This window comes from Engystomops pustulosus, chromosome 10, assembly GCF_040894005.1.
Source record: "Engystomops pustulosus chromosome 10, aEngPut4.maternal, whole genome shotgun sequence".
Lineage (NCBI taxonomy): Eukaryota > Metazoa > Chordata > Amphibia > Anura > Leptodactylidae > Engystomops > Engystomops pustulosus.
The window spans coordinates 73,716,352-73,788,440 of record NC_092420.1 but is presented as its reverse complement, the minus strand read 5'-3'; the positions used below and the strand labels follow the sequence as shown (position 1 = coordinate 73,788,440).

Sequence of the window (72,089 nt, the reverse complement as noted above, 5' to 3'; positions counted from 1 at the left end):
TTTTGGTGCACACAGTAACGCTCTTTCCTCTCTCCAGCGATACCAAACCAAAATGGTGCCGCTGGAGGAAGAGGAAAGTGCTAAAAGCACGTTTTTTTGCCTAAAATCGCTGTAATTGGCCAGTCAGGTTTGACTGGCCAATCACGGCGATCGGCGGGCGGGACGATGTCACCACGTCTCGCGACGTGGTGACAATTCTAAAATAGTATGCGCTCGCGCAGTAGCTGTACTGCGCTGAGCGCCAATAGTGGGAAGCTGCGCAGTACAGCTACGGCGCGGAGCGCTAAGGGGTTAAAGGAAACCTACCACCTACACTGATGCAGGATCATATCTTGGTTAATCCCTGAGCTGAGTGGTTTTGCTGAAAAAACAATTATAACATTTAGGACCTTGGGAAAGCTGGGTCAGGCTGGCTGCCTTGACAAACACATTAGACAGGAGCTTGTAATTACAAATGGAGGCTAGGCCCCTTCTACACTCGTGACATGTTCAGTCCCGGTGTGCAGCGTTTGGCCCTTGCCATCTGAGCAGCATGCATTGTGAGTGTAGAAGGGGCCTTAGTCAAGACATGACTAATCGACCTGAGCTGGATCACTCATACACAGCAGCTGGGGGATAGTGCAGCAATTGATTATTCTGCCTCCAGGGATTACATCATCCTCTCCTGCAATCTAGTGCTAGGAGAATCGCTGCAGCAGCCACAGTAGGCAGAGAGTTTCATTATCATAATGTTATATCTGTTTTATCAGCAAAATCACTTAGATCAGAGATTAACCAAGATATGATCCTGCATCAGTGTAGCTACAGCATTCTCAAGGCATGTTTGCTTCGTACTGCATCAAATCAAATGGTAGTTCCTTTAAGCTCTGGTCAAGAAGTGCACTGTGGCATAAGTGTTACATAAACAGATAATACAAACTACACAGGTAACTACTGGCTTGAACAAAGACAATCTGACCCTAAAATACAATGATAAATATTTCCTATCTGGGAGTTTAAAATAAGTATGCGAGTCACATCCCTGATCGATAAGGTCTACCTGGCAGTGGCAAGTAACAGATCCATAATTTCTCAGCAACGACCACTGACTTCAACCTTTCCATTCCAAAATGTTGGCCTTTCATGGTTTTCTATGAAAGATGAGGTTGAAGAATTAAAGGGGTATTCCCATCTGGGCATTTACATTTAATTAAATTCATTTGCCATATGTAAACATTTCTTCAATTGGATGTTATTAAAAAAAATGTTCCTGTGTGAAGATAATTTCTCATAAATGTAGTTATTCTGTCCCTTAGAAACGAGATGTTTGTTTCTTTGTGCACTCAATCTATCAGACGTGGCCGTATCCGAGGAAGCTAGCTCGTTTCTAAGGGACAACATGGCTACATTTATTAGAAATTATCTTTACACAGGAACATTTTATTTAATAACATCCAATTGAAGAAATGTTTACATATGGCAGATTAATGAATCTGAATGTAAGTGCCCAGATGAGAATACCCCTTTAAACACCACTAAAAGTCATCAGATTCCCTGAAATTCTGTTAATGGTAGACAAATGACTTCCCAGAGTCATCCTGCGAAATCCCCAATAAACCAGTAAGAGCTAAAACCACAGCTCCCCACTATGGCCCCAGGTCCCTGTCCCCATATCTAGGGACATCTTGAACTTTGACCTTGCCAAGTACCTTTGCCTTTTCCAGTTCCATCTCTTTATGCATAGCTTTAAATGGAAGGCTCCCATTACTGATAGGACCATCACATCGACATTTGTGCAGATAAGAGTAGAATAGGATGAAATTGTGTAAAAGTTGTATTAATCACATATTTTAATGTTTGTGGAATGTTTCATATTTTAGCTGTACCTTATGGGTGAGTATTGGGCACAAGTTCTGTGAACACCCATATAATATGTGCTGAACACACAGGGCACCTGTTTCTCTGAATGATGTGAAGAGCCAAAAAAACTTTTCGTCCGAGGAAGTTCATTTCCTCATCCGTTAGAACTCTCTTGACGCAACTGTCACATGCTGACTGTTTACTGTTCCAACTGTTATTAACGTTTTATAATAAGGATCTTTACTTTTTGGAAATGACAAATACATTGCCAACTATAATATGATGAGTTATTTGTTCTGCGCTGTTTCAAAGAACATCAGACACCTTCTGTTCTCTTCCTATTAAATTATAAAACGTCATACACGCGGCACACAGAGAAGGCATACGTGTCTTAAGTTTTTGGCAATGTAACTCGAGTCGAAAGTTGTTAAGTTCAATTTGGAGACAATAATGTGATACTTTTGGTTCAGTTTTTGTGACTTATTTAATAATCAAAGTGTCATTGCATCAGCATGTTACTATTAACACCAATTCTGTTCTGCAAATCACAAGCATTTTAATATATAATCTTTATCATTTTCACATCAATTATAAACAATATATAAAAAGATCAGCAAACTTTACAACAACAGACGACCCCCCCCCCCCCCTTCTTTCCCATGACAGTATTCTGGACTGTATTTTGTATTTATATTTGTAAAATTAGTAGTACTATGAACTGATAAAAAATCTAGTGGAAACATCATCACCTCCGTGTGGTCTCCTGGTTTTGGTTTCCAAACACAGGGGAAATACTGACCCGGTCACTTTCCTGAGCATCTATTCCAGCACAAGTACTTCTACTACTACCAACATAATAAAGACCAACTTCCTGCTCACTACACAAGCAGGGGGAGGGGGAGACAGTGTAACAGCATGTAAAGCCAGATCACAGAGGGGCTAGGGTAGCATTAGCATAATATTAAAAGTTGCTTTTAGAAGGAAGGAGGCCATAGATAACAGATACAGGTGGTCCCCTACTTAAGAAAACTCGACTTACATACGAACCCTAGTTACAAATGGACCTCTGGATATTGGTAATTTATTGTACTTTAGTCCTAGGCTACAATAATCAGCTATAACAGGTGTCTGTAATGAAGCTTTAGTCTTAATATTGATTCTTATGACAACCCAACATTTTTAAAATCCAATTGTCACAGAGACCAAAAAAGTTCTGGCTGGGATTACAATGATGAAATATACAGTTCCGACTTACATACAAATTCAACTTAAGAACAAACCTACAGACCCTATCTTGTATGTAACCCGGGGACTGCCTGTATAAGCAAATAACCACAGTCACAGTACCTAGATCTATGAGTAAGTGCCCCTATTCTATCAGGCTTGAATTTCATGGGAGATTTGCTTTAATTTTAATTCAACAAAAAAATAAGGCATCCATCTATAAAAGACAGATTCATCAAACAGTTATGTCTCAGGCAGGTGTGTCAATGATGGTAGTTTTGGTCTGATTAGACAGCTGCACCTATGTAAAGGTTCTTAGAAGTTACTATCGGTGGTGTCAAAGATGTAACTATAGAGGTTACAGGTAATGCACAAGCTGCTCCACAATAATTTACTCTCTTTTCACTTCTTGAAATACAAGCATCATAAATCCTTTAACCTTATCTGTACACTTAGATCAATAATGGGCAGAGATGTCCCACTTAGGACAGGGGTGCACAACAAAATGTGCAGAAAAATAAAATAAAATATGTGTGCAGTATACACACAGTGATTCAAGGTCCCACTGCATGGCAGTGTATATGTTACAGCCGGCCAGCTCAAGGACCGGTGATAATGTACCTAGGGTTTTGGTTAGTAGTGCGGCCCACTGAAGGGTAGCAGTAAGACAATGGGGCACATTTACTAAGGGTCCATCGGACGCATTTCCGTCGTGTTTCCCGAATATTTCCCATTTGCCCTGAATTGCCCCGGGTTTTTGGCGCACGCGATCTGATTTTGGCGCAACGGCACTGGCTTTTATGCAACACAAATCGGAGGGTGTGGCTGACGGACAACCTGACTGATTCAACCCTCGGAATTTAGAAATTCAAATTCTGTTGCAAAATCAGCACTCACATCCCTCGGGAAGAAGAAGGTGAACTCCGGCGGACCGGAGCGGGGAAGCGACACATTCAAGTAATCGGGCGCATGCTGTAAGTGAATCGCGGCAGCTCCGAATCCTCGGCGGACATTCCGGATTGGCGGACGCAACGTTAAGGGTAAGTAAATGTGCCCCAATGCGTCCCTCGGACAGAAAAAAGTAGTGCGCCCCTTCATTAACTATTTAATGTCAAAATTAGCAGTTGTTCATTATATAATCATTAGTTCCCCAACTCCAGGCTGCTCTTTATAAAAGAAGGGTCATTATTATTATTATTTTATATAATTTATCTAGGAACTACAATGTTTCGGTACTTTTGGTCTTTGACATTTGAAGCCAGCCGGGAGTTCTAGGGGGTCAGTGGACCAACTCCGGCCAATGACCTCCCTGAACCATGGGGAATCATTTGTGATATATAGGAAGTGCCGTCCCCTGGTCTGAGGAGGTTACTCTGCTGGAGCACAGCAAAGGATACTTTTTTTTGCCACTCTTCTCCCAGCCCCCATAGAGTTTACAGGACAAACTCTCTTAATGCGAAGAATCATTAATTTGAACATTCATTCATTATACGATCCCTTTTAAATAGTTATGCAAAAAGAATAATGTTACAATGGATAAATAAAAATGGCATGGATCTTGGCATTGGCCAATGGAAAAGGGCAGAAAAAGATTTGGATATTTATAGCAAAAACTGGTAAATATCGATATATTTTAACAGTAATACTAAAAAAATATTTCAGATGTATCACAAAGGATTCAGAGAAGGAAGCAAGAAGGTAACTCTTCTCTGTCACAGGTCCCTTTCACATTGCAGCTTTTCCAGTTCTTCTCACTGCTGCTGGCAGCGACTTCCTTTACATTTACTGCTTTACTTTACATTGTTATCGTGCTGCCTGTGTAGACTTCAGGCAGATGGAGAGAAGATTAACGGAGCAGGAGACAAGCAAATAAGTTTATTATTTTACTTTATGACTGGCCACTGTAAAGTGAAGGTGGGGGGGGGCGCGGCCGGCCGAGAGAAGGGCTTGGACGGGTGTGGGCCGGCGCAGGACGTTACTGTGTCCGCACCGGTACACTCGCTGCCGCCAGCGACTTTTCACATGGTGTAGAATAAACTCTGCACGGCAGCCTGCCCGATACATCGAGAGGCGGAAGCCTCTTAATGTATGCCGCTGCGAATATGCACGAGCGCCGGCCTATGATAAATGTCCCCCAATGTTTCAGCTCCTCCATGGAGCCTTTTTTAAGTGTTGTATATGATATATGCAGGGGGCACAGCATGGTCACTTGTTACATGAGGGGTAGATATAGATTATTGCAGTTTTGTTATCCAGGTTAAGCGACTGTGGTATCATTAGGGGCACAGTGTGGGGATACTGCACAGAGTTTCAAGGAAATCTAACATCAAAATCAAGCATGATAAACCAGGGTCACTCATGGATCTGGGCGCCATGACTGTGGTAATTTTCTTAAATGTATTATCCGTGTCCCCTCAGGCTGTTAATGAGCCTGAGGGGCATTAGGGGGCATTACCAAAGCCCCTCCACGCTTCAGCTTCACAGTCTGTAACACTGTCTCTGCCTCCCCCTTCTTCCTTTGCCTGCTGTAAAATAACAGTGGGAGAGGGGAAGTTCTCTTGCACAGTGTAAAAGCCTGCAAAGCAATGAATGACTTTGGAGAAGATTTTATTTAAAGTTAAACAGGGAAGATTTTTACATAAAAGAGGGAATTTTAGAAAGGACATTTCATACCCTACCTGATAGGATTAGTAGTTTAATGGGGTACAATCTAGTCACAGGTTCGTTTTAAGGTATCATTCCTTTGACGTGCTAGTATTTTTTCTTTCTTTTTTTTTTTTTTACAGAAAAAGGATTTACCATGGAATATATCTTATATTGCCACAATAATGGCAATATAAGACAGGGGAAGGGGAAATTGTAGATTGTCAGTTCTAGTTCACAGTGTACTTTCTAGATAAGTAGCAGGTCTTTTCTAGGTGAGTAGTGGGCACAGTCTGCCGTTACCTGTATAGTATGACCGAAAAGACTAAGCCCCTGGTGTCACGTAGTAGGACTGTTTACTGTTCCACTTGTTATTTGCATTTTATTATTGGGTTCTTTATTTTTTGGAAGTGACTGTTGGATTGCCAGGAATAAAATGATGAGATGTTTGCTCTGCACTGATGTGACCTTTTCCAAAGAACATCAGACACGTGTCCCCATATGAGAATAATAATGTGCAGAATATAGTGTTATGAAATGTCCTGACAGAACATGTGAGACATAGAGAAGACCTACGTGTCTCTATTCTGTGTGTAACTTCTTGTGAAGTTTATTTTGTGACACAATAATCTAAAATTTTATGCCATTTGTTGAAAATTAGAGCCAATTTAATGCCTTTAGGTTTGGGGTTGAGGCTTACATTACACCTTGTTACAAATAGCTACAATTTAATAATCATAGTTTTATTAAGACAAGACCTTTGCATATGGATTCCAAGAAGAATTACAGGTACATGCATAGCACCGCTGAGATGTTAGGGTCTTCATACCATCAAGATGAGGAAATGCTGACTTTCTATTTGGTGCACTATTTGTCTGAACAGTGCTCTGGGGATCACCTGCTAATTGAATTTTTCACACCCGGCTCTCTGCAAGTTTTGTTCTGCACCTATGGCTCTTCCATCTGGAGCAGAATTCCTACCCACATAAATATTCTGTGTGCTGTACTCATTGCCGGTTAAAGTCCTCTTTGTTTGTGCTATATCTCTTGTGACTCAGACTTCTGACCATCCTTTTTGTGTTATTTGTCTTGTTTTGTGTCCACGGTTTGGTGCAGGGAGGTCCCGTCTTTCTGGTTGTCCCATATCACCTGGGATACACTGAGGCAAGCAGACAAGGCTGCTGCAGGGCTGGAGCCCTGCTAATAGAATTCTTATCTTATTCTTGTCTTATCTTTTGTCCTTGATTCCGGTATCCTCATTATAATGGAATAAATAAATCTAATTTATTTTTATGTTTATATGTTTTGCTTTGCTATGATTATATAATAATAACACTTTTAAAAATTACTTCTTAAAACTGACATTTTTAGGTGATATGGTAGCACCTTATTTTAAGTAGTATGTATGTCTTTTTGATTACTAATTATTTTTAGCTATACTAAGCATTTTTGGACAAATAAAACTTGTATCTTGACACAATTTCTTTTTTTTGAAGTTGAGCGGTATGATAAGGGGTCCCTTGAACCAATAAAGTGCACCTCCGCTTTTAAACAATCATGCTTTTGTTAATTTCATAAAAAGATCTAGAGTAACTTGTGTGCATAATTTACCAATTCCCACATTAGTCTATCTGCTTTTGGGAATGAAGAGATTATATAGCGTTAGAGAAGAATATTTTGCAATATTTTCTTCTACCCTATGATTGTAGATTAAACCAATTGTCTATTATAATAGATATTTTTGTCCATGTTATATGCACCTCTTATAAATCAAAGAGAAGAGTTAATAGGTATTTGCATTTAATTCTAACAAGTTAACCAAGTTTAACCCCTCAACAACTGTGGTATCAGGTTTTTACAACTGCCATTGAGGGGACTTTTTCTAATGCTCACCTTTTCATGGTGGTGCTTCAGAAGAAAAATCGTAGGACATCATGTCCTAAAAAACCTGAAACTGAACAAATAGCCTGGTCATAAAGGCCCAAATTGGTGTGGTAGTAAACGGTTAAACGTTAAAAAATGTTAATATTGGAAAATGAATTGAAAACACTAGAAATATTGTTTAAATTCCTATTGATGTAAATGCTGAAACAAAGCCTACCAAAGCCTAGAAACATAAATAAAAAGTAAAATCACAAGTTGTACTGCAAAAATTGAGTACCATATATACTCCAGTATAAGCCGACCCAAATATAAGCCGAGACTCCTAATTTTAACACGAAAAACGGGAAAAACCAATTAACTCAAGTATAAGCCAAGGGTTGGAAATGCATTGCTCACAGCCCCCCAGTATATGGTCAGCCCCCTGCAGTATGTAGCCTGCCAGCCCCTGTAGTATATAGCCTGCCAGCCCCTATAGTATATAGCCTGACAGCCCCCTGTATTATATAGCCTGCCAGCCACTGGAGTATATAGCCTGCCAGCCGCCTTTAGTATATAGCCTGTCAGCCTCCTGTAGTATATAGCCTGCCAGTCCCCTCTAGTCTAAAGCCTGCCAATCCCCTGTAGTATACAGCCAGCCCCCTGTAGTATATAGCCTCCTAGCCCCTGTAGTATATAGCCTGCCAGCCCCCTGTGGTATATAGCCAGCCCACTGTGGTATATAGCCAGCCAACCCCCTGTAGTATATAGCCTGCCAGCCCCTGGTAGTACATAGCCAGCCAGCCCCCTGTGATATATATATACAGCCACCCTGTAATATATAGCCTACCAGACCGGGCCCCCCAGTATTTAGTCTGCAGCCCCTACCCCCCAGTATATAGCCTGCCAGTTCCTGTAGTATATAGCCTGTCAGCCGTTGGAGTATATAGCTTGCCAGCCCCCTGTATTACATAGCAAGCCAGCCCCCTGTAGTATATAGCCAGCCAGCCCCTGTAGTATATAGCCTGTCTGCCCCTGTAGTATATAGCCTGCCTGCCCCTGTAGTATATAGGCATCCAGCCACTTTGGAGTATATAGCCAGCCCCTGTAGTATATAGCCTTCCCAGCCCCTGCCCTCAGTATATTGTCTGCCAGCCCCTGTAGTATATAGCCTGCCAGATGCTGGAGTATATAGCCTGCCAGCTCCCTCTAGTACATAGCCTGCCATCCACCTCTAGAATATATATATATATAGCCCCTGCCCCCAGTATATAGTCTGCAGCCCCTGCCCCCCCAGTATATAGCCTGCCAGGCCCGGTAGTATATAGCTTGCCAGCCGCTGGAGTTTATAGCGTGCCAGCCCCCTGTAGTATATAGCCAGCCATCCCCCTGTAGTGTAAAGCCAGCCAGCCCTCTGTAGTATAAAGCCTGCCAGCCCCCTGTAGTATATAGCCAGCCAGCCCCTGTAGTATATAGCCTGCCTGCCCCTGTAGTATATAGTCATCCATCCCCCTGTAGTATATAGCCAGCCTGCCTCTGTAGTATATAGCATGCCTGCCCCTTTTAGTATATAGTCTGCCAGCCCGTGTAGTATTTACCCTGCAAGCCCCTGTAGTATGTAGCCTGCCAGCCCCTGTAGTATGTAGCCTGCCAGCCCCTGTAGTATGTAGCCTGCCAGCCCCTGTACTATATAGCCTGTCAGCCCCCTGTAGTATACAGCTTGCCAGCCCCTTTAAGTATATAGCCAGCCAGCCCCCAGTAGTATATAGCCAGCCCCTGTAGTATATAGCCTGTCAGCCTCCTGTAGTATATAGCCTTCCCAGCCCCTGCCCTCAATATATAGCCTGCCAGCCCCCTCTAGTATATAGCCTGCCAGCCACCTCTAGTATATAGCCTGCCAGCCCTTGTAGTGTATAGCCTGCCAGCCCCTGTAGTATATAGCCTGCCAGCCCCTGTAGTATATAGCCTGACAGTCCTTGTAATATGTAGCCTGCTAGCCCCCTGTAGTATATGTCCTACAAGCCCCCTGTAGTATATAACCTGCCAGTCCCCTGTGGTATATAGCCTGCCAGCCCCTGTAGTATATAGACTGCCAGAGCCTACCACCCAGTATATAGTCTGCAGCCTCTGCCCCCCATCCCAGTTTATAGCATGCAGCTCCTGCCCCCAATATAATGCTTGTAGGAAAAAAACAAAAAGTGTACTCACCTTCCGACGCCCATCCAGCAGGTCCTCTTGTATTCGTCACTGCTCCGGCATCCGCGGGCCGTCGCAGGCACCATAACGCCAGCTGCTCGCTGACATCATAGTGTGTGCCAGTGCCGGGGACGGCGGCAACAATGCCTGCGACGGACCGGGACACTGAGCAGATGGCAGGGCCGTGATGTATGGGAAAGAACCTGCCGGGGGGATGTCAGAAAGTGAGTACACTTTTTGTTTTTATTTTCTTGACTCCAGTGTAAGCTGAGTTAGGGTTTTTCAGCACATTTTTTGTGCTGAAAAACTCGGCTTATACTCGAGTATATATGGTAAGTCCTCAGTATCAGCTTGGTGGGAGTTTGTTCAGTTGTTATATAATGCATTAGCGGACAGAGCCAGAAGCAGAAGATCAGGGTGCTGCCATTTTCCTTGCTGGTCAAACTATTTTTCCATTTTTCCTCTTGATTCTGTACTGTATTTGCTACCTAGTTATGACTTGGATTGTACTTCCCTTTTATGTTACTTGTATGTCTGTCTTGCTGCATGTTCAGACTTGGCATAGGAAGGGAAAGACACCCGGTTATTTTCTAACATTTAGGGCGGACCCAATAAGCAGACAGGGACAGTTTTGGGGGGCTCAGTATTGGGGCTCACTCTCCTTGTTTGTGTCCGGTAGTCAAAAATGAGCTATATTTTTGGTGACCAATTAATTTGGAAGTGCCTTTTAGAGACTTATGTAACATAAACCCCCACAAGTAACACCATATTATCAACTTAACATCTCAAACTATTCAAATCAACATTTGGGAAGGCTGTTAACCCTTTAATTGTTTCTTAGGAATCAAACCAAAAATATAATGGAGAATTTTACATTTCAGTTTTCTTATAAGAATATTCTTCTTTAGCCCTAAAATGAACACATTGAGGGGGTAATAAAGGTAAAATGTTTGGGCAGTTTTTTCTGATATTCTGATACCTGATATGCGAATGTCAGCTGCTGTTTTGGTGCACAGCGATGTCCAGAATGAAGTTAGTGCTATGGGGTTTATGGCAGGCCGATTTGGCTACAAATGTTTTCAGGTGCCACAATGCACTTGCAGAGTCACTAAAGTAACAGAACAATAGAAAGCCCACAAAGATTACACCAATTTTGGAAACCAGACTCCAGAATTTATATGGGATTATAGTATGCATTTTAAGGTGTTGGCCAAAAGGGAATTGTGCAGAGTAAAACTTTTTTTCTCAAATATGCTATTTTGCTCATGGTGTACGCTCTAATTAATAGTTTTCGGCTGTGGCATGGTGCTCAGACTACTTCCAGCGCTCCATCCGTAGTCCTACCGCCTGCTTCACTGACTCGGCACCTGCGTCTAGCCGCTAAGAGTACCATTTCCATCTGCCTGCAGGACACTCCAGAACCCCCTGGCTGGGCTACTGCTGTACAGTAGGATATAACTGCAGATATAAAGGTGATTATTATAGCCGGCATAAATCCTGGACCCACTGTTCACATCAGGATGTGTCATTATACACAGAGTTGTGAAATCACCTCAGCCACAGATTATAATTCACAGTGTATCCCCTAAATCAGTGGCAGATAAAATCTTCTGGATTCAAAATTTTTTCTGCACAGATTTCACCGCAATATACTGAGAAATCCGCTCAGATTATTTATTCATATTGCTGTGGATGCAATCAGTGGACCCATAGAAGTCTATAAGAGTTTTGCCAAAAGATAGGACACTGCTATAAATTACATAGCTTTAACCCCTTAAGGACGCAGGGTTTTTTCGCTCATTTCTCGCTCTTCACCTTCAAAAATCCATAACTTTTTCATTTTTACGTGTACAGACCTGTGTGAGGGCTTATTTTGTGCATAACAAATTTTACTTTCCCGTAATGTTATTTATTTTAACATGCCGTGTACGTGCGTCACGTTCTTGTGGGCTCAGTTTTTACGACTTTGACTGTGCACTCAAAATAACACCTCAGCTTTATTCTTTGGTTCGGTGCGATCATGGTGATACCAAATTTATATAGGTTTTATTGTGTTTTAATACATTTTCAAAAATTAAACGAATGTGTACAAAAAAGAAAAAATATTTTTTGCCATCTTCTGACGCTAATAACTTTTTCATACTTTGGCGCACGGAGATGTGTGATGTGTAATTTTTTGCGAAATGAGCCGACGTTTTCATTGCTACCATTTTGAGGACTGTGCGACATTTTGATCATTTTTTATTCCATTTTTTATGTGATGAAAAAAGGTGTAAAAGTCGCATTTCGGACATTTGGGCGCCATTTCCCGCCTCGGAGGTAACCGCCGGCCGTAACCGTGTTTATATTTTGATAGACACCTAATGTGTCTGATTTTTACTGTTTATTATGTTTTATATCAGTTCTAGGGAAAGGGGGGTGATTTGAATTTTTAATATTTTATAATTTTTTTTTATTTTTTAAACTTTTTTTTTTTTTTTCACTAATTCTTAGACCATCTAGGGTACATTAACCCTAGATGGTCAGATCGCTCCTACCATATACTGCAATACTACAGTATTGCAATATATGGCATTTTTGCAGCTCATTCATTACAATGAGCCACTGGCTCATTGTAACAAATCTGCAGAAGCTAGATAGCCTCGGGTCAAACGAAGACCCGAGGCTACCATGGCAACCGATCGCCGCCCCCCGATGACGTTCGGGGGCGCGGCGATCGGAATAAAGATGGTGGCGCCCGCGCGCCACGTCTTTTAAATGCCGCCAGAGACGTTGCCGGTGGCAAGCACCGACCGCGGTTATTAGAGGTGGGGGTTTGCTGCAATATGCAACAACCCCCACCTCTGTATGAAGAGGACTCAGCCCGTGAGCCCTCTTACACACTCCCTATACCTATAGCGTTAAGGGGTTAAAGGGAACCTGTCACCAGGACTCCCCCAGTCCCCACAGAGCATAGTACATACACTGCCAAAGTGTTTTTGTATAAAAAATTGGTTTTACAGAAAAAAAGATATGTTATATTGTACCTTTCATTAGCATCTGGTGTGTGACTAGGCAGTTGTCAATTGGGAGGGACTGGAAAGGAGCAGTTCCCCCACCCTTGGGAAACATGTGGCCTTTTCAAATATATGAATAACTCCCCACACTCGGGATTGGCTGTAGAGGAGCAGGGGGCGTCGCTAAGCCAAGTGATGGGTGTTTTCATGTATTTGAAAAGGTCACATGGAGTAGCTGAATCCCAAGGGTGGGGGGGAACTGCTCCTTTCCAGCTCCTCCCAAAAGGCAACTGCCTAGTCACACAGCAGATACTAATGAGAGGTACAATATAACATATCTTTTTTTCTGTAAAACCAATTTTTAATACAAAAACACTTTGGCAGTGTATGTACTGTGCTCTGTGGGGACTGGGGGAGTGCTAAAAATGGGTTCCCTTTAAACATATTGTACGGCTCTCGCAGAATTAGATTTTAAAATATGTGGCGCTTATGGGTCTCTCAGCCAAAAAGGTTCCTGACCCATGCTATAGACGCTGCAGTCATGGTGGCCATGGCATCTATGGATCAGTACCAGGTACTCACCCGGCCAGTTGCCGCCCTCCATGCTGGGCACGAAGGTGCCGACAACTTTCATGGCAGCTCTGGGGTCCTATGCAATAAATGCATAGGTTGACTATGGTAACAAGCTACAATACATTAGTGTTGCAGTACATTACACTGAGCAAGTGATCAAATGAACACTTGTTCATGTCCCACCATGGGACAAAGTAAAAAAAAAAAAGTTAAAAAAAGTGCAAATTAAGTTAAAAATTAATTAATAAAGATCCCCTCATATCCCATCAAAAATAAAATTTCACATAAAAAGTGAAAATCAGGAGAGAACACTATGGGGCAAATTTACTTACCTGGTCCTGTCGCGATCCCCGATTCGGACGGTCCCAAGAGGATGAAGTCCGGTGCTATTCATGAAGATAGTGTGCCCGAGTTCCTGCATCCGTTGCTTCCCCGCCAAGGTCCGCCGGAGTTCACCTTCTTCTTCCCGGTGCTTGTAAGTGCGTGTCTTGCGACACAATTCGAAATGTTAAATCTTGTGCGTTGCCCGAATCCATTGGGTTTGTCCGATGACCACGCCCCCGATTTCTGTTGTGTGCAAGTCGGCGTCAATGCGCCAAAATCCGTTGAAAATCCCCTGTTAAATGCGGCACAAAATGGGAATTCGTCAAAAACCTGACGAAAATGCACCCTACGGACCCTTAGTAAATGAGCCCCTATATATTGGGTATCACCATGGCTCTAACAACCCGTACAATAAAATAAAATTGTTACTATACGGTGAACGCCGTAAATTTAAAAAAAAAAAAATTCAATATTTTCACAATCAACCTCCTAAAAAAAAGCATAAAATATTATCAAAAAGTAATATTTTTCGTATAGTCCGTATTTTTCGGACTATAAGACGCACTGGACCATAAGACGCACCTAGGTTTTAGAGGTGGAAAAATAAGAAAAAAATGTGTTTTTCCCCAAATAGTGGGCTAAAATATTTAATAAAGTAACAGTAAAGTAGCGGCGCCTTACGGGGCGGTGCAGCCATGTTTCTCTTTGGAAAGGGGTAGGGGCGAGCAGCTCTCACCCCCTCCTCCTCCTACGTGCGGCAGGCAAACGTTCATGTGAATGTAGAATGTAGGGGACTGTGTAGGGGATACTTTTATTAGGGGTCATTGTGTGACATTTGGTGAAGTGTTAATAGTGTACTGTGTTCGGGGAGAACTAATGGGGAGACTTTATTAGGGGACATTTTATGGGACACTGTTACCTGGTGCTGAAGGATGACTCCCGTGCCGACACTACAAGTGTTCTGTCAGATTCAGCTCTACACAGAACACTTGGTGGTCGGGGGGAGTGCCGTTCCTTTGACCCAACACTAATTGGCTAGCACCAAGCTCAGCCAACCAATGTTGGGGGCAGAATTAGTGATGGGAATTACGGCTCTTTAGAATTATGCTGCCACATAGTCCGGGGGTCTCAAAAGTTACCAGGGCTGTATAGGTATGCGTATATGTGACAATGGTCACAAGAGCTTACAATCTATGAGGAGGGGAGGACAGGAGGTGACAGTGCTTGTACAATGGTCACAAGAGCTTACAATCTATGAGGAGGAGGCCACAGGAGGTGACAGCGCTTGTACAATGGTCACAGGAGGTTACACTCTATGAGGAGGAGGAGGACACAGGAGGTGACATAGACTGTAAGCTCCTGTGATTTTGTACAAGCACTGTTTGGGAATTGTTCAGTTTCACACACCTGTGAGATCAGCACAGCAGGCACAGGAGCAGAGAAGTACTGGTCACATCTTCAGTGTTATCTGATGCCCCTGCAGCAGGAGCAGCTGCGACTCTGGTAGAAGACAGTGACCTGTCCGGCATCAGTCACAGTGAGAGCTCCGTGCAGAGGGGGCGTGGCGCTTCTGCTTCCCTTCATCTGATAACCTGGAAGTGGTGTCACAGTCTGTGTGCCCTGCACAGAAACTAGCAGGCGGCAGCTGTGTGTGGAGCCGAGCTCAGAGCAGTGTGCTGGCAGAGCCGAGCTCAGTACTGCCCCTGTGCTTACTGTCATGTGCCGTCCTCCATTCTCTCCTGCAGTGTAGGGCTGAGACGCCGGCACTCTCCACTCTACATTCGGACTATAAGACGCACCACAGTTTTTCCCCCATCTTCTGGGGAAAAAATGTGCGTCTTATAGTCCAAAAAATACGGTATTTACCCTAACAGGATACCAATAAAAGGTACAGCTTGTCCTGCAAATAAACGAGCCTTATAACAGCTCCATATAAAAATATATATATATTATGCCTCTTAGAACATTACGATGCAAAACAAGTAAATTTCTCACCAAATGAGTTCTATATTCTGCAAAACAAGTCAACAAAAAAACCTATATAAATGGGGTGTCACTCTAATCATGGTAAAAAAATAAAAATAAAAACCCTAAATGAATGATTTTCTTATCCCCACCAAGAAATAATTAATAAAATCTCATCAATTAGCTATTTAAACCCCCTAAATGATGTACCTGAAATTTGGATCTCATACAGGAAAAAATAAGCCCTCATTACAACAAATATAAACATTTTAGAGCTAATGTGTGTCACAAGTCAGGGGCAGTGGACCCACTGAACCGATGACGTAGGCCGACACATGGGAGCAAAGTCCAACCGGCACCGGGTTTTCATCAGAGCCCGTCACAAAGAGGGTTGGACTTGCTGCAGCATGGTATCACCAGGTCACTCCACAGGCACGACTTTCTCTGCGGTAGTGACCAAGGCACAGGAAGAGGTAGTCCATTTATTAGGGCAGATGACCAGCAGCACCAATTAGCAGCGCACTGGCCCTTTAAATCTCACAGAGCCGGCTCCGTAGGAGGCAGGTGAGCACGCTTCGGACCACAGGAGACGCCGTTGGAGCCGGGAGACGTGAGCAGAGCTGCTGGCTGTGTACTGGGGCACAGGAAAGTACACGGGTGCACCTGCGTCCTGAGACATGGGTTACAGAAGCACTCTTGACAATATGACAATGCAAATATGTTGTAAATGGTGCTCCTTCCATTCTATGCCCTGCTGTGTGTCCATACAGCAGTTTACCAACACATATGGGGTATCCACATACTCGGGAGAAATTGGGTATCAAACTTTTTGGAACTTTTCGGCATTTAATCCATTTTGAATTTTTGGGCCAAAATTAATTTATTGTCCAAAAGCATTATAAACTGTAAATTCCACCTCCATTTGTTTTAACCCCTGTAAAACACCTTAAGGGTTAACAAACTTATTAAAGTTGGTTTCTCATACATTGAGGGGTGTAGTTTCTATAATGGGGTAATTTATGAAAATAAGCTTGAAAATAAGCAGGTGCCTGTAAATAAAGGTTTTGGCGATTTTCATAAAAATGAAAAATTGTACCCACAATTTTAAGCCCCATAACATCCTAGAAAAATCAGAGGATGCATAAAACCATACTAGCAGAAAGCAGACATTCAGGAAATGTTAGTTATGAGTTATACAGGTGCTATGACTATCTGCCTGAAAATCAAAGAATTTAGAACTTTGAAGATTGGGAATTTTTCAACATTTTTGCCAAATTTCCATTTTTCCCCATGATTAAATGCAAAAAGATATCCTCCAAATTTTTCCACAAATTTGAAGTACAATGTGTGACGAATAAAATGACGAATCAAAATTACCTGATTATGTTAAAGCATTTAAAGGTTATAACCACTTATGGTGACACAGGGCAGATTTGATAAAATAGGCTTGGTCTGAAAGCCCTTAAGTGGCAATATTCACATAGGACTGGGGATACACTACATTTCATTGCAAAGTTTTAATAATGTACCCAGAATCTGTAGCAATTAATAAAAAAACAAAGGATGGAGACCAGTCCCACCTGAAGCATATGGATGGGATTTGTATGAATTCCATTAACTGTGTTGCAAACAGCTTAAACTTAAAGGGGTTTTCTCATCTGGGCACTCACATTCAGTTCCATTAATCTGCCATATGTAAACATTTCTTCAATTAGATGTTATTAAAAAAAATGTTCCTGTGTGAAGATAATTTCTCATAAATGTAGTGATATGGTCCCTTAGAAACGAGAAAGCTTCCTCGGATACGGCCACCTCTGCTGGAGGGATTGCACAAAGAAACAAAAGGTTATTGTATATAAAATGTCCGGGGAGTTACTGCATATCCTACAGCCACCCTGTGGTAATGATCGCTGAATCCAGGAGGTCAGGCAGGACTCAATAGCGCATGTCTGGTCACTTCTGCCAGAGTGTGAGGTGGTCGTATCCAAGGAAGCTGATCTCGTTTCTAAGGGACAACATGACTATATTTATGAGAAATTATCTTCACACAGGAACATTTTTTTTTATTAACATCCAATTGAAGAAATGTTTACATAAGGCAAATGAATTTAATTAAATGTGAATGCCCAGATGGGAATACCCCTTTAACTTTGAAGTGAAATGTAAATTGGTTGTATAAAGTCATGGAGGTGGAGGGTTCAGCACTGAAGTCAAGCTCTCCCTGAGTCTGAATGCCTCATCTTCTGTGATTGACATCATAAACGAGATTTCAGGAGATCTGCTTTGTGCTGTTAGTGACCATCAATGGTCAGTGAAGAGGGCATACTGAGGTGAGGAGAGCTTGACTTTAGTGTTACAACCAAATTACAACCACGTCTGGGAAACAGGGACCATCAATAACAGTTAAGAGGGCATGCTGAGGTGATGAGAGCTTGACTTCAGTGTTATAACCAAATTACATCTCACTTCAAAGTTAAGTTTTCTTGATGATGCCATCACACTGGCCCATGAAATAGACATGATCTCGTAGGTGTTTAGCTGCTTGATGACATACTGGTAGTGGTTTATTACGTCAATTTCGGCTGACAGGTTCCCTTTAAGATGATGGAGTACAAAAATCTTTATTACACACTGCTATCAACATCCCATCATTCCTATGGGAATACATACATGTATAGGGATGTCCATACTGCTATGAGGTTCCAATTGTGTTGTTTATGACCGACTGTAGACTGACCATATCACAGTAGTGAATGTGACCAAATTTTTAAAAACAACCTTTATTATTTTGATTCTCTCCTCTGATTTACCAACTGTAACATGGCAGAGATTTATTTTTTTCATTTAATCCTTTATTAATGTTTGTTCCCTGTGAAAGTTGCTTAGGGCATTATATACCAGGATGTAATATTTTCCATCTCTTCTTGCCAACTAGAACCTGGCATTGATCTTTTCCATCTCTTACCTGTTCCAAACCGTTTATTACTGCACCTGTGCGTGCACCCAAACCTGTGCACACCTCTAAAATAAATATAGTGGATGTTTTCCTTGCTTGTGGGGCTTGAAAGGGTCACATCTGCTAGGGTTCAGTTTTAGGGGGTTCTAAGCTAATTTTTTTTTAATGCTCGTTTTATAAATGTGATTTCAAAAGATTGTGCTAAGATCTAATATTGAAATTTTCAATCCTTATCACTTCTGAAAGTCCTTCAATGACAAGTTGTAAGAGAATGGGCCTCTTTTCTGAGAGATTGAATATCTGCATTATGAATGGAATTTATGGAACGTTCCTTTTACTTTTTGTTAGATTTTAGGCAGAGTTTAGTACTAAAAACAGTCAAATAAAATCAGAGGTAGAAAGAAGTACAGTAGAAGTCTCATGGATCTTTATTAAAGCTCTATACAGAATAGATACTGACATGGTTATGTATGCAAACTCTAAATATGTCTTCCAAAACTTGAACACAGGAATAGAAAGTGGAGTAAAGGTTGAAACCTAATTTCAGAATAAGAAATTATTTTTTGTTCTTCAAAAGGACAAGTTTATGTTTTAATGCCAAAGTGGTCAGTGCTGCTCAGATGTAGATATAATGCATACATGACTGCAGAGTTTACTGCTGAGATATCCCTTTCCTTCTGCAAACCCCCCACCCAGGGGTGCGAACTGACTGCCTCTCGCAATCCGGTTGTTAATCACAGCCATCTCGCCAAGCTGGGGAGAAGCAGAGTGCTCTTCATCCATCACATGGGTGGCCTGTGGAGGCAGATGTCTGATGTTGTCATATCATCACCTGCACCTTATCTCCTGCAGATAAGAAGATGGCATGGAGAGGAATATGGTAAGTACTACTGGGGGGGGGGGGGGCAGCAATGGATCCTGCGAGACAACACATGTTACTGGGGGATGGCTGGCTATTAGGGTCAGCACTTGCTGCTGGGGGGGTAGCACTGGCTACTGGGAAACAGCACTGGCTACTGGGGGCCAGGCCAGCACTGGTTACCAGGGCATGGCACTGGCTATTAGGCTGAGCACTTAATATGGGTGCCAGGCCTTACTTTTGGGGGGAAGCACTGGATACTGAAAGAACAGCACTGGCTACTGGGGGTGCGGCACTAACGGCTCATGGAAGCACTGGCTACTGGGGGAGCAGCAATGGTTACTGGGGGATGTAACTGGCTATTAGCGCCAGCACTTGCTGTATACCCTAAGTAACATGTTAGATTTGTTCTACGGCTCAGTACGATTACAACGATACCAAATTTCTATATTTTTGCTTACGCTTTACAAATTTTGTACAATAAAACCTAATGTGGGGAAAAAACAAATAATTTTTGCATCACTATATTCCAAGTGGCATAACTCTTTAAATTTTGGTCTATATATCTGGATGAGAGTTTGTTTTTTGCAGGACATGTTGTGCTTTACAACATTACCATTTTTAAAATTATTTTGAACACTTTTTATTGCATTTTATGTGGGACAAGATAGGTAAAATCATAATTTTTGGTGGGTTTTTAAAAAAGTTTTTTGACGGCATTCATCATGCTGGTTTAATAATGATTTCATAAGTCACTACAGACACAGCGATGCTACATATGTGGGGTTTGACCTAATAGATCACCTACAGCATATTTTGAAACAAATTAACTTCAAGGTCATGTTTCTTTCATGGCTCAGCCTGCCGGCATCACCCAGAATCAACTTTGAAGTGAGATGTAAAATATTTGTATATAGTCAGGGAGGCAGAGAGTTGTGCACTGAAGTCAAGCTCTCTCTCCCTCAGGACAGCTTCTCCATTGTGTCTGACATCATTTACCAGACTTCAGTAAAGCCACTTTGTGAAGTACATGGATGAAGAATTGTGAATTACAGTCAAGCAGGGAGAGCTTGACTTCAGTTTTAAACCATTTGTTCCATGACTTATACAACCAATTTACATTTCACTTCAAAGTTGATTTTCTGGATGATCCCGCCAAACTGAGCCATGAAAGATACATGATCTGGAAGGTGTTTATTTATTTGACAACATACTAGGAGTGGTTTAATAGGGCAATTTCCGCTGACAGGTTCCCTTTAAGTTATTACGGTCATAAGATTATCCGTCTGAAAAGCAGACAATTTTGAATTTTGAAACTGAGGAGTTTTTAACATTTTTTTTTTAAACACCTGGTAATGTTAAAGCTTTCCAAAGTTATAACCACTTTGCCATCAGGTTGTCATCATTCTATATTTAAAATTCTCTTCTGCATATAGGTCTCTTAAGGGGAACCTGTCATCAGGATGGTCATTTTAACATGATGACAGGCTCCAATAAATTCTAGCATGTTGATTTCAAACATGCCCTTCTGGATAGGCTACATTCACACGATGTATGCCCGCTGTACCGTAGTACGGCGGGCATACATCGGCGCTGCGGAGAGGAGCAGGGGATGAGCGCAGCTCACCCCTCTCCATAGGAAGATACAGCGCACGGCGCCGTATCACGGGAAAAGATAGGACATGTCCTATCTTTTCCCGGGCTACGGAGCGGTGCGGTACGGTACTCCCGTACAGGGCCCTGAGCCTATAGTAGTGTATGGGGGACGTATATCGGCCGTATATGTGTCGGCTGTATATACGTCCCCCATACATGTGTGTGAATGTAGCCTATATATGAAAATTCCACTGCATTTTATTTGTTTCTTTAACATAACTTGACTTCCTTTCAGCAGCCAGTGGTGAGTTTTGAGGGAGAAGTGGCAGCTGAAATGAGAATTACTGATGATAGTGAGCTGATGTAAGTGTGGGAGGGAGCAGGGCTAAGGTTGAGGAAAGTCAATGAGTGAGGATAAGGGGGGGAGAAATTGAGGAGAAGATGACTTGTGCCAATTGAACTGCCCCACAACCTGATCCGGGACTCACCACACACTGTTGGCATGGAGCCAGTTAATACTAGAGAAATTATTACAAATCAGTATCCAGAAATAGTTATTTTCAGGGCAATTGCCATCAGGGCAATTAGCTAGCAAATATGGTCTATCAAAAGTACTTAAAATTGTAACATAAATGAAAATGTAATAAATAACTACCATATACACGTGAGTATAAGCCAACCTGAGTACAAGTTGAGGTCCCTTATTTTACCACAAATAACTGAAAAAGCTTAGTGAAAAAACTTAGTGAAGTATAGGCCTCGGGTGGGAAATACAGTTCCTACTCTTAAATAACATAGCAGCAGTCTCCCCTCACTAATAACATGTCCAGCAGAGGTCCCCTTTATTGTAAATGTCCAGCAGCGGCCTCCCCTCACTGATAACTTGTCCCAGCAGCAGCTTCCCCTCACTAATAACATGTCCAGAAGCAACTCCCTTCACTAATAACATGTCCAAGAATGGCCTCCCTTCACTAATAACATATACAGCAGCAGCAGCCTCCCCTCACTAATAACATGTCCCAGTAGCAGCCTCTCTCCACTAATAGCATGTCCAGCAGCGGCCTCCACTCCCTAATAACATGTCCCAGCAGCAGCCTCTCTCCACTAATAGCATGTCCAGCAGCGGCCTCCACTCACTAGTAAGATGTCCAGCAGCGGCCTCTCCTCACTAATAACATGTCCAAACAGCAGCCTCCTTTCACTAATATTATGTACAGCAGCAGCCTCCCTTCAGTAATAACATGTCCAGCAGCGGCCTCCCTTCACTACTAACATGTCCAGCAGCGGGCTCCCTTCACTAATAAAATGTCCCAGGAGTGGCCTCCCCTCTTCTTATATGTACTCAGCATAACAAGGTAACACATTCTCTAATTCACTGTTATTAACAAAAATGCAGCATTTCACAGATATTTCAAGTCCAACCTCTCTCTGTCGGGTAGTGTCGGGTGGCCGCCATCTTGGATTTTTGTGTGAGATTGTGCAGATGAGATTTCTGTCTCTCTATGCTGTGTGCCAGTAGCCACGCCCCCTGGATGGAGTTCAGAGACACATAAACTGATCACATCCTGTCCGCACATGGTGAGCAGAGGGAGAGGATGCATACTATAAGTGATCTGGGGGAAGTATCTGTGAGATGTAGCAGAGCTACATCAGACTGAGACCAGAACGTGGCTGCCATACAGCTGAGGTCTAGAGCGGCGGACACCGCTCCTCTCCTCCTGCCTAACAAGCACTTTTTACAAGTACATCTGAAGAAGGTCATTTTGACCGAAACGTCATGTTATTCAGTGGATTTGTACAAAAATAAGTGCCATCTTCCATTATCTATGAATTTGTATGTAAGTCAGAACTGTATATTTTATAATTGTAACCCCAGTCAAAATTATTTTGGTCTCTGTGACAATTGGATTTTAAAATTGTTGGATTGTCAGAACCAGGATTAACACTAAAACTTCATTGCAGACATCTCTGATAACTGTTACAGCTGATCATTGTAGCCTAGAGCTAAAGTACAGTCCAGTAAGTTACCGCTTGTAACTAGGGGTCGTCTGTAAGTCGGGTGTTCTTAATTAGGGGTTCGCCTGTAGTCTTGCACGGTGATATGTTCATTTTCTGTTTGGATTTGCAGCAGATTTCTCCACTCTGAAAAGGAGAAGTGAATTCCCACAAGTATCCACAGCAGGGATAACACATAGCAGCTTTACAATGTAATATGGACGTCTAAGCTTTACATTCTACCCTGGAGTGCTTTTAGAGAAGAATACCTTTATAATATTGCATGCCAAAGTTATGTTGACGAATAATTTGTGCTCCTAAACATCTACCCCATAGATCTAAATATTAAGAGTGTGTAACTTATACATGAAATTACATGAATTAAGACTGTACAGAACTATCAAATAGATTTCTACAATGTGGAGTTTGCTTCAATAATAAATGGGTAATGCCCCTTTAGTTTTTCAGTGTGACCCCAGTGTTTTATCATTCAAAATTAGGATATTAGAACCTTTCTCAAATGTATTTGTCCTACACAATTTTTCTATTTTTCTAAATATGACAGATAGAAAACTAAAGGGTAAAATCTTCCTTATGTTTTATTAATGTTTACTTTTAAAAGCAGGATGTAAAATTTTGGCAAATGCACTATACTAATAAACATGATTAAAAAAAATTCAGACTTCAAAGCTCTTGGAATTTAGGATCATTTCCAATGTGGGCAGTGCCATCATGTGATCTTAGGGATGTCACCTCATTTCATCCTATAAAAGAAGAGCAGTGACTTCTACCATTCACACATTGAGCTCAACAATCTCCAGAATGCAGATCATCATACTCTTTGTGCTGGCCGGTCTCAGCCTGGCTACAGGTATGTATATACTATCCATTTTATTTTAGATGCTAATGTATTGTTAATATCTATGTATCGTACATACAGTATATGTATATTCAGCTGACTTGTGTCTTCTGTGTTTTTTCTGTTTGCATAGAAAATGGATGTTATGTTCCTCCTGAGGGAGGTCCACTGATAAATCCTGAGTGCTTGAAAACTGCTTTAACTGTAAGCTTAAATAATGACTAATGTTTTCAACCTTTTTAGAACTAAATGTATATTTAGACCTTACCAGTATAAGGCCTCATGCTGAAATGGGAAACAAGCAGGGGGATCTTTGTCACCCATTTCAACCAAAGGGAGATAGGAGGGGTGAGTGCTGTTCACTCCTTTTGTCTCCATGGGAGCCAATACCTCATACCATGACTGAGCTTAAAAGAAGTCAAGAGCTGCTGCAAGCTAGCCGCAATTTGTGTTGTGTGCATGAGGCCTAAAATCTCAACTTATTATTCTAATGTAATATTTTTTTTTACCTTTTTTACCAGTCCTGGCAGGGTGATTGTTTATGGACAGATAAGATTACATGACCCTTAGCGGTAAAGTAGCCAAACCCCTTTAATTGTCATACAGTGTCACTATGGTACCAAACCAATGCCCTGTGTGTATAGATAATCATCTACATACAAAAATATTTAGGGGAAAGGGCAAATGCAGATCTGCTACATATAGTCCATGGTTTATTTCTGCTCTATAACAAATCTCTGTTTGCCATGTTATAAGATGTAATTAGCATTTTGATTTGCTAATCATAATGGTTAAGACCTCATATTGTTTAAAGTTCTCATCTCATGTACATTTATGAGATCTGGTCATGTAGTTCTGATCAACATTGACTAATATATTCATATTGTCTTTTCATAATTAGAGATTTCCAGTATTCACTAAACATTTAGCATTTTTTATCTGTGGCTACAAAGGTAAGGTAAGTATATTATCTTTGCAAATCTTCAATATTAATAAAATGTGTTAGTTAACTATATAATTAATACTACTACTAATAATCCTTATATAACAATTTGTACATTTATTTATTTATTTTTCTTAATTGTTATCCCACAGATTGAATACAGCCAGGAAGAACTTGAGGCGACTATCAGAGAACTTATAGTCATCCTGGTAAGTCAGTGAAACCACAAGATATGTTGTTATCACATTTAAATTGTTGAAGATATGCTGTAAATATGCATTTATAAAGTTATACAGATACGCTAGATCGCTTACATTTTGATTAAAGTGGACATAAGTAGTAAAACAATGGTCAAGTTACATTTTATAGTTACCGCTTTCAGTGACTTATGAGTCACTCATCTTAATGCAGAGTAAGGAATAGAGGTTTAAACAGTAGTGTGAACTGCGCCTTATTAGGGTGTTGTTTGTGTATTAAAAGGGGCTTTTGAGTATAAGTCAGCAATTTAGCGCGTGTATATATAACTGTAAATAACTGCTCTCAGCTTTAACAAAATACAATGGGTTAACAAAACTATTTTGCACATAAAGATCACAAATCAAAGACATACATTTTATTATTAAAAAAATAGAAGCATTTCAAATCTTATATTCAATACTACAGATGTACAACACAGATATCAATGGAATTAGACCAGCCAGTCTTATTCTGCACCAGATTCATATAAGTGTCTGGTGCTGGATGACAAATTTGGTGCAGTATGAGACTCTCTAGTCGGGCGCTGCACCTCCTATTAGTTGGCTTTCTTTACGCCAGAAAGTAAGGACAATTCTGTCCGGTCTTCAGTATTTTCGGTGCATGGACCTTTTTGGCCACGCCCCTTTAGTCGAGCTAGCCATAGGAGAGCCTAAAACCCCTTTTAAAGTGGTGCAGACAGGTTTTTAGTGTGATTACTAAATCTCTCCCCATTATCTCAAATAATCTCACATATTACCTCACATATTAGATCATAGACTACCTCACATACTAACTCATATCACCTCAGATGTTACCTCACATATAAACTCACATATTACCTCATATCACTTCACACATTAGTTGTATTTTGTTCATTGCTTATAAGAGCTAATATTAATGAACTGTAGTAAAATAGTAAACCGAGCTGTGATTGGTTGCTAGAACCTAAGCTGTGATTGGCTGCTAAATGCCACAGCAATCAGCAGATGGTGGTTAATAAGTGTATTTTGGAAAGCGCAGAGTTAAAATTTCAATTAAAAACCTAGTCTATGATTTTCCCTGCGTCACAGGGAGTAACTGTGCAAAATTGGTGATTGTAAATGTGACAGTGACGGTTCTTTTAGCGGACATCCACACATACAATCAGCTTTATATATTAGATGTAGCAGATGTAACAGTTCCCTGACAGAACCATTTCATTGATTTTAATTGCTTTTGTTTCATGACATCACAGTGTCACAGGGATTCAAGGAAGGCAATGGCAGGATATTGATTGAAAAGCAGTATCCTGAAAAACATGAAAAATCATGAAATGGCTCTACGGCAGACACATCCCCATAGATAATTACAGAACCCTGCTGTATACAGTATACTGCACATTATAAATAATGTTACAGTTTATGACACAGACAGTTTTGAAAAAAAATTATTGGTTACATCAGATGACCTAAAAAAATGTTCTTTTCTCTTTTTATCTTTTAACAGAAATGTGCCGGTTGTCCTTTGTTTGGCATAGAGTATTTTGAAGATGGGGACTCATTAGTAAGTCAACATAGTATCATAGCGGCAGATTTAACATATGAGCCCTGCCCACCACTTCCACGGCAGATACATCATAAAGCTTAGACCTCATGATGTATCTGCCGGCAGTGCTGCGCTGGCGTAGTTTTGAGTAATAACCTGCGAACATTCAGCCCACATGGTGTGAAGGTGGCGTAGTCATTATCAGGGCGTCGCTAGGTCAAAAGATCTGGGGCTTTCGCACAGGATCTTTTGGCTGGAGCCTCGGATCTCCCCGGGTCAGCAAGACATCTGCCCCGGAATCCACCCCTCTCTCATCATGATCTGTGTCCTAATGACATGATCTGTGTCCTAATGACACAGAACATTTGCACTCACTGCTTTCCCCAGCTGAAGCTGCAGCTTCTGGGAATATAATACTCCCAGAGGCTGAAGGACCTTTGATGATGTCATGGTAACATGACCTGCCGGGGAAAGCAGTGCACAAAGCTGCACCAGTGAGGTGAGGTGGGGGGAGACATGATAGGGAAGGGGCCTGTGTGGGCACATTACTTTCTGCGGGGCTGCGTGGGCACATTACTTACTGGGGGGGGGGCACATTACTTACTGGGGGGTTGTGTGGGCACAATACTTTCTGGGGGGCTGTGTGAGGACATTACTTACTGGGGGGCTGTGTGAGGACATTACTTACTGGGGGGCTGTGTGGGGACATTATTTACTGGCGGGGCTGTGTGAAGTAAATTACTTACTGGGGCTGCTGTGTGGGCACATTACTTACTGGGGGGCTGTGTGGGCACATTACTTACTGGGGGGCTGTGTGGGCACATTACTTACTGGGGGGCTGTGTGGGGGACATTGCTTACTGGAGGGCCTGTGTGGGCACATAACTTACTGGGGGGCCTGTGTGGGCACATCACTTACTGGGGGGCTGTGTGGACACATTACTTACTGGGGGGGGGGGCTGTGTGGGCACATTACTTACTGGGCGCTGTGTCCGCACATTACTTACTGGGGGGCTGTGTTAGGAACATTACTGGGGGGCTATGTTAGAGACATTACTGGGGGGCTGTGTGAGGGACATTACTGTGGGGGGGGGCTTGTGGGCACATTACTTACTGGGGGGGCTGTGTGAGCACATTACTTACTGGGGGTCTGTGTGGGTTCATTACTTACTGGGGGGGCTGTGTGGGCACATTACTTTCTGGAGGGCTGTGTGGGCACATTACTTACTAGGGGGGGCTGTATGGGCACATTACTTACTGGGGGGGCTGAGTGGGCACATTACTTACTGGGGGGCTGTGTGGGCACAGCCCACAGCACTAAAAGTGCCTTGCAGTGCGCAAGATATTGGATCAAGATTGGTGGGGGACCCTGGACGCAAAACCTGGTTGGGGCCCCTCTACAGAATGTAGCCCAGACAGGGTACACATTTAGCATCCATATAATAGGTAGGGTCCCCCCTTAGTCAGTAATCCATGTAAGACAGGTTTCCCCCTTAGGCATCATGCACAAAAACGTAAATAGGACCATGTTTGCATAATTTGACATAGATGTCTACAGCCCCCAGTAATTCATAAACATACATCCCCAAATAATTAATATATGCAGCCTCCAGTAATTCATACATTTATAGCCCCCAGTAATAATATATACAGTCCCCATTCGTAATTCATAAATGTACATTCCAAAGTAATTATTATATACATTCCCCAGTAGATATACAGTCCCCGGTAATAATAGATACAGCCCTCAGTAATAGATATAAAGCCCCCAGTAATTAATAGATACAGCCCCCAGTTATAGATATAAAGCCCCCAGTAATTAATAGATATAGCCCAGAGCAATTCATAAGTATACATCCCTCAGAAATTAATAAATACAGTCTCCCAGTTTTATTTGCCGCCCCCAGTTTATATATATAGATATATATATATAGCCCGCTGTTATTTATACAGCCCTGGTGATATATATAAAGCCCCCACAGTTATAATTACAGCCCTCTAGTTATATATACAGCCCCTTGTTATTTATACAGCCATCCAGTTATATATACAGCCCACAATCGCCCAGATGTATATACAGCAGCCCTCCATGAGTATACAGCCCCCCATTTATACATACACCCCCCTATAACATACAGCAGCCCCCCATGAATATACAGCCCCCCAGTTATACATATAGCCCCCCTTGAACATACAGTAGCCTCCCATGAATATACGGCATCCCCCCATGAATATGCAGCCGCCCAGTTATACATACAGCCCCCCCAATAGTATACAGCAGCCCCCTATGAATTACAGTAGCCTCCCATGACTATACAGCAGCCCCCCCATGCATATACAGCCCCCAGTTATACATACAGCCCCCCAGTAATATACAGTAGCCTCCCATGAATATACGGCATCCCCCCATGAATATGCAGCCCCCCAGTTATACATACAGCCCCCCAATAGTATACAGAAGCCCCCTATGAATTACAGTAGCCTCCCATGACTATACAGCAGCCCCCTTGAATATAGAGCCCCCCAGTTATACATATACCCGCCAATAATATACAGCAGCCCCCATGAATATACTGCCCCCCAGTTATACATATAGCCCCCATGAATATACAGCAGCCTCCCGTGAATATACAGCATCCCCCATGAATAAACAGCCCCCCAGTTATACATACAGCCCCCTTGTTATGCATACAGCCCCCGAATATTATACAGCAGCCCCCCATGAATAAACAGTAGCCTCCCATGAATATACAGCCCCCTAGTTATATATACAGCCCCCTAGTTATACATACAGCCCCCCCAATAATATATAGCAGCCCCCTATGAATATACAGCAGCCCCCCATGACTATACAGCAGCCGCTCATAAATATACAGCCCCCAGTTATACATACAGCCCCGCAATAATATATAGCAGCCCCCTATGAATATACAGCAGCCCCCCATAAATATACAGCCCCCAGTTATACATACAGCCCCCCAATAATAAACAGCAACTCCCCCATGAATATACAGCTTCCCAGTCATACATATAGCCTCCCATGAATATACAGCCCCCCAGTTATATATACAGCCCATTAAAGGAGCGAAGTGGTGGGGGCCCTGATGCGCGCGCCCTGTGCGCCCCCCCATTTTAATCCGGCCCTGAATCTACGTCAGAAACAAAATAGGATAAAACAAGTGTGTTTTCCCATAACCTGTGATATTTTTATTCTCAAGAAAGGCTTTCAGGCCCCTCTTAAAAATGTAAAAGCATCCAGCGGGACAAGGGCTTGTGGTCTCTATCATACCTCGGAGCTCATCAAATGATTGTATTTGCTTTATTAGTAGTTGCCAAGACTATGTGCAAAACTGCATTAAAATCTCAATCTAAATGGAAAGAATGGATATGAATGGAGGAGCGTCCATTAGTAACATGATAAATACACGAAAAGATACAGAATCTACTGATTTCACAGAACCAAAAAATTGGAAAGCCAACAGAGCAGAGGTCAATTACCATTGGAAAAGAATTGAGTGCTGGTTTGCAGGTCTGAAATGGGATCTGACTACCTGTAAGGGGCTGTGCCAGATGTCAGTGATGTCAGTATATTGCAGCAGCAATAATATCTGTCTGCAAATTTATTCTGTGTGTGTCTGTCTATCTTTAGGCACAACAAAGTAATATTCCTGATATATGGTATATCTGGCCACAGTACTGCTAATTATATGCTGTATACCTGGGCACAGCACTGTACTACTACTCATATGCTTTGTATCTGGGGACAGCACAGTACTACTACTGATATACTGTATATCTGGGCACAGCACAGTACTACTACTCATATGCTGTATGTCTGGGCACAGCACAGTAGTGCTACTCGTATGCTGTATATCTGGGCACATCATAGTACTACTACTCATATGCTGTATGTCTGGGCACAGCACAGTAGTGCTACTCGTATGCTGTATATCTGGGCACAGCACAGTACTACTACTCATATACTGTATATCTGGACCCATCACAGTACTACTACTCATATGCTGTATGTCTGGGCACAGCACAGTACTACTACTCATATGCTGTATGTCTGGGCACAGCACAGTACTACTACTTATATACTGTATATCTGGGCACAGCACAGTACTACTACTTATATACTGTATATCTGGGCACAGCACAGTACTACTACTCATATGCTGTATGTCTGGGCACAGCACAGTACTACTACTTATATACTGTATATCTGGGCACAGCACAGTACTACTACTCATATGCTGTAAATTTGGGCAATGCACAGTACAGCTACTCTGATCCTGTGTATATAGTTTTCTCCAGAGGTGAATGGGGGGAGATGAGCATGGTTATATATGCACTGGGCCTAGCAATGTGTTAAAACAACTCAGGACACAGTACACAGAGTTTAGTTTATGTATTTGGTCATCTCACCAGAACCAACTTAAAGGACATCTACCATAAGTTATACTAATGATAGACGTGTCCTACTAAGAAGTTCCAGAGGAACAATGTTCTTCAGGACTTCCTTTATTATAACTCTATACGCCGCAATTGTGGCAATATAGAGTTATACAAATTATGCTATTTAGTCTGTGTCGCTCTGGCTATGTCACCGTGGACGGCTGGGACTTGTATCATAATGGGGGGGGGGGGGGGGAATAAATTGTAAGATGAGTCGCTCCAGTGAATTAAAATATACTTCCGCAAAACCTGCTGGTAGATGTCCTTTAAATAAAGCTTCCTTGACATAATACTGGTAGAAAATGATATTCTGCCAAGTAATATTACATACAGTCATACAGAGGATTAAAAAAACATTTTAAAAATGTAACTTTACCTTTTGTGCATTTCTAAAAGCTTTTGAGAATAAAAAAAATACTAGTAGACAGAAAGCATGTTCAACTATTGTAATATTTACTCCCATTGCAGGACGTCATTTTAGCAGTACTTGGAAAGAGCCTGTATGAGGTGTCAGAGGAACTGTTCCACGTGCTTGTAAGTTTTTCTATCTCCTATACTGCCGTTACTGTAGAATTCAGGAATAGTATTTGTATATCTATAAAATAAAAACTATGAAGCTGGATACATTTTATATCTTTTCATTTATGTTATTCTGTCTGGAATTAGAACCATCAATAGCTGCAGAAACGTCTAAAAAATAAGATTAATATTTTTTGATAGTTTCACATTTCACAATGAAGAAATCAAACCCCTATAACATGAATTGTTGTCCTGAAAATGTATAGATTGACATAATTATGTAGCAATTTGTTCCAATCAAGGTTACTATTCGAAAATTATAATGTAGACTCTGTTCATATTTCTAGATCAGAGTTTTGACAGCCTTTTTTTTCAATTTTTTTGATGGATCCATTTAACTTTACTGCTTCACACTCAGCGACAGATATATCTGTCACTGAGCTCTGCTGATTAACACTCAGTGTATATATGTTATATATGTATAACACTCAGTATATATATGTCACTGAGCTAACACCAGCTCAGCTCGTCATCAGAGATGAGCTGGCCTCAGTATACACAGGTGTAACTAACAGCTGACACCCCAATGTAACACCTGCTGCCGGAATGAGCTATGGCCGTGGGTATTAATTATTTAATTCCCGCAGTCAGCAAAAGCCCGGCATTTAAATTGCCTTCTGGGTGTCTCTGGCCCCCTACATCACACGCTTGCTGTCTTCAGGGGTGCCAATCATTGCTGTGGCTACCCAGGGGTCTGATCAGGACCCCAGGGCCATCCGTAGGTCGTGCATGTAAGATCCTAGAACCATCCTGGATATTTTAGTTGGTGGTGGTTTGTGGGCCTCAGTCCTTATGACTGGCTCCCATTAAGCACAATGGTGGCACTGAAAAAGTAAGAAGTATTTATTCATTATTATTTATGGTGTTCATTCAGGTCATTTGCCTTCATTTTCCAATCTTTTTTTCCCCAACTTTTATTGTGATTTTCACAGTGTAAGACATATTGGGGCAGATTTATCACACATAGTACATCCGTTTTCTGGAGAGTTTTTACAGCTCTCATGTTTACTAAAGCCCACATTGGAATACTGAAATCTCTTCTAGGTCTGAGATTTCTAGTTCCTACGATGCGTTTAATAACTTGTCAAAACATGTTAAATCCGGCCTGCATTGTGCTGGGGGGGGGGGGGGTATAAATTCCTGCCCCCCCCCGTAGTGTGCACCTCATTTTTTCTCATTTCAATGATAGGAGCTAAAACAGCAAAAAAAACTGAGTAAAATTGTGAATAAAGGGTTAAAAGTGATCTTTATTGTGTTAACATCACTATGGGATTGAAATTTGAGAACTTTCTTTCATGTGAAAACCCCATTAAAATACATTGGCAGGGCTCATTTACTAAGGGTCGCCCTGAGCACTTATGTCGGACCATGCACGTTCTTCATGGCTAAAACGGCTTGCACAGGTATTTAAGAAGTGTGTGCGCTGCTATTGTGGCGCATGCGACCCTTTTGTGGGGCAGCTGCGCTGGCTTCTATGCGACACAAATGAGGGGGCGGGCCAGTGGGCTGTCCGACTGATTCGGACTGAGCGCCGTATTTAAATTAAATACTTAAATTGTATTGCACACTGCATGTTAAAAATTCACCACAAAAAAGATGGTGAACTCTGTCGGACCAATGCAGGGAAGCGACACATTCATGATTTCTGGCGCACTATCTTAGTGAACCGCTGCACGCTGCATTATAGACGGACAATGCACTTTCAGTGAACTGGAGTGACCAGTTAAGTAAATGTGCCCCAATATGCAAACAAAAACAAGAATATAGAGAGAATCGCTGAACCTTTGGTCCCACAAGTATCAGGTCACACAGACAAAGCTAAAAAAAAGGTAAACTTTTTAAGGTTCCCATAAATCTAATTATATTTTCTATTAATACTACGTGAAAAAGAAATTGATACTGCCTATTATTGTTTCTATTTAAATTATTTACCAGACTAGGTGTAATGACAAGTTCATTTACCTTTCAACTTTTATGAGTATAAAAAACTAATCATCACCATTGTGTTTCTCCAGGACGCTCTAGCTGTAAGTGAAGGTGGAACCGATCTACTATGCAAACTGGTAAGGTTACCATTATGTATTTGAAGGGTAACCGTCATATGAGATCATTTTTTATTTTTTGTGCGGGGGGATGTGGTGAACATTTTTTGTAATATACTCCCTGAACCAATTCTGCTTATTATGTAAAAAAAAAAAAATCAAGCTTCTCCCTCCCATAGAGATGCGTATTCCAGTCTGTACAGTGTGTGTCTAAGGAGGCTGCATGAGCTCACATCTAATCTTCCTGTGCTTGGTTATACTGGCAACAAGGGTTAACCCCTTTACTTTCAGCTCCATGTTTGAAAATAATGTTCATAGCATACAGCAGCCACAGAGAGAGCAGAGAGGGACAACACCCACAGCTGTGTAACCAACAGGAGAGAAAAACCTTTCTTCAATCCTGTAGACAGCAACATAAGAGTAACTCCAAGAACACGTCTGCAAATGGTGGCCTTGAGCTGGCCACAAAAAACAGCAGCTCACGGTCATTATAGAAATGCATTGTGCATGGGTAGCTGGCTGTCTTCACTGTGAAAGATAGGGCAGGTCCTGTGTGGTCGCCCAACTCTATATGGAGAGGGGAGGGGTGAGCGGTGCTACTACTGCCCCACACACAATAAATGATTGAAAATGACATTTACTCTTTGCGCTTTGGAAGAGATTCATTTAGACCTTTTAGTTCCCCAGCTTTGAAGGGGTTTTCACACAAACTAAAGTTAACTTGCTAATCAGTGGGGCTCTCATTGCTGAGACATCCCACAGATCGCGAAAACGAGGGGTCCAATGGGGTCCCACATACCTCTGTCGGACCCCTCGTCAATCCATCAGAATGGAGCAGACGGCCGCGCCTGAACGCTCTGCTCCATTAATCTCTATGGAGCTGACGGAAATCCTGTGGATAGGGCCTAACTTTAGTTCATGGGAAAGCCTCTATTCTATGGAATATACATAAAGGAAGAAAGAGGCGGCACTCACAGAGCCTGTGGAACACCTTCTTTATTCAGCAAACGGTGTGGTACAGGGGGAACGCTGGAGCCATACGGCGACGGGCCGTTTCGCGCTTGCTAGCGCATCTTCAAGGTAAACGGCTTGAAGATGCGCTAGTAAGCCTCTTTCTTCCTTTATGTACATTTTGGACCTTTTGAGCTCAGACTGAGCAACACTGCTACGGAACCTCACAGCATCGGTATACTACCTATTTGTTCCCAGCCACTTGTTTCACCTATAAATCGCACCTGCGTGGGCACACACCAGATATTGAGCTGTGCGGAGACGCTGTACTTCTCTTTGGACTTGCAATCTATGGAATATACTGTTTCTTTGGAATTCTTTGGAATATGTGACTATAATATATAGTACATAGATGGAACAAGTGTGTAATCATAGCTAGTGGTGTTCAATATTACTATGAAATATATTCTCATAATCTCTCTAGTAATGCGCTACATACGGTAATATATTAATAATAAAAATATGTCTGTAGAACTCATACTATAAAATCTGGTATTTCTATTTATAATTACAGACCAAGAAGGCTTTGTTATCAGACTGTTTGTGGAAGCTCACGGCGGTATGAATAATTTTTACACATTTGTAGAAACAAATATTTAAAATACCTACAAATATTTATTATTACAGGGGAAGTGTTGTATAAATCAAAATAATAAGATTCAACCTCAAATCTTTTGTATGTATCTACTACTTCAGTCATATTATAATTTCAGTAATTTACACATATCACAAAGATTTACCTGTTTTGCAGATAGCTGAACGTTGTATAGTGCTGGACTAAAATAGATCTCTAGATCACTGATAATGACCTCTATAACAGAAATAACCCCCTTTTATATTCTTTGATTTAGGTTGATCTTGCTAAATTGCCTGAAGACCTAAAGCAATTAATTTGTAAGGTAAAAATATCAATTGTAATGTTTTTTTTTAATTTTATTTTAACTTGTTTTTATTTATTATTATTTACTCATTTTTTTGTTTATTGTTATGTATTATTTATTTATTATTGATTTTTTAAGACAAGAAACCCAATGTACTATTTCTTATGTCAGAATATTATATGTATGTTTATGGGAAAATAAATCAATTGCAATGTTAACAATGAGAAATGAAACCTTCAGACCAAACACATATTAAATATTTATAGACATAGTGATGAGTTGTAAAAACACATATATCCTTAATGTACTACTAGGGGCTAAACTCAAGCAGAATGATTACTTTGTCGGCTGTGTGACATGGGCCTGACGAGTTTGTTGAAAGGTTATATATAATTCAAGGAAAAAATCTCTCTGCTATTTTAGTTTCTCCCATAGACCTGTATAGAGAGCGGCTGCACCTGCACAGCAAACTCTCCATTCAAGTCCATGGGAGCATCGGAAATAACCAAGTATATAGGCCTTGTTGATCTTCATTTGGCCCAGCTGTGAGAAGGTGGCAGCAACGAGAAGTGCTTTTTAACCCTTTAAAGATCTGGCCCTTTTTTGTTTTTTCATTTCCATTTTTTACTCCCCACAATCAAAAATCTATAACTTTTTTTCACACGTAAGGAACTGTGTGACGGCATGTTTTCTGTGTAACAAATTGCACTTCATAGTGATGGTATTTATTATTCCATGTCGTGTACTGGGAAGCCGAAAAAAAAAATTCCAAATGCAGTGAAATTGGTGAAAAAATCCATTTGCGCTGTTATTTTGTGGGTTTGGATTTCACAGCTTTCACTGTGCACCACAAATGACATGTCTTCTTTATTCTTTGGGTCGGTACGATCACGGGGAAAACAAATTTGTATAGGTTTTATAATGTTTTCACACATTTACAAAAATGAAAACCTCCTGTATACATTTTTTTTTTTTAGATTTTCCCGTCTTCTGCCTCTAATAACGTTTTCATACTTTGGTGTATGGAGCTGTGGGTGGTGTCATTTTTTGCAAATTTTAATGATGTTTTAAAAGCTACGATTTTTAGGACTGTATGACCTTCTGATCAATTTTATTGCATTTTTTCTATATTTCAAAATAGCAAAAAAGTGGGACTTTCAAATTCGGGTGCTATTTTTCCATTACGGGGTTACGCAGTGAAAACAGTTCTTATATTTTGATAGATCGGGCATTTTCGGATGCGGTGATACCTAATGTGTTTGTTATTTTTACTGTTTATTTATATTTATATCAGTTCTAGAGAAAGGGGGGTGATTTTAATTTTTAGGTTTTTTTATTATAATTTTTTTATTTTTACTTTTACTATTTTTCAGACCCACTAGGGTACTTTAACCCTAGGTTGTCTGATTGATCCTACCATATACTGCCATACTACAGTATGGCAGTATAGGGGGATTTTCGTCCTTATTCATTACAATGTGCGAATCGCACATCTTAGGAAGACCCGTGGCTGTCATGGCAACCAAACGCCGCTCCCCGATGATATTGCGGGGAGTGACAATCTACTACAAAATGGTGGTGCCTATGCGCCCCCATCTTTTTGAAGCCACCGGAAGCTTTGCTGGCGGCGATGTGTGGGTCTTCACCCGGTACATCATCGGTAAGTCTTTGCTGCAATATGCAGCAAAGACTTACTGGCTATGGAGAGGACTCAGCCCGTGAGCCCTCTCCATACATCCGCATTCGACCGGTGACGTGCTATTACATCACGCGTTGTTTTAAGAGGTTAAAACATACCATTTATTAATAATCATAGATCATCTGCCAACACTTAAACAGAGACCATAATCAATGTGCATACAAGCACATGAGCAGTTTGTTCACACAGGCATGTTAGCGGTGTATGACGCCGAACATCTGCATGTGGCCATTTCAAAAGACACTTACTCCACCCGATGTGGTGACGTGCAGGTCAGTATCCAAGGCAGTCCGGACACTCTAGTTATCACTCTGTGATACGAGAACCAGAAGTGCATCAGTACGACCTCCAAGGTTGCACACTACCGCAACACAATGGCAAGAACGCATGACAATGCATTTGTTAATGGTTAGCCTGGAATACATCATACAGGCAAGGAGGGACATACAAGTACGGGAGGCGGGGGTGCCATCAGAGAGATGATCGCAGATAGATATAGGTCACTATGGTACCAAAAGCTTTTGAACAATGTCAGGAAAAGGGCACTATAGTGCAAGATAGCAAGAAATGAATAGAGAATACCAAAACGAGGGCAGTAGTAGGTAGTAGTGGTTAGTAGGTGTGTTGAGAAGGCAGCGGTCCTAAATATAATAGATGAAGAAACTGTATAATACATAACAAAGTAAACAGCAATACTGTATGACCATAATGCTACGTACAACATCTTTATGGGCCAAGTAAGTAAGGTCCATATGGAACTAGTTGAGAGCTGGTCTAGCCACATAGCAGATGTTGTTGAGCTAGATAAAACAAGCACAGTGTTACTGTAGAATAAGACCATTGGGTGTCACTGTGTATCCACCGGGCTTCTCTCTGTAAGACCCTCCAGTCCCAGTCACCAGCTATGGGAAGTGGCTCAGGGATCTGCAGCTATCATGTATTTATGACATATTTTATGGATATGTTATCAATACACCTAATGGGAAAATATTTTAACTGACTAAAATGGGAAATACCCATATAATTATCTGTGTTTTGTTTTTTAGGGTGATCGAAATGCGATAACTGCAAAACAAGTTATCACAATCTTGGTAAGTTTTAAAACTTTTAATCTAAACAGCCACTTAACCAGCTATAAAGCACCATGTGTAATAATACATTTATACTTTCATGTTATCTACTATGTATCACAGCTTTGTGATCAATATCATTGACCTGATACAAGACAATAGTTCTAAAATAACCCATTAATGATAGTCCTAAACAAAGCCTTCCTATTTGTTATAATGCAACATGTGAGAGTAGCAGTGGGGGAGGCTAGGATATTTTGGGAGTATTGGCAGGTACAGTGTACTATGACAAAGTTGTCTTTCAGATAACATTATGGTGTTTAAATTCACTGTGTTGGGTAGAGACACTAGTGGTGGCTCCAGGAAAATGATGTAAATGTATGTTGAAATGTATGGGGAAGAAATTAAGCCCTGGACACCCTTCTCTCACCAGCCCCATTGTAACTGCCTTCATGCTTACTACACCTCTGCCATTAACAATTGTGCAGCTCCAAAAGGCTCCATTATTCGGGATAGGAGACTTACATTCATACAAGAACCGATGTATAATGCACAGTTATTGGGAAGATCATTAATAAATAACAGTTATTCTTCTTATCCAACAGTGAAGGTTTCTCACCACCAGCTGTATGGATCATTCTGACAAAAATGTCAGTTTAATCATTGGCTGCAATTTTTGAAGCTCTTAGAAAACATTTAAAGTAAATCTACCTCCAGGATGAAGGATTGTAAACTAAGCACACTGACATACAAATTTTACTTTCCCCTGATGTTATTTATTATTCGCTGCCATGTAGTGGGAAGCCGGAAAAAAATTCCAAATGTGGAAAAATTTTAAAAAAAAATGTGTGCGTCACGTTCTTGTGGGCTGTTTTTACGACTTTCACTCTGCGGTCCAAATAACACCTCTCCTTTATTCTGTGGTTCGGTACGATCGTGGTGATACCAAATTTATGCAGGTCTTATTGTGTTTTATCACATTTTCAAAAATTAAACGAATGTGTACAAAAAAGAAAATTTATTTTTTGCCATCTTCTGGCGCTAATAACTTTTTCATACTTTGGTGCATGGATCTGTGTGATGTGTCATTTTTTGCAAAATGAGGCGACGTTTTCAGTGCTACCATTTTGAGGACTGTGTGACATTTTGATCATTTTTTATTGCATTTTTTATGTCATGTAAAAAGGTGTAGAAGTCGCATTTCGGACATTTGGGCGCCATTTCCCGTCTCAGAGGTCACCGCCGGCCGTAACCGTTTTTATGTTTTGATAGATCAGGCATTTTGGGACGCGGCAATACCGAATGTGTCTGTGATTTTTACTGTTTATTGTGTTTTATATCAGTTCTACGGAAAGGGGGGTGATTTGAACTTTTAATATCTTATTACTTTTTTACATTTTTTAAACTCTTTTTTTTTCTTTTTTTTTCACAATTTCTTAGACCATCTAGGTTACATTAACCCTAGATAGTCAGATTGTTCCTACCATGTACTGCAATACAACTGTATCGCAGTATATGGCATTTCTGCACACTATACATTACAATGAGCCGCTGGCTTCATACACCCTTCATAGCTCCGTGGAGGATATATCAGCCACGGAGCATGAAGGGGTTAATAGTTAAAGCCCTTTCTTTGTAGAAACAAGGTCATGAGAAGCTAAAAATAGAGTGGATCCTGCCAGAGGGGGCATACACCTGCATGTAAGTGCGCTTGGTTTACAACCCTTGATCCTGGTGGTAGATTTCCTTTAACCTGAGTGGGCATTTGCTTGAAATGATCTTTAGAGTACTTTTCTTTGCAAGTTTTATTGTGTATACTCTTTTGGGCTGACAGTCTCTCTACATATCCTCAATATATCCCATGTAATCAAATAGGTGAGTGAATAATCAATTTTTTTCACTTGAAAACCAGCATAGTTAGATCAATAATACTTTTGGGAAAAACATGTAGAAATATATATATCTATATAATCATCCAGGAGTTTTAATTACTACAAACTGTACAAATGACTTCTATTTCTATTCATTTTTTCTATTAATTTTTTTTCAAGATATTTTTAAAATGGTATCTTTACACATGGCATTATGTACAAAACTAATTGACATTTCTTTAAATGTATATTGATATAAGTTCAGGCTCTTCTTTGTTGCAGATTAGGTTACACATAACTCTATTTTTACTTTTCTGGAATCATAGGTTACTAGTTTTAAAAGACCCTAAAAATATGCATTGATTATATCAACTAGATTAGGATTGACTGCTGTGTAGAAATGGATCTACAATTATTTACTTCTTCATATTCCACAGGACATGGAATAAATAGCAAATGTAATTATAAATCATGCAAAGGGAGAATATCCTAAATAAAATTCCAATATTTCTATGTCTCCAATGGCCTAAAATCGCTGTCAAATTACTAAGTAGCTTCTTTCACTAGAAATGCAAAAAATCCAATGCAAGTTTTATTATTTTTTTTTTTGTTTTTGCATTAGAAAGATATTACTTGCCTTGCTGGGGATGCATTGGGCATTGATGATAAGTGGTTGGTAAGAAAACTTCTTTTTATTAATAAACTCTTACAATCCTTCCACATGATTTACCATAATCGACTCTCATCATTTCTCACACTGCCTTAGGTAAAAGTTTAATCAGTCTATAGGGGCTTATTCAGAAGGGCCTTGTTCACATCTGTATATGTATGCAATACGGGAATTTCTATATGGATATTCATGTGTCTGTTTTTTACACAGAAGAAGCATGCGCTATTTTTTTTCTCACATGTGGACCCACAAAAAAAAGACAGCAGACTAATGATATTTGTGTGCAGTCCTTTTTCCTCAGACACTGAGGAATCAGGTGCTAAAGACTTGCAAACTATCCTGTTTTTTTTTATGTGACAAAAAAAAAAATGATGCCATATGGACGTGAAAAATCTCTGATGCTGATACAATACAGACACAACATGGATATGGTTCTTTGCGGACACAAAGTGGACATGACCAACTTTGACTGATGTAAGCTCACATCTGTAGGGGAGACTTCACAGCTGGTTGTGTAAGAAAACATTGACAAAAAAATCCTGCATAACAGACACCACCCTAGATGCCCAAGGGACTACATTCTAGTGAGCCATGGGTTCAGTTTTTACAGACTAGAACAAAGGAGATGTGATGGGCAGTCCAAAACCCTAATTTTGGATTTCTTTTCTAGAAATAACATTATATTTCTCAATTCAATTAGATCAGCCAGAAATCTTACTATAGTTTGATAACTTTAACATGTTAAGATGACTTTAATGCATAAGTAACACAAGTACTTTACAAATGTATTACAGGATGAATTACTCGAACACCTTGGTGATGAAGGTCTAAAAGATTTGCTGAAAGAAGTCATTGATGTACTTGTGGTAAATTATTTTAACATTTTACAAACTTCTAGTCTATTTAGACAATATTATAACCCACTTCTATGTGAATGATGCCAAATCTGTTTAATACTGGTTAGTATCACAAATCTACAATACTCAATTATATTAACCCCTTTCCGACATTGGACATAGTACTACTTCACGGGCAGCAAGGACTTGCCACATCGTGATGTAGAACCACGTCCAGCTTCTGGCACCAGTTGCCGAATGCCACCGATGCCAGAAGCTGCATGTGTCGGCTGTATATTATAGCCGACACCCGCCGCTAACACCCGCAATCGGAGATCACGCTGACCACGGCGTGCAAGGGTCTTCTGTACTAGAACGACCCCACCCCCACCAGCCGTGGTCTGCCAGTGCCCCAGGGCTGCGTTATCCTGTCCGGGAGCATTCTAGCTTGAACACACTGAGCATGTGCAGCATGCTCAGTGTGTTATACAACACAGTGTAGTACATCTGTATTACACTGTGTTATAGGAATAAGAGCTTGAACAAGCGATCAGAGCATCGCTTGTTCAAGCCAACCTGTAAAAGTAAAAAAAAAGTTTAAAACACTTTATAAAAACATTTTTTGATAAAACAAATTAATTAAATAAAGTGAAAGTCAACTTAGCACCAACTTTCCCTTAATAAAATACTTACCTAATAAAATACGAAAAACACAAAATTATGAAAAAAACCCACATATTTGGTATCACCACATCCGTAACAATCTGTACAATAAATCAGTAACATTATTGGACCCGTTCGGTGAACGCTGTAAAAACGAAACCCGAAAAACTTGCCTAAAATGTACGTTTTTCAGAAAATCCATTCACAAAAATGTTCCAAAAAGTGATAAAAAAAGTTAAGTGCACCAGAATGGTACCACTGAAAAAGGCAACTCAACACGTACAAAATAAGCCCTAAACCAGCTCTGTCAACCAAAAAATTATAAAAGTTATGTCTCCGAAAAGATGGAGATACGAAAATAAATGAGATTTTCTCTATATTAGGTTTTCTTTAGTAAAATTGTAAAAATATTTAAAGAACTATATAAATGAGGCATCACCGTAATCATAGTGATCCATAGAATAAAGATAATATGTTATTTTTATGGTACAGTGTACGGCCCCCAAAAAATACAAGAAGAAAGGAAACCAGAATTTACGATTTTCTTTCCCTACATACATTTAAGAGTTAATAAAATCTCATCAATGAGCTAATGAATAACTAAAATTAAGTATTTGTAAAGTGCATCTCACGTCGCTGAAAATAAGCCCATGTTTGTCCAACTTAAAAATAAAGACTGTAAAGCCGTTAAAAAGGGACGATGCATAATCTGCTCTGAATGGCGCAGCTTCCCTTCAATACCCTGGCGTGTGCCCAGTATGGGGGATTGTTATACTTAGGAGAAATTGGGTATCAAACTTTGTGGAGCGTTTTGGTATTTTATCCACTGAGAATGTGTGTACATTTTTTGAAAACAGATTCATTGAAAATTTGTAAACTGCACACGATTTTCCCTGTAAAAAAAATTAAAGGGTTAACAAACTTCATGAAAGTTGTTTTACATACGTTGAGGGGTGTAGTTTCTATAATGGTGTTATTTATGGGGTTTTACTATTTATAAAGGTCTCTTAATGTGACTTGAAATCTGAGCAGGTCCCTTAATAGCCTGATTTTGAGTTTTTTATGGAAATGTGAAAAATTGCACCTAAAGTTCAAAGCCCCATAATATCTTACAAAAATGAAAGGAAGAGGATGTGAGATAGTGTAACAGCTTGTGAAGACAGATCATGGAGGGGGGCTCAGGGGAAGCCTTTCAGGTTTCTGAGCATAAATATAAAAGTTGATTTTAGACGGAAGGAGGCCCCATTCACAGTGCCAGGATCTATGAGTTAGTGTTCCTGGTTAATCATTCTTGATTTTGATGGAAGATTTGCTTTAATGATTTCACTCATTCATGAAAATTTAAAAGACCATATACCGTATATACTCGAGTATATACGGTACTTCAAATAATAGAGTCCATTACTGTGCCTGCAGTAAGAGCATATATTAAAAAAAAAACTTTTATGTTATTACAGAAACTTCTCGGACCAGGTGGGCTTTTCCATGGCGTGGTTTGTCCTCTGGTAAGTGTACATGCATGATTGTTTTATAACATTACACAATTCCTCCTCACATTTTCAAAATGAATATCTATATATATATCGTATATACTCAAGTATAGGTCAACCCGATAATGAGCCGAGGTCCCTAATTTTAACACAAATAACTGGGAGAACTTAATGACTCAAATATAAGCCTAATGTGGGAAATGCATTGGTCACTGCTTCCCCGAGTGATGTAGTACCCCATGCAGCCCTCCCCTAGTAATGAAATGCTAAACAGCCTCCCCTAATAATGAAATTCCAAGCAGCCTCCCCTAGTAAAGAAATGCCCCATGCAGACACCCTGTAATGAAATACCCTGCAGCCCCCCAATGATGAAATGCGCTGCAGCACCTCGGTGTATAAAAAATTAACTTACTCACCTTCACCATATGAACATACTCACCTTCCGATGCTCCTCGATTCTCTGCGCAGATCCTCTTAGTTCTTCTTTTCACTTGCAACAGAGCAGGCAGAAACGTGTTCATGCGCTCTGCCCACACAGCAACACCGCTGTGCCATAGTGTGCACCACAGGCAAAGCGCATGGACGCATCTTCTGCCTGCCCTGTTCCGAGTGACGGGGAAAAGGAGCAGTGGGGAAGATCTGAAGGTGAGTACGTAAGTTTATTTTTTTATTCGCTTGTGTATAAGCTAAGTTGTGTTTTTTTTCAGCACATTTTTTGTGTATAAGGCAATGAATAGTGAATTTCCAAGTATTCTCACACAGTAGTTAAAACCAAACAGCATAGGAAGTGATGTGGCTTAAAGATATATATTAGAGGGTTGTCATAGGCTGCTGATGTGTTCTACTTTTCTGAAATGGCAAAAAAGTGGAAGTTTGGACATTTTGTGCTATTTTCTACGGCACCAATAAAAACATCAGGTATCAGGTATCCCCTGTTTTTCAAAAACCCTGATCTATCTAAATAGTAAAACAGTTATTCCCGGCTGAGAACAAAGGGGTTCACTGCCGGGAATAACTTTTTAATATTTTGAGAGATCAGGGTTTTTGGGAAACGGGGATACCTTACTGTACCTTATAATTTTTTTGGTTTATTTATATATCAGTTCTAGGGAAAGGGAGGTGATTTAACCTTTCAGGTTATTATTATTTTTTTGCAATTTTGTAACTTTTATTTTTATTTTAATATTTTTTTTAATTCTGATCTTTGCCTGCTGCAAATGGTTAGAGCTGAGGCTGAATGAGAGGACTAGGAGTATATCATAGATTGCTGTCGTGCCAACCGATCCATACCCCCCTGATGACCTCATGGGGAACGACAATTGAATTTAAGATGGGGGACTGCATGCCAGGATTTATCAGTTGATACGGAAAGAATTCAGACCCCTTTAAAGTTTTCTCTCTTTGTTTCATTGCAGCCAGTTGTTAAAATCAAAAAAGTTCGGCTTTTTTGCTCATTAATGTGCACTCTGCCCCCATCTTGACAGAAAAAAACCAGAAATGTAGATATTTTTGCTAATTTATTAAACAAGAAAAACTGAAATATCACATGGTCATAAGTATTCAGACCCTTAGCTGTGACACTTATATTTAACTCGCATGCTGCCCATTTCCTTCTGATCCTCCTTGAGATGGTTCTTCTCCTTCATTGGAGTCCAGCTGTGTTTAATTAAACTGATTGGAATTGATAAGGAAAGGCTCGGTGTGAGCCTTGTCTATATAAGACCTCACAGCTCACAGTACTGAGTAAAGGAGCTAAATACTTATGACAATACATTGTGTTATTTCAGTTTTTCATTTTTTCTTGTTTAATAAATTGGAAAAAATATCTACATTTTCATTTTTTTCTGTCAAGATTAGGTGCAGAGTGCACATTAATGAGCAGAATAAAGAACTTTTTTGATCTTACTATTTGGCAGCAATGAAACAAAGAGTGAAAAATGTAAAGCAGTCTGAATACTCTCTGAATACAGTTATTCCCTCTGCCACCATTGCCAGTGGCATTTAACTGGTTATCACCCATGATTGGTTCCAGCACTGGTCGCATGTGCTACCAGTGAGTGTTTGCTGCAATATGCAGAAAAAACACACCCTATATGGAGAGGGTTTTGCACGTGAGCGCTCTACACACCGACTTCCCGATGCTGTGCCATAATAGTAAATCAGTGCATTCACTGTTTTCAATTGTTGAATTTCCTGTTGTCTCCTAAAAACAAAACTGCTGTCCATGGATACCAGCAGCGGGCACCACGCATTTTGAAGCTGCCAGATTCAGCGCTCATTACCACAGGATGAATGTAGGGTAGCCTGTAACTCCAAGTCATTTTATATGAGAAAAAAATGTAGTTTCTATGTGCAATATCTCCAGCAGCGGTGGTCGTATCCAAGGACATCTGCGTTTCTAAGCGACCATATGACTACATTTAAGGGAAATTATCTTCACATAGGAACATTTTTAACAACGGCCAATTGAAGAAATGTATGCATTAATTACGCTAAACGTGAATGTCCACTTGGTAACACCCCTCTTCTACTGTAATCCTATTTGTGATGTAAATTAGATGACTGCTGCATACAAAACCTCAACAGAATTGGCTGCCTATAAGTAAGCCACCTTTAGTTGAAGAAATATAAGGAAATGGACAATTGTGTAAAAAACCAACAAGAAAAAAATGATTAAAAAAGAGCAATTTGCAAGAGAAAACCTCCCTTTAAAGATTCCCTCTAGAAAGCCAATTTTGATCATTTATGGCAGGACTTTTACAAGACATTAGTGTTGTGTTTCTGTGTTTTTAAACATATATTTTGCTCAACTATAACTTCAATATTATCTTTTATTTAGTTTGGCGGCTGAGGCCTTGCTTATTTCAAAAAGAAATCCCAACAAATCTGGTAAACTGTGCAAAATCTCATTTTTATTTCTTTATTAAAAATTTGATATTACTGGAACATGGAACTTTCATATGTACCATATTTTCCGGCGTATAAGACGATCCCAAACTTTTCCAGTTTAAATATAGAGTTTAAGGCTACCCCTTTTCAAAGTATTTATTGTATAAATTATACAAAGTCCACTTATTAATCAACATACAGCCATTAAGGCCACATTCACATGATGCATTTACATTGTGCTCTGAAACTTATTGCAAACTCATCAGGCAAAACTCCTATCCAAAAACACAAATAATAATTAAAATATGCAAAACACAAGTTCAAAACACAAAGCAAACACAGTGCGGCACATTTACTAAGAACAGTGCAGTCAATACTATGTGCAGTTTGCCTGTGTAGTGTGCAGAAGGAGCCAGATTCAAGATTTCTAGCACCTGTTCTTCATAAATCTGGTGCTCCCTGCACTGCTCTGATAGATTTCAACACTTTTTTTTGGTGCACCTTTAACATAGGGCGAGCAAAACAATTATGCCGAACATGTTAAAACTGGATCACGGTACAAGTGAGCACTGGAACCACCCCTTCAGTGCAGAAATTTGTGTTCCATGAAGAATATTGCAGCTGCGACACAAAAGAGTCGCGTGCGGCACAAATGTGGCTCAGACCCTTCTTAAATACATGTAAAAGCAGTTTTCACTTGAAAGAATGTGTAAAGTCCAACAGGAAAATGTTGCATGGAGCCAAGTTAATTTTCTCCCATTGTGTGAGAGCAGTCTCCAAATATATTGTGTCCTTTAATTATTATACGGCACCTCCAATATAATGGCAGATGCAGGGCAGATGCAGCCCTGCAGGTTAACACCTGCAATTAGTACTGGGTGTTTGCTGCATTGAGCACCTTATTGAATAGACCCCTGACTTTTGAAAATATTTTCAGGGGTTAAAAATAGTCTTCCACGCCAGAAAATAAAGTAATAGTAAACTTTTGGACATGCACCTACCTCAATATTTCTAAAATAGAGATGTCTGAACTTAAATGACATCTACCACCAGTATGAAAGACTGTATGCAAATGAGCCTGAGGGGCTCCAGCCTCCATTAACACCTTTGGAGCCTGGAGCCCTTCAGGCTTATTTACATTCAATCCTTCATCTTGGTTGTAGGTGTCCTTTAAAATGGAAAAATAACTGCTAGAGCCTACATTATGTAATAGGTAGGAAACAAAAAAAAAATCACTGCAATATATATTTACGGAATCATTTGGCTAGTAAAAATTTTTTTCATATTTTCCCCTCTTTACATCTATGGATTTGGAACAATGTCATCTAGATAGTGATAGTGATGTATACACTCCTAGACCAGATGAACATTGATCTTTGTATGCCTGCTATCAGTTTTTATTCTTTTGCGGGGGGCACACGGACAGATTAATTTGTATAGGCTTATGCTCCGTGAGGGTCAGTTCATCTGTGTGGTGGCTCAGAGCAGGACCTGTTCCTGCCCTTGTTTGGGGATGATGTCTTCCCAAAGAAGTCTATGGGAACGTGAAATACACCACACGGATGACACACAGGGGTCATCTGATGCAGCTCGGCAAGGGACTACACACTGATGACATGTGGACAACAAAAACAGACCAAAGATTAGTTATTTGCAAACAGAGATCAGCACATGTTCATGTTCAGGGACCCCAAACCTGAGATTTAAGAGATTGAGAAAGCAGAACACAATCCTTTATATCCGTGTTTTACACAATCCCTTCCCTTCCATCATTATCTCTCCTCCAAAATGTTTCACTATTAACACTACACCTTGTGTTGATTGTAATAGGGCAGGCACTACTATTGTATACTCCAAAAAAGGTTAAAGCTGTGTATATGACGTCGCATTTTAATTGATTATTTATCGTACATATCTATTTTTTTCTAGGGACTATGAACTTAGAAAGTAGAAAAGACGAGAGCAAGCAATAAAAAAGAATAAAAAAAATATAAAACCTTATGATTAATCCTTTTGATTTTGATTTTCTTGATGATCAACCAATCTGTTTCTATAAATCTAATGTTTCATCCAATCAATAAATCTTTCTTCTAATCAATCCATTTGTGTTGTTTTATTAAGTTATACTGAGATTTCTTGATGCCACCAAAGGAACAATTCTGTGGTCTGTCCTCCATCAACTCATGTACAATATATCTTTAAAGTAAATCTACCATCAAAATCAAGCATGATAATCCAGGCACAGTGACTGGCCTCCTCCCTTCTTTTTTTAAATAAGGTAATTTTTATTGAAAGAGGGATTCTTCACCCCCCTTTTTACCCCAACAGGCACAAACATTACATGAATAAAGCAAACATAAAGGCTGACACAGGCAGTATATCTTTACAATATCACATGTGTCCATTGCATCCATTGTTACAGTACAGTATGAATACTTCGCAGTCTTCAAACATGCAATATATAAAAAAAAATACAAAGAAAAAGACCCACCCAGAACAATACCCCCCTCCCTGTGTGCCAGCTTCAACTATAACCAAATTGTTGCCTTATTTCCTGTCCTGGGCATATTTTACATTTTACCAAAGATAGTTGATATTCAAGACTTGTTCTTAGTCTTAGAAGGGCTGCTGATGGTAATCCAGGAGTGTCCATCCATTTTCCCCATATTTTTTTGAACTTCCGAATGCCATTCTGCTTAACAAAAGTGCTATATTCCAACCTTATAACAGCATTCATACGATCTATGAAGGTCTAGGCCTAATCCAGTGTGCCACTATGACTTTCCTAGCTTGATACAAAGATCTTTGGATTGCTAAGTTATGAGGTCTTGTAAGATCATACACTTGGAGTACTCCAAGGAGACATGTCAGTGGGGTTTCATCTACAGTGTTTCTTAAAAAATTCCCCTGGGAGGCCGTCTATACCTGATGAATTCTCGTTGCGGAGAGTTCCCAGGGCCAACTACAATTCCTCTACCGTTAGTGGGGCTTCTAATTGTTTTTATTTTGCTCCTGGTTTAAGATAGGCATTGGAAATATAAGATAGCAATTCCTCGCTGTCCTTTGACAACCTAGTGGTATAAAAATTTCTGTAGTAATCATGGAAAACTCTCAGAATGTCTCCATCAGAGTTTACTATGGTATCAACGGAAGCAAAAATCTCCCTAATCTGATTTGAGCCTTCTTGTATTATATTAGATAAAAGATGTCCAACCACCTCTCCCTGAACATAGTACTTTTGCTGCAGGAAAAGTCTTTTATCTCCTGCTATTTTTACGAGAGCCGTTTAATAAGTACCAGTGTTAGAAATGAAGACACCATTTTTTCAAAAATATTTCACCTTCTTCTTCCGGTGCATGTGAGTGCTTGATCTTGCGACACAAAACGTTTTTTAAATTCTGCAGTTTTTCCAAATCAGTCGGGTTGTCCGATGGCCAAACCCTTATTTCTGTTGCGTGAAAGCCGGCGCCGATGCCCCAAAAACCGATCGTGTACGCTCACTTTAACCATGTTAGTCCCTAGACTACACCTATCAAAAAACACCACTAGATGGCTGTAGAATGTCATAAAATCAATCTATTTGTACACAAAGACAAAATTAATCAGTAAGAAGTATTAAGTTTTACATTTGTACATAGTAAAAGAAAAGAAAAGAAGTGTCTTCCCCTATTTAAATCATTCATAGATAATTGGTCTGGGCTCAACTATAAGCTTTCTACTAAGGAACCCCTTACAAAACACTACAATAAAATTCACCTTGATTGACTATCCCCTATGATAAAGTTACTTCAGCTGTGAAAGTCAAGTAGTGAGGTAATTATTTACCCGTCTGTCCAGGCTGTGGTGGTAGGGGGCTGATACGCAGACCAAAGGGAAGAGACTCGGAGTCCAGGAGCCAAGCGCGGACTGGGAATTTAAAATGGCCCTGGAAAAAACTATAAAAGAGGCCCCATTTAATGGGCAGAGTCAAAACAAGTGGGTGTGGTCAGATAAAGTGGGTGGGGTTATAACAGACAAATTGTTGGTAGATGGCCTTAATGCAAAACAAGAACATCTTTTGCTAGTAAGTGAATCTAATGTGCAAAGAATGTGACCTGTTGATCAGTAAATGATGCAAACACATGACCCGATAAGCCTTAAATACCTTTCCCCTGTGCCATACATGTACAATTCAGAGAAAGAATATATTGATACTGCCTACTATGTACAAGAATAATGCTACAATAACACATTTAGAATAACCCATTTAATCCTACTACAATACCTTCTCCCATATACAAGCCAACTACTATAATACTGCCCCCTATGTACAGGAATATAACTACTATAATACTGCCCCCTATGTACAAGAATATAACTACTATAATACTGCCCCCTATGTACAAGAATATAACTACTATAATACTGACCCCTATGTACAAGAATATAACTACTATAATACTGACCCCTATGTACAGGAATATAACTACTATAATACTGCCTCCTATGTACAGGAATATAACTACTATAATACTGCACCCTATGTACACAAATATATTTACTATAATACTGCCCCCTATGTACAGGAATATAACGATTATAATACTGCCCCCTATGTACAAGAATATATTTACTATAATACTGCCCCCTATGTACAGGAATATAACTACTATAATACTGCCTCCTATGTACAGGAATATAACTACTATAATACTGCCCCCTATGTACAAGAATATATTTACTATAATACTGCCCCCTATGTACAGGAATATAACTACTATAATACTGCCTCCTATGTACAAGAATATAACTACTATAATACTGCCCCCTATGTACAAGAATATAACTACTATAATACTGCCTCCTATGTACAGGAATATAACTACTATAATACTGCCCCTATGTACAAGAATATAACTACTATAATACTGCCCCCTATGTACAAGAATATAACTACTATAATACTGCCCCCTATGTACAGGAATATAACTACTATAATACTGCCCCCCTATGTACGAGAATATAACTACTACAACACTGCCTCCTATGTACAGGAATATAACTACTATAATACTGCCCACTATGTACAAGAATATAACTACTATAATACTGCCCCCTATGTACAAGAATATAACTACTATAATACTGCCTCCTATGTACAAGAATATAACTACTATAATACTGCCTCCTATGTACAAGAATATAACTACTATAATACTGCCTCCTATGTACAGGAATATAACTACTATAATACTGCCCCCTATGTACAAGAATATAACTACTATAATACTGCCCCCTATGTACAAGAATATAACTACTATAATACTGCCTCCTATGTACAAGAATATAACTACTATAATACTGCCTCCTATGTACAGGAATATAACTACTATAATACTGCCTCCTATGTACAAGAATATAACTACTATAATACTGCCTCCTATGTACAGGAATATAACTACTATAATACTGCCCCTATGTACAAGAATATAACTACTATAATACTTCCCCCTATGTACAGGAATATAACTACTATAATACTGCCCCCCTATGTACGAGAATATAACTACTACAACACTGCCTCCTATGTACAGGAATAACAAAAATTTACTTACCCGAAATTTTCTTTTCCTCGAGTCCAGGGGCAGCACACACAAATGGGTTTTAGTCCTCAGATAGAGACAGGTTACCAAGCAGTACACATGTATTCAATTAACTAGTTAAGGAGCCCTATAAGAGGGAGGAGGAACTAGGAGACAGTGTATTATTATAAAGCAAAATTTTTGTTTTCCTGATCGTCTCAGGGGCAGCACACACAAATGGGATTTGTAAAGAAATACCGAAAAATTCTATGGGTGGGCCACATGTTTGTAACTTAAGCACTGCTCTGCCAAAGAGTGCCTTCTGCTTAAGAGATAGTCTAGCCTATAATATTTGACAAAGATTAAAGATGACGACCATGTTGTGGCCTTGTCCACTTTGTCCATGACATAACTCTGTTCAAGAGGTAGCTGTAGGCTGTATAGAAGGAATCCTTATTTCTGAGAAGGAACTTGATAGCATGTATACTGTAGCATTCTTTTATGGTGGCCTTAGACCACCTGGTTAGAGTGACTCTACTTGCCCATTGCCCGTTATTGGGAGCACTGGAATAGGAGGCACAAAAAATAACGGATGATCTTTTATGAAGGGAAGACATCAAGAACTCTATTCTTAAATCTTAAGTGTGGAGACTTCATTAATCCTAACAAGAGGTTTGTAGATAAAAAGGAGCATAATTTTTTTTTTTTATGTTGGGAAATAGATCCTGTAGTTCAATAAGGCGCCTGGCTGCGATGATGGCGCTCTGAAGAATACTTTAAAGGTGAGGGACCTTTTTGTAACAGTTCTGATAGGGCCCTCTATAGGGCTGAGAAGACAACCGATAGCTCCTTAGGAGGAAGAATAGCAGAACCTAAGGTTTTGAAGAATTCTTATTATTGTTTAGATTGTGAGCCCCATGGGGACAGGGACCAATTTGATATGATTGTGCAGCGCTGCGTAATCTGTGTGCACTATATAAATAAAGAATTATTATTATTATTATTATTATTATTATTATTAATTTGAAGAAGATATGCAGTAGATGCCATTGTTGAGAATTTGATTGAGATTTAGTCGAGATTTTTTTTAATTTTTTTTTAAGATATCTGGATCAAAGTTGATGAAGATTTGAGCCTCTTTCATACTCCGTTAGTCTTTCAACCTGGTAGGTCTATGGGCAGCCTGTAGGGTAATAATGACCTCAGGATATGATCACAGTTGATCCCTCCATCAGCCTCCAGGCAATTAGCTGCCGAGTGTGTGGATGAGGATGGTGTACGCTCTTTTTGGAGAGCAGATCCCCTGTTGCTGGCAACTTACAGTACCTCCCTTTTGACAGCAACCGTGGCAGGCCCTGTGGAGCCAACGAGGCGGGAAGACATAGTCTTTGTCCTTACCTCTTCTGAAACTGTTCAGGGCATTTGGACCAAGGGAGTAGGAAAGCAACATGTACACCAGAGCCTGGTTCCACTTAAAAAGAAAGTCTATCAATTGCCAATGTGTGGCTGAAATGACTTACATTTTTGGTAGTTTTGAATTTCCGCATGATGCTATGGCATCTGGATAGGGAAAACCTCATTTGACCATTACACCATTATAACTGATGAGTTGAGACTCCATTCTTTTGGGTGGAATGGCTCACAGCCCAGAATATCCGCAGTGGTGTTCTATAATCTTTTTTAATGTGACCTGCAGATGTACTGTGCAGAAGATCTTCTGTCTGTGCCATCATCCTTACATTAGCTGGCTAAGTGATAGCTTTTCAAGTCTACCGCTTGCTCAGAGAATATGGTTAGTCAGTTGTCTAAATGGACTGGGTGATGACATTGGAGAAGGTACTGAAAGTGGAGAAAAGGGCTTTACTGCCCTAAAGTTCTTTTAGGATTTTGAGATTCATCATCTTGTTTGCTCATCTTCTTCTTAGTCCATAGATGACTAACATGAGCACCCCAACCCTCAGAGGAGGCATCTGATGCAAGTCCCTATCGGAGATAGGAGACCAGAGTATTTTGGATGATCGAGTTTGAGATTCCTAACGTCTTTTCTGGTGTTGGAAGAGCTCTTTATAGGCTTGAGAGGAATGTCGGGTTCCTTTGTTCAGTATTAGCAAAATGGAAAAAGAGGGTAGGGAATGTAGGAAAGGAAAAAGGTGTGAGTGTATCTTAAAAATTAACTTTTATTTATTGCTTAAAAATCTTAAACGAGTATTTTTGCTCATATAAAACAGATTTTCTTATGGCAGTATAATAAACTGCTTAATTATTATCCAGGTCACTGGGGTGGTGTGTGTACACCCCGGGATAACACTAGGGTAGGGGCGCCCTTATATTTTATTGTCCCCTCCTAAGTTAAATATTTCTCCCACTTATTTCTGTTGTAAGTATCAAGGAAAAAGGAACAGAGATTAAGGATTCATACGGTTCCAGTGCTATCTTGCAGCCTGACGCGCTGACGCGGGGAGACCCGGCGAAACACGTGTCGGGACACTATTAGCTTATCCAGAGTCACATCTTAGGGACAGATTCTATCAGGGACAGTAGCAATCAAGAAATATAGTGATAGAAATCAGTTACCAGTGCACCAAATATTTGCCAGTCCCGGCGGTGTGGACGCACGCAAGCAGAGACGATCGTGTCTGCGCCAAAGCAGTAAGGGAGATGCGACACATGCTCCTTATGGCCGCGATCCCAGTAATACAATCTACTGCTGGCGCGACACAGTGCAACTAGTCAGGGAGCGACAAAAATTTCATTATACATCGTGATCGCTCTCCTGACAGTGAAACATATATTACTATCATAGCAGCGCGTCAGGCTGCAAGATAGCACTGGAACCGTATGAATCCTTAATCTCTGTTCCTTTTTCCTTGATACTTACAACAGAAATAAGTGGGAGAAATATTTAACTTAGGAGGGGACAATAAAATATAAGGGCGCCCCTACCCTAGTGTTATCCCGGGGTGTACACACACCACCCCAGTGACCTGGATAATAATTAAGCAGTTTATTATACTGCCATAAGAAAATCTGTTTTATATGAGCAAAAATACTCGTTTAAGATTTTTAAGCAATAAATAAAAGTTAATTTTTAAGATACACTCACACCTTTTTCCTTTCCTACATTCCCTACCCTCTTTTTCCATTTTGCTAATACTTAACTTAATAGGTGGTGCACACCGTGAGTGTTCACAGAATTGGAACACGAAAAATAACTTCAGGGTTCCTTTGTTCCACTTTGTCTGAAGATCAATCTGCAGAATTCCAGTATGAACTTTGGTTCAGAGTAGCACATCTATATAAGATGTCAGATACCCCAACAGGGTGAGCGCACTGTAACCCTGGGATGTGATATACAGCTTCTTACTTACCTCTGGATGGCCCCCACTTTTTCTGGGGTTACTTTCACCAATTGAGGTGTTTATTTAAGAAGCTCAAACCTTGGTGACTGACGGGACACAAAGCAAGATTTCTTTGCATTAAACAGGAATCTCAGAATCTGACACAATTGGAGAAACATCTAAAACATGGGATTGGAGTAGAGGTTCTGAGGAAGCTCTTATCAGCCGGCTGTCTGGATACTCTAACATTGTGATACCCTGATCCTCAGGGCTGCCATGAAAACCACTGCCAAAAAAAGAAAAAACTGGAGATGCAATCTTTTGGATCTGGTTTGAATCACTACACAACTATCCCCTGTGAGTAGACAGGAAACATTAAGGCTACAGTGTGACTAGATAGTCCTCTTTAATTAGAAGAGCCATTGCAGACTGGATTACTTTAATCCTGAATTTCCCCCCTTTTTATTTATTTATTTATTTTGAATGGCAAGAGAAAAAAATGAGGGTCTATACAAAAAATAAAAAGTCAGCTGGTAGAGTTCTCTGGACACTGGGGTGCAGCCTCCTGTGATGACTGATGTCCCCAGTTGTCTGATGGTAGTTCCTGACTACTGAGAGTAATACTTCTGAGGTCTTCCTCCCCACCTGATGTATGTGGGGCTCGGCGTCACAAAACAGTAGGACTGGTAATGGGTAATCTTCTCCTGGAAGAGAAAGCGTCTTCTTGCTTAGCCAGAGACTTCTGCTGCCTCCTAAAGACTCCGGTATGGAAACTGTGGAGCTTCACTCCCTGACCTTCACTTCAGCTTTCCAGGATCATCTGCAACGTGAGGTTCAGACATGGATTCTGGCTGGAACAGGAGGCTTCAGAAGTTGTTCTTAAAAACACCATTTCCATCCTATTACTTGACCCATAAGGCTCTTCTAGCCGTACTGGCGAGGACTAATGACTTACAGGAGAGTCTTGCCGTATCCAGGTGAGTATCAGAGATAATCTGTATGAGACTTGATGAGATGCAATCTTTTCAGTATTCATCTAATACACCAGAACAATCGGCTCAGCCCGAGCCCCTTGGGACAGAAGGCAGGGAGACTTTACACAGCAGCAGAGGAGGTAGATGATTTCTTCAGTACAGGGACTGTTTTACGGACTAAGGAACGCCGATTCTTCAGCGGGAACATAGCTTTGTAAGACGCCTTAGTAACAGGAGGATCCTTAATTATAAGAGATTTGACTTTTCAATGTACATCTTTGAATGTAGGCTCAGGTTTATATTTATAATCCACTCCTCTAGGATGGGGTGCCCCTACTAGGATTGTTTAACGTCCTCATAAAGACTGAACTTTATCCTTGTGTAACATAATATTCATCATTATCAGATTCACCAGAAGACTCCTCTTCAGAGCTCTATGGTGACTTCAGAGGCCGCTGCAAGCTGCTCCTTACACCATAATATAAATCCACTATAAATGTCCTCTGTTAGATGTGTGAATCAGGACTAATAAGCTGTTAGTTTGCATTATCTGGAAGTGCAGAGACTATGCTTAGCTTAGAGAAGGTTTCTTCTCTCCTGTGAGGGGACATCTGCTATAAAACAGAACAAAACAAGGGTTAATCACTCGTCCTGACCAGGCATTTCTAGGACTAGTGCAAGCAGAAAGTGCACATAATATCGCCTTTACATATCCACACAGGAGACTGTGAGACCGGGAGAGCATGATAACAGCACCCTGCTATATATCCGACACAGGAGCGGAGGCACTATGAGACAGGGAGTGCCTATATATAGCATTTATACATCTAATAACAGCAGATGCACTAATCAATAGTGTATAATAACAACGCCAAGCTATACATCCAAAATAGGGACTGCGGCACTATGTGCATATCATATATCTTACACATCTAATAGCAGCTGAAGCACTATGACACAGGGAGTGCATAACAATAACACCATGCTATACATGTAATGTAGGGGATGAGACGCTATGTAACAGAATTTGCATTACATCATAGATCTTTATGCATCATATAAATCCAATACAGGAGCTGAGGCCTTAGCAGAAGCTGGGATTCCCAGCCAATCTCCCATTCTGGTACTTGCCAGGCCTGCAGCTGCTTAGCAGCAGTGATCTGACAAGAGAAAGCACATACAGGTTAGAATGGCTGTGGAGCGTAGCATAACATAGCAACCTATATATCTAATATAGTAGCTAGAGGTATTATGTAACAGCAAGTGCATAACATAGCATCCTATATATCTAATATAGAGGCTCAACACTGCCCATGTTTAGGCTGCTGAAACAGTGGCCGTCTCAGTACACCTTCGCGTCTTAGCAACATGCTACACCCCACTGTGTGCAGCGCGGACACAAGAACAGCAGCAGCATAGGTCCTGTCTGTATGTTTGACCTAGAGAAAGAAAAAAATACACTGTCTCCTAGTTCCTCCTCCCTCTCATAGGGCTCCTTAACTAGTTACCGTATATACTCGTGTATAAGCCGAGTTTTTCAGCACAAAAAATGTGCTGAAAAACCTCACCTCGGCTTTTCAATAATAATAAAAATAATAAAAATAATAATAATAAAAAAAAATTAATACTCACCCTCCGGCACTCGAAACCTCGGCGCAGGCTCCCAGTCTTCGGCGGCGGCTCCTGGTCCTCGGCGGTGGCGACTCCCGATCCTCTGCGGCGGCCCCGCTTCTCTCTTCTATCTTCACTAGCCGGCAGTCGTGTCTATGCGGTCTGCCGGCGGGCGCACAATATGATGCAGCAGTGTCGCCGCTGAAGACGTCATCAGCGCTGACACCGCCGCATCGTAGTGTGCTCCCGCCGGCAGATCGCATGGACGCGACTGTCGGCTAGTGAAGAAAGAAGAGAGAAGCCGCCACCGAGGACCGGGAGCCACCACTAAGCATCAAAGGTGAGTATCGTCGGAGGGTGAGTATTAAGTTTATTTTTTTATTATTTGCTTGGCATACTGAGGGCAGGCCGTATACTTCTTGGGGCAGGATGTATAATACATGGGGGCAGGCTGTATACTTCATGGGGGCAGGCTGTATACATCATGGGGGCAAGCTGTATACTTCATGGGGGCAGGCTGTATACTACTGGGGACAGGCTGTATACTTCATGGGGGCAGGCTGTATACTTCATGGGGGCAGGCTGATTGTATACTACTTGGGACAGGCTGTATACTACACCCTCGGCTTATACTCGAGTCTTTAGGTTTTCCCAGTTTTTGGTGGTAAAATTAGGGGTCTCGGCTTATACTCGGGTCGGCTTATACTCGAGCATATACGGTAATTGAATACATGTGTACTGCTTGGTAACCTGTCTCTATCTGATTGGTTCTAGAGGACTAAAACCCATTTGTGTGTGCTGCCCCTGAGACGATCAGGAAATAACTACTATAATACTGCCCCTTATGTACAAGAATATAACTACTATAATACTGCCCCCTATGTACAAGAATATAACTACTATAATACTGCCCCCTATGTACGAGAATATAACTACTATAATACTGCCCCCTATGTACAGGATTATAACTACTGTAATACTGCCCCTTATGTACAAGAATATAACTACTATAATACTGCCCCCTATGTACAAGAATATAACTGCTATAATACTGCCCCCTATGTACAAGAATATAACTGCTATAATACTGCCCACTATGTACAAGAAAATAACTACTATAATACTGCCCCCTATGTACAAGACTATAACTACTATAATACTGCCCACTATGTACAAGAATATAACTACTATAATACTGCCCACTATGTACAAGAATATAACTACTATAATACTGCCCCCTATGTACAAGAATATAACTGCTATAATACTGCCCACTATGTACAAGAAAATAACTACTATAATACTGCCCCCTATGTACAAGACTATAACTACTATAATACTGCCCACTATGTACAAGAATATAACTACTATAATACTGCCCCCTATGTACAGGAATATAACTACTATAATACTGCCCCCTATGTACAGGATTATAACTACTGTAATACTGCCCCTTATGTACAAGAATATAACTACTATAATACTGCCCCCTATGTACAAGAATATAACTGCTATAATACTGCCCCCTATGTACAAGAATATAACTGCTATAATACTGCCCACTATGTACAAGAAAATAACTACTATAATACTGCCCCCTATGTACAAGACTATAACTACTATAATACTGCCCACTATGTACAAGAATATAACTACTATAATACTGCCCACTATGTACAAGAATATAACTACTATAATACTGCCCCCTATGTACAAGAATATAACTGCTATAATACTGCCCACTATGTACAAGAAAATAACTACTATAATACTGCCCCCTATGTACAAGACTATAACTACTATAATACTGCCCACTATGTACAAGAATATAACTACTATAATACTGCCCCCTATGTACAGGAATATAACTACTATAATACTGCCCCCTATGTACAAGACTAACTACTATAATACTGCCCACTATGTACAAGAATATAACTACTATAATACTGCCCCCTATGTACAGGAATATAACTACTATAATACTGCCCCCTATGTACAAGAATATAACTACTATAATACTGCCCACTATGTACAAGAATATAACTACTATAATACTGCCCCCTATGTACAGGGATATAACTACTATAATACTGCCCCCCTATGTACAAGAATATTACTACTATAATACTGCCCCCTATGTACAGGAATATAACTACTATAATACTGTCCCCTATGTACAAGAATATAACTACTATAATACTGTCCCCTATGTACAAGAATATAACTACTATAATACTGCGCCCTATCTACAAGAATATCACTACTATAATACTGCCCCCTATGTACAGGAATATAACTACTATAATGGTACAAAAAAGAAGGTTCCATCGGCACCAGGCAAAAGGTAAGTAAAAATGCAAAAGTTTATTTAAACAGAAAACATGTTAAAATGTGATCACAGGAAGAAAAAAACGGTAACGCGTTTCAGACCCCCAGATGGGTCCTTAGTCATACCCCAGGTACCCCGGGTATGACTAAGGACCCATCTGGGGGTCTGAAACGCGTTACCGTTTTTTTCTTCCTGTGATCACATTTTAACATGTTTTCTGTTTAAATAAACTTTTGCATTTTTACTTATCTTTTGCCTGGTGCCGATGGAACCTTCTTTTTTGTACCATTACCTTCAGTCCCCGGGATTGGACCGGGTTCCTCTACGGCCTCTACCCGGAGCTGCTGACCTGGTGAGCTGACACTTTCTTTTTTTTCAGTTTTTTCATTTCCAAATATTTTCGAATAACTACTATAATACTGCCCCCTATGTACAAGACTATAATTACTATAATACTACTCCCTATGTACAAGAATATAACTACTATAATACTGCCTCCTATGTACAGGAATATAACTACTATAATACTACATATATACACAGAAGTGAACATGAAAAAAATCAGTATTTATCATATACAGCTACAGAAAACACATGAGTTTCTCACCTATTACATCCAGTGACATCAGGTGACGTTTCCTCGGATTGTACTCGTTCCTCATCTTCTCCATTAGTTCCACCATCACCTTGTCTCTTCCTCCGGGTACACAGCGTTCCTGCAAAGTTTATCACACAGACGTCTTATGTTCTGCACTTTACCATTGTCCCTTAACTGTCCTTTCTTCTGCTACCACCAATACTGTGCCCCAAATACTGTAATAGAGCCCCCTGAAAAATTAGTACCACACAAATAGTGCCCCATAATGTAACACCCCTACCCCAGACATAGAATTAATGGCCCCAGCCTACCCCAGACATAGAATTTATGCCCCCAGCCTACCCCAGACATATAATAAATGCCCCCTTCCCAGCCCAGACGTATAATTAATGCCCCCTGCCTGCCCCAGACATATAATTAATGCCCCCTGCCCGCCCCAGACATGTAATCAATGCCCCCTGCCAGCCCCAGATATAGAATAATCCCCCCACCCCCACCCCAGACGTATAATTAATGCCCCCTGCCAGCCCCAGATATAGAATAATGCCCCCTGCCATATAATTAATGCCCCCTGCCATATAATAAATGCCCCCTGCCAGCCCCAGATATACATTAATGCCCCTGCCATATAATTAATGCCCCCTGCCAGCCCTAGATATAAAATAATGCCCCCCGCCCCAGACATATAGTTAATGCCCCCTGTCAGCCCCAGATATACAATAAGGCCCCCAGCCATATAATTAATGCCCCCTGCCTGCCCCAGATATAGAATAATGCCCCCACCATATAATTAATATGGGATAGTGGTATAGCGGGATAGCGATGTCACTGCTCCGCGCCTCTTACACCAAGCCGCAGAGCTACATGGAGGCAGGAGACAGCTGACGCCTGGTAAGTGTCAGCCTCCTCCACGCTACACAGGTTGCGCACTTACGTCAATTGCGCGACCTGTGTAGCTGAATGTATACACAGACGCAGAAGCAGCGATGCAGGTACTATACATTAAATCAAAAGTTGTAGGGAGTGCGTACCGGCCCCGGAAAATTCCCGGTGGGTACAATGGCCAGTCCGCCCATACCAGGAGCTATAACTCAATGTAGTATTGTCCAGTGATCATTCTTCCTTTTTCTAAAAAATCCATGAGGGGGACGCCGTTCGCATCCCAAAAATTAATCGCCATGACCTCTCCGGCCGATGGGACCGTCTTTGCCTTCTTTGGAGCAGATTCACCGCGATAAATCCATTGTTTAGATTGTTGCTTAGTTTCTGGTGTGTAATGATGAATCCAGGATGCAGCCACATCCGCTTGTTGTCCACCGTGAGCAATCGTGGCACCCATCAGTCAGACAATTTTTTCATTGCCAACTTATTATGTAAAATATTAATTGCTGTTCTGGTCGCCACATCTACGGCCTCTGCTACATTGCGCACTTTCGTTCGTCGATCAGCGAGTATCATGTCGAGGACTTTTTGAATGTTTTACTCTGTAACCATGTCTGCCGGGCATCCTGGTCGCTCCTCATCAAAAACAGATGTTCGCCCACGTTTAAATTCGTTGAACCAATATCTGACTGTGGTCATAGATGGCGAAGTGTCCCCATAAACAGCATCCAACATTGCTTTTATCTCCTCGCATTTTTCCCATCCAAAAACAAAAAGCTAATTACTGAATGATACTGCTCTTTTTCCATCTTAGTGAAAATCACGAAACATTTCTTACTGACATGGCTGCCAAATCCAAACTAACCTATCAATCAGTCTGCAATTTGTTTTGCCGTTGTTTGCAGCACACGATGACCAACTTCCCTCAGGAACACCCTCTGTCACACACAGGTACTTAACATCTTTTGGGCCTCTTTCCAACTAGCCTCCTTAGCGGATGATGGGGGGTCAATAAATTCCTTTTCCTTTTCCAATACGCTCTGTTGTAATTGTGCCGTGACTGCTATGGATTTGTTTTTGCATTAATGCGTGCCTTATACACCCCTCGTATACATACATCTTTATGGAATCCCACAACACACTCTTCATAACTTCTACTTCATTTACTAACGTCTCCAAGTCTAGTATTCCAAAATATTACATTGTATTTCCTAGCCATTTGCCCATATCTTATTAACCTCAGTAGCATTTAACCAGCTGATCATGAATACCCCCTAAAGCTGGCTCACCCGCCCTCTAGCTCTGTACCCCCCCCCCCAAACAAAATACATATAAGACATTCTCCCAAGAACAGGAGATGGGAGAAAGTCATTCATTCCTGTACCTTTTGTGAGTATAACAATTTGTTAGCCTACTATGCACTCTCTTCTCTATTCTACAATAATAACTGGCAGTTATCATATTAGAGCTCCTGCCCCTCCGTGCCAACCATTACTCTACCACAAAAGGGCAGAAACTAAAATATACTCGCCAGCTCAGATCATACAACATATAAAAAATGTAACTGGGTTTTAACATCTTGTAAATAGCATATCACCGATATATAGTCCATCTCATGGTTCTTCTCTATCTCCATCTCGAAGACGCCCACCAGTTTCATCCAGCCAATGTATTGCTTCTTCTGGTGCATCGAAGAAATGAGTAGTCCCGAGAGCTACCACTCTCAGTTTCACTAGATAAAGAATTGAGTATGGAATCTGCTTTTCTGGCCATTGTCGCTTTATGTCCATGAACCTGGCTCGCCTTTTCTGTACTTCCATTGAGAAGTTGGGATAAATGGCTACCGTTGCATCTCCAATAGTCAGGTCCTGATGGCCTCTGGCCTTTCGCAGAATCAGGTCACGATCACGATAATGGAGTAGCTTTAACAATAGTGGTCTTGGCCTTGCACCCAGAGGCAGTGGTCTGGACAGGACTCTATGTGCCCTTTCTATAGCAAAAAGGGAAGTCAGAGTGTCCTGACCCCTTCTTTCTTTTGGCCAATTTTCCATGAATCCCACTGGGTCTTATCCTTCTGCTTTCTCTGGTATTCCAGAACTCCAGAACTCTTAGGTTGTTTCTGCTCAATCTGTTTTCTAAGTTGTCTTAGAAGTTGACTAAGACTTAGATATGAGTAGGGATACATTGTGGCTTAACCGTTTCAGTTCCTTACGAATCAGAGGTAACTGGTCTTCCACCTCACTTACTCTATCTTCAACTGCATGCACTTGTTTATTAGCTCTTTTAATACCATGTCGGATATGATTAATGTCTTCAGTGAGGCCTCCAATGTGTGTGTTCATTGTTAGCATCGCAGTGCCGCAGTGTGCCACTGCCTGGAATACACCTTTGAGTGTGGGCTCCTCGGGCACCTGCAAAGAAGCTGCCATCTCCGCTACTGTGTTTGGCCTCAGTTGGGTCTTATGAGCTTTTTTGGGGCTGTGGTTTGTGGTTGCGGTTTTTCATCTTGTTCCTCCATCTCCTCCTCTGACTCTTCTGCAGGAGATCCCATCACCATAGCGCCCTGCCAGGATTGCTTATTAGTCGTGTTTACTCCGCCCCAGGCAAATTTCTCCAGCCTAGCAGCTACTTCCTAAAAGCGTACAGCAAAAGTACCACCACGTTGTTTAGCCAGAATGTTCAGACCACTATCTTTCCCATCCTTTTTGAGGGCCCACGAGCAGGTCATGTTATATTTCAGTGTTGTTCCGGTGTCCCTTTGTAGAGCTGTATGTTTTAGAACATCAAATATGCATAAAGAAACCCCCAGATCTTCATTCAAACGTAGTGCCTTAGGAGTTAATCGGATATAGAGATTGTCCAAATCGCTGTATACATATTATATCACAATAAGCAATGTCCTCTTAATAAGCCGTAAGCAGTAATGGTGGTAATCTTCACTAGTGTAATAGATTAATAACTTATTCTGGATCTTATCTCACTGTATCGCTGTATCACTGTGCAGCGTGGTATCCCGTCTTCTGCAGCACAGAGGGGCTTTCGTGACACCCAGCAGAACACTACAGGCTCATTAGCATAATTTTAGAAATTGATGTTTAGAAGGAAGGAGGCAATGGATAACAAATATAAGAAGATTTGAAAGATATGAAATAAAGGGAGGCCTGGCCATTTCTAAATATAAGAATAAATCATAATCACTAGCAAAATGCATAGAAATGTCATGAATTCATTCATAACTTTTTCTCTCACTGGAAACATTGAGAACAGACTCTAGAACCTAGAAACCCAATTCTTAGCAGTTTAGAGAAAAGACTGTAAAAAAAAAATCCTCAGTGGCTCCTGTAAGAATATAGACTAGGGCAGATTAATAAGTGTCTAAATGGAAGTAAGTGCAACATAAAACTTAAAGGGAATTATTCACTCAAAATCACCCCCCTAAACTAAGATTAACTGTTTTTCCATTCCAAAAAAAAGGAAAACTCTGGAACAGTTTTGTTTTCAACAAAATTGTATTAATTTCCATAGCAATGGAAAAGCATTTTCCTATTGTGTAGGCCCTCAACAAACAACAATAGACGTGTAGAACAAGGGGATGGATGAAGTCCACATGACGAATATTGCAAGAGATAGTAATTGTCAGACTTGCAGGTGTGGATCCTCTGGACCACTGCACGATGGCACAAGCCACTACCTGGGACCGGAGTCTAAGTGGTACCCGTTTTCACCAGAGCCTGACGCAAAGCGGGTTAGACAAGCTGTGGCGTGGTACCACCAGGTCGTTCCACAGGCGTGACTTGTCTGCAGTGGCGGCCAAGGTTGAAGAACAGAGACGGCAGACAATCTTGTGGTCAAAGTCCAGGCACAGGGTCAGGGCAGGCAGCAGAGATGCAACTTCAGAGTCCGATCCGAGGTCAGCAACTGGAGGTCCAAGCAGATGGGTACGGGAACACGGCACACAGGACAGCAGCACGGAGGAACACTGGTACACAGGACAGCAGCACGGAGGGGCTCAGGTAACACAGGAACACGGAGGGACGCAGGAGACACAGGAACACGGAGGGACGCAGGAGACACAGGAACGCAGGAGACACTGGAATGCAGGTAAATCGCAGAAGAGCTTTCTCTCAGGCTGTGAGGCACAAAGATCCGGCAAGGCAGTAAGGAAGGTGCTGGATTTTTAAAGGGGAAGTGATCAGCCAGCGCACCAATTAGCGGTGCGCTGGCCCTTTAAATTTCCTGAAGGTGCCACACGCGCGCCCTAGGAGGCGGGGACGCACTCGGCTGAGAGTCAGGAGCGTGGAGAGGTGGCACCGCTCCTGCAAGCCCCGGGGAGCACAGGTGAGCCCTCGACCCGCGATATGGGTCGCGGGACCACCCATGACAGTAATAAATCCAACCTTTTGGGACTGTAACGCAGACATCAACATTCCAAGGGGAGAACAAATGAAGTTGTATTGGTGAAACAAGAGAAGTAGTGCTAAATGTATAATATGACTTCATATAAGAAAAAGGACAAACAGAGGATAAAATATACTTGGGTTATGCCTAATTAATTCTTTGAGTGGTTCAATGAAAAGGTCAAACAGTGACGGGGAAAGGTGACAGCTTTTTCAATGTAAATCACTTCCGATTGCCTTAGCTGATGAGGCAGCATACAAGCCATTCAGAATAGTTGGAATAAAAGAAGACCCAAACCCCACAGTACTGCCAATATAGATTTTCTCACAGCTAGTACATTTAATTTGATAAACCACATAATCGCTATTGCAATTTAAAAAGCTCTTAATATTATGGACCTCTGTATTTGTACTGTTGGAAAATGGTTTCCTTGGTGACACAAAGCTGCATGATTTACATGGATAAGAACCGTATTTAAAAAAACCTGTATGTTGCAACCAGGTACGGTTACCAGGGCCGGATTAAAGGAGGGGCTCCCGGGGCTCGAGCCCCGGGGCCCCCACCACTTTCACTTTTAAAGGGGCCCCCACCAGTTTCCGACTGAGGCTGGCAGGTTATATACTACAGGAGCTGAAATGCTATATACGGAGGCTGGCAGGCTGTATACTACGGGGGCTGGCTAGATACTTCCTAAAACATTGTTGGTAGGGCCCCCACCAGTTTGCGCCCAGGGACCCCCACCACCCTTGATCCGGCCCTGACGGTTACTGTTAGTTCTAGTGGTAAACATGCTGGGTGACACAAGGTTACCAATTGTTGTATTTTTGCGTGCTACAATTTTACAACCTCCACTTAATATCTTAGATAAAGTCTCGTCCTCATATAAGATGGGTATATGTTTGTAGATGAGGTTTTTTATTTCATAAAACTGATCGGAGAATTGTAGCATCAAAAATAGAGCTTCATTATCATTTTTAGTGTTTGTTTTATTTCTGTCTAACATATTTCGACGCTCCTTTTTATCAACCACCTCTTCAGCACGTTTAAGCATCCAATGTGGATATTTTCTAGTTTTGAGCCTATTGTATATTTGTGTAGTTTCATGTTTATAATCTGCATAAAGAGCACAGTTTCTTTTGGCTCGCGTGAGTTCTCCCACAGGGATCGCTTTAGCCACATGTTTGGGGTGTGAGCTTTTTGCGTGTAAGATGGTATTGCCTGCAGTTTTTTTGCGGTATGTGGATGTCACAATGTTTATTCAACTCCAAATCCAGAAACACCATATGCTGTGGGTTAGTGCAGATAGTGAACTGTAAGTTAAGAGGATTCTCATTGATGTATTTTTCAAACATTGGCACGGCAGATACATTGCCTCTCCAAATAATCAATATATCGTCGATGTATCTGCCGTACCAATGTATAAATGAAAAAAATGGATTACTCTCAGAATAAATAAAATGTTCCTCCCAATATGCCATAACGATGTTGGCCAATGAGGCAGCACTGTACGTAAATTCAAACAAAGAATGCTAGAACACATTAGGGACATCACTAATGCTAGTAAGAATTCTTCAAGGGAACAAACCCATGTCAGAAACTTGTCTGGTGCAGCTAGACACTTTATTGAACACCACCGGGGCAGGGTGGCATCATTGTCAGCCTGTGCAATAGAACAGGTCCGCCCGGGGAAAAGGGGAGGTGACCGTAATAAAATCTTACGGGACCTGTGGGATTTTCTGCTTAAATAGCAGATTTCCAACAGGAATGAACTTCAAACATGAAATCATGTTCCATTATTAAGCCTGCGTATATTTGGATTGTTCATTTGAATATTACTAATAAGCTTAGTTGTATAACTTAACCATTGCTGTTTATGCTTTTTTAGATTAGATTATATATATGTGAATTCGCTCCCTGTAGTCCAATCCAGTCTTTGGTTGGAACACAATGAATCGCTGCAACCAGGGTAGTAGAAGGATGTTACGCTCCCAATTGATAGAGTTCTTAAGGAATGATCAAAATTACTGCTATTATCAATGATGATAAATTAATATTGTATAGGTCCTCATTATGGTTACACAATTTCGTTTTTTATATACCGTATATTCCGGCGTATAAGACGACTTTTGAAGACAAAAAAATCTTCTGTCTTCTCTGGGGTCGTCTTATACGCCGGTAATCCCGACCGCCCGTCGTGTATTCTTCCAAAGACCCGAGGCTATTTTGTTTTAACCCCTTCATTACAATGTGCTGATAGCACATTGTAATGAATGAGGAGGAAAATCCCCATATACTGCCATACTGTAGTATGGCAGTATATGATAGGATCGATCAGACAACCTAGGGTTAAAGTACCCTAGGGAGTCTGAAAAATAGTATAACTAAAAATAAAAAAAGTTAAAAAAAAAAATTATAATAAAAAAACCTAAAATTTCAAATCACCCCCTTTCCCTAGAACTGACATAAATATAAATAAACAGTAAAAATCATAAACACAAAGTCGAAAATGGCACTTTTTTGCCATTTTGAAAAATATAAAAAATCTATAAAAAGTGATCAAAAGGTCGTACAGTCCTAAAAATGATATCATTGAAAATATTATCAAATTTCTCAAAAAATGACACCACCCACAGCTCCGTACACCAAAGTATAAAAAAGTTATTAGCGCCAGAAGTTGGCAAAATCAAAAAAATAATTTTTGTACAGGAGGTTTTCATCTTTGTATGAAAACATTATAAAACCTATACAAATTTGGTATCCCCTTAATCGTACTGACCCAAAGAATAAAGTAGACATGTCATTTGGGGCGCTCAGTGAAAGACGTAATATCCAAGCCCACAAGAAAATGGCGCAAATGCGTTTTTTCACCATTTTCATTGCATTTGGAATTTTTCTGAGTACATGGCATGGAATATTTAATAAAATAAAAATTTAAGGTACAGTATGGTAACATTTACAGTAAAATGGACGATGGTAATGTTGTTGTTGTATGCCTTATGTTTATGAGCGACAGTTTTCCTGCTATATACCTGCATGTCATAAGAATTTAAATTAAAAAAAGGACCATGTTAAATTCAAATCTGTTTTTTTTTAAATTTTTGCCGGTGTTTTGTATGCGTTGGAAAAGGGGTAGTCTTATACGGGGAATATATCTTAAACTCTATATTTTAAACAGGAAAGTAGGGGGGTCGTCTTATACGCCGGAATATACGGTATTTACCTTGTTTTTATATATTTTCCTGGGTTCGTTCCATGTCTTCAGGATCTCCTTGGATCATGTGACCAAGGTGTTCCGGGAGGCAGGTACATATCCCGGCGTCTCTTTCAAACAGGTTAACCATGACTAAGAGTGCCACGTGCACTCGAAATGCGTGGGTTATATTCCTCTATATGGTCTAGGGCAGTGGTGGCGAACCTATGGCACGGGTGCCAGAGGTGGCACTTAGAGCCCTCTTTATGGGCACCCTTGCCATCACCCCAGGGTAGAGTTTGCCAGACAGGACTCAAGGCCTCTTGCAGTCCCAGGACCCCAGAAGGAAGCTACAATGATAATCCAAACTTCTTCTCCTTCTTTCTACTGTAAAGGTGTCCTCGGGTGCCTATACAATTGAACCTGTGAAAGAGCAGGGAGTAATAAGTTACTGCTTAAATTGTCGCATTGGCACTTTGCGAAAAATACGTGTGTTTTAGTTGTAGTTTGGGCACTCGGTGTCTAAAAGGTTTGCCATCACTGGTCTAGGGGACATGCCATGTATATTTTAAACATAGCTATGGAATAAAGTCCGGACGGACAAGAAACAATTTTTACCCCAGCATTGGTGCGGAGCTCCGTTTCTTTCTTCAATAACTGGATATGTCAGAACGGTCCTTTTGGGGTTTAGGAATAACATGAATAAAAGCAAAATTTGCCTGATCTGGGACTGTTTCTTTCCTATAGGATTTCTATATCTCAACCAGGTGGGTATCAGTGTATTGTTTAACATATGCAGTTGAGAACTCATCTGGTCCAGGGCTTCAATTCAATTTAACCCCTTTAATGACCAGGCTTTTTTCATTTAGCGTTTTTAATTTTTCACTCCTTTTTTATTTTTTCATATAAGCCTATAAGTAGGCTTAATTTCTGCATAAAAAAAGGAATTTGTAATGACAGTGTATTGGAAATTGGGAAATAAATTCTAAATGCAGTGAATTTGACAAATAAAATGCATTTGCACCATTTTCTTGTGGGCTTGGTTTTTATGGCTTTCATTATGTGCCCCAAATAACAAATTTCCTCTATTCTTTGGGTCTGTATGATCACAGGGATGCTAAATTTATAAAGGTATATTGTGTTTTAATACAAATTAAAAAACTAAAATTTTCTGTACAATTTTTTTTTTTGCCGTTTTCTGGTGCTAATAACTTTTTTCATATTTCGATGTATGGAGCTATGTGAGGTGTATTTCTGTAGGAGTTGACATTTTCTTTGCTATCATTTTGGAGACTGTATGATTTTTTTATCATTTTTTTTTAACATGTTGAAAATTGGTGAAAAAGTGCTATTGAGTGCATTATTATATTTTGATAGATGGAACATTTTGGGTTGTTCATGATTTACTATTTATTTTTATATCAGTTCTAGGGAAAGAGGGTTGATCTGAATGTCTTAAAATGTATTTATTTATTATTTTTTATACCCCCTAGGGTACTTTAACCCTCGGTTGTTTGATTGATCTTACTACAGTATAGCAGTAAAAGGGGATTTTACACATGATCTATTACAATGTGCCAATGGCACATTGTAACTATCAGAGTAGTCCAATTTCAACCAGGCAGAAAGTAATTAATTAAATAATATATTGGCCAAATAACGTAGACACAAGCAAGTATAGTTGTATCCACAGAGATCTGATAAGACCCCTTTGTATTTTGTATTTTATTTTATACATTTGTAAATATAGGAGGGCTTATAGGTTATACGTAAATAACTAAAGGCGGGTTACCACAAAAGTAGACTAGAACATTGCAGAATCATGAAGGTAGTACATAAACAGCATAACTGCCAAATAAGTGACATATCCTGACATAGAAGAATTAGAAGACAATGGTTATCATATCATTATTAGAGATGTAGTTATACTCCTAAATCCTATCTCACAGTAATGTGTGATTAGCTCAAGGCCAACCATTGTTTAACTAAGAAATCACCAATTTCCTGTATCTATGCTTCCAGCGTGTACTACTTTCACTCTCACATAAAGTGAAGAAGTTGATAATCTTATTGCATATAAAAGTAATGAAACCTTAACTAACTCTCGAGTGGCTATATTTAATCTAAGTAAAAAGAATTACTTTAACATAACAGATCTTCATAAACCATACAGCCTTGGGTCTTATAAAGACCCGATGATGTCATGGCGACAGATCGTCTTGGCAGATGACATTACAGGAAGTGACAACCTCAGCCAAGCTGGCGGCAGCCACCCATCGATCACAGTTGTTACCGATGGGTGTTTGCTGCCAGGAAACACTCAGTTCCCCTTTTATCTGCTCAAAGATTTATTTATCTGAAAGGAGGGATTCATTACTTCGCCATTTAAATTCTGGTCTATAGCCCCCAAGGTATTATGATGTAAAACTATAGGATCATGATCCAACCATGGAGTCAC

General features: G+C 40.5%; 1 protein-coding gene across 1 annotated transcript; it reads left to right on the top strand.

Annotated features, from left to right (window-relative positions):
• Positions 1–23,741: 23,741 nt before the first annotated feature.
• Positions 23,742–48,845, top strand: LOC140103685 (ranaspumin-like). Its single transcript, XM_072126873.1, has 15 exons — positions 23,742–23,897; positions 24,019–24,089; positions 24,787–24,843; positions 24,981–25,037; positions 26,551–26,607; positions 31,515–31,580; positions 33,641–33,688; positions 35,193–35,237; positions 35,530–35,577; positions 38,305–38,349; positions 40,822–40,875; positions 41,664–41,735; positions 43,826–43,873; positions 46,698–46,747; positions 48,677–48,845. Exons 1-14 carry the CDS (start codon positions 23,849–23,851, stop codon positions 46,707–46,709), a joined length of 729 nt encoding a protein of 242 aa, XP_071982974.1. The 5' UTR covers positions 23,742–23,848; the 3' UTR covers positions 46,710–46,747; positions 48,677–48,845.
• Positions 48,846–72,089: the final 23,244 nt, after the last annotated feature.

Excerpts from the sequence above, each read along its gene's own strand:
- LOC140103685 (XM_072126873.1), top strand. The coding sequence starts at position 23,849 with ATGCAGATCATCATACTCTTTGTGCTGGCCGGTCTCAGCCTGGCTACA. Across the intron at positions 24,090-24,786 it reads GCTTGAAAACTGCTTTAACT|AGATTTCCAGTATTCACTAA; the intron begins GTAAGCTTAAAT and ends TTTCATAATTAG. Across the intron at positions 25,038-26,550 it reads GAGAACTTATAGTCATCCTG|AAATGTGCCGGTTGTCCTTT; the intron begins GTAAGTCAGTGA and ends ATCTTTTAACAG.